The following is a 71,712-nucleotide window of genomic DNA, read 5'->3' as shown; positions in this document are numbered from 1 at the left end:
GGCAGGAGCGGTCGGGGTGCAGGGGATGAAGATCAGTGTTATTTTCAGTGCCCTCTGTGGTCTGAGGATCTCCGGCCTCTGTCAACTCCCTGGAGACCATACCTATGACCCAAGTGACAAATACCACATGCATTCGCAGACATGTGCACAATCCATGTGTGCTCACATGTGTGCATGTGTGTGCAAGCTCCCCCAGTCCTTCCAGAGCCTCTGCCCCATCATGAACCTCTGCCCGAAGTCCCCATCCTCCTTCTCCCCACCCCCCATCCTGCACATTAGGGAGCAGTGGTCCCAACACACCTGGGTCTTCCAAGAGGTTTCACACTCAGGGAGGAAGGGCTGCAATGACTTGGCTTCCAGGCAGCTGTGGTGAGTTTCTGCAAAGACTCCCTTCCTCAAAGAGGCTCCTGTTTACTGAAAATTCAGGCTGTCATAGTTTCCCCGCATTCACACTGGGGAAAGCTCAAACTCACAAAAATATTTACCAAGAGCTGTCTGTCAGTCAATCAACAAGCATTTACTGACAGCTGCAGTATTCACACTAGGCTGGGCAGGGTGCAGGGAGAGTGAGGGAGGAGTAAGCACAGGCCTTGTCCTACAAAAGGTCAGGGGCCTCCAGGGGCCTCCAGGGAGCTGTGGCTAGGGGAGGGCTTGGGGTGGAGTGGAGGTGGGGGTGTGAAGGTCGGAGAGAGTGGTCGAGGCAGAGGGCGTTGCACACACAATGCCCGGCAGTGGGAAAGCATTCCTGTGGCCCCCAAATCACAACTGGCAGTGTGCCGGTAGGTCAACAACCAAAAAACAAAAAACAAAACCCTGATATGCAGTGCCTGCTGCTTTCCACAGTGTGAATACTCCCACCATGGTCAATCCCACGCCACCAAGGTGATGTCACAGGACGCAGAGCTGGGAAAAGATGTGTACAAGCAGCTCTTGGGAGCTGCCACAGGTCAGCCTCTGCACCCCACTGACCCACAGCCCTCTTCCCCAGGCATACACGGGGGATGGAGCCAGAACCTTGGTGCCCAGGGCAGGGCAGGAGTCCCAGCTGGAAGGGCCAGGGATAAGAACAAAACCACTTGTTCTTCCTTCAATGCATGTTCTGATCTGTCCTTTCATTAACCCAGCACCCACCCTATGCTGAACACTGGGCGCCCCAAGATGTCTCAGGCCATCCCCACCTATCTATGCTGATGGGGAGCACAAGTGCAGAGAAACGAAACCTAACCAAGGCCTGGGGACCAGAGGTCTTCCTGGAGGAGGTGGCTTCTAAGCTGAAACGTAATGGAGTGAGGCAGTGAGTAGGGGTAGAAAAGCGTTATTTCCAAGCAGAGGAAATAACATGTGCAATGGCTTAGTGATCTCATGCGCTTCTTGGTTAACCCAGCAGAAGCATCCTGTTTGGCAGACTTCTTAAATGAGCCAGCATTGTCTAAGTTCTGTCCGTGTCTTCACTCATTTAATTTTTGGATGACCCTATGAGGTACTTACTATTTTTAACCCCATGGTACAGATGGGACAACTGAGAAGTTGATCAATGTGCCCGTGGTCGCTGGTTTACTTTGCCTCCCTACTACACTGCCTCTAAGCATCTGAAGCGGCTGAGGCTTGGGGAAATTTTAGGGAGTACCCAGACACAGCGGCCAACTGTAAGTAAAGTTTTGGGTTTAATTAAATGTCAGAGTGTGGGAAGTGATCGGTTCAGCTAAAGTATGCTCCCCCACCCCCTTCACACACAAACAAGGCAAGAGTGTCATCCAGCGTGGAAGTGTTTACCAAAGACGTCAGTCCACCAGTCAGCAGACATGTCCCGGCACGTGCGTGTCTTGGCCCTCCCAGGGCTGAGATGTTCAGAGTGAGTCCTTGTTCACTTTTTGTTTTGTTTCATTCTTTCCTTCTCACTGAACACCATGTGGGCCAGGTCCCGGGCTGGGGCTGGGAGGCACAAGAAGAAATAGATTATAGTCCCTACCCTCAAGGAGTCTGGTAGGAGAGACACATGAGTAATGACTTTATGTATTTTCAAATTATTTCACTATTAAAAACAAAATTGAATATTACAATAAGTGATAATAAAGGGGTATGCCCAAAAGAGAGAACAATTTTGCTTTGTGTTTTGGGAAAGGTTGACAGAGAAATGCCCACTGCAGCTGGGTCTTAAGGATGGTGTTTCATTAGTGGTTACCAGGGAGTGCGGGGAGAAGTTGGAGGTTAAAGGGTTTTTCTGTGAAGGATGGTCAGGGGTGATAATGGAAACAGATGCTGGTGATGGGTGTACCACATTTGGAATATATTAAAACCCACTAAAGTGCATAAAGAGCGTATTTTGCCATGATTATCATGGAAAAGTTTGCTATATGATTTCTATCTCCATAAAAAAAAAGTTTGTTTCAACAAGGAACCTTGTGGTTACAAGTGACAGACCACCTTTTCAAATGGGTTTACTGGCTCAAAAATTGTTTTTAAATTCAAGAATATCATTTCAGGCATGGATGAGTGAAAGCGCTCAAGTGATTTTTTCAGATTGGTGAGTCCCTTCTCTGGTATCTGCCTTCCTCTGTGTTGGCTTCATTCTCAGTCAGGCTCAGTGAGACTCGGCGGGGGGAAATGGCTCTCAGGAGTCCAGGTTTATAACTTAACCAGTTTAGGAAGCACAAAGGAAAGAAAGATGTTTCGTCCAGTGGTCCCAGCGATCATCCCATGAAAGGCTCTTCTTGGTCAGTTTTAATCACATGCCTGTCCCTAAACCAACCACAATATAAATAGGGCAGGAAATATTCTGATTGGCCAAGCCAGAGTCACATCCCCTATTGGAAAGCTGGAAAAGCTGGAAGTGAGTTTAGTTCCATGGAAGCAACATGAGCTAAGAGGAGGGAGAGACATTGTGCTCAGGGAAGACCAGGCACCATTATCAGAAGGAGTGGATGCCGGGTAGACATAACCAGAGTCCTTCTGCATGAGGATGGAGAAGTGGGGGAAGGCGTGCCTGGTAGGGAGAAGGGCACAAGAAAAGGCTTGGGGGTTCACAAATGTATAGTGTGGTCTGGCTACAGTGGCCAGCTCATGGTGTCTAAGGGTGACAGGTCATGCTACTTGGAGAATGGCCAGGCCATGGTGTCTAAGTGCACCCAGAAATGATTCTGACACCGATTCCGATGTGTGTATGTGTGCACTTTTGTGTGTGTGCTGTGTTTGTACACCCCAATCATTAATTCTGACACTATCTACCTGAGATAGGCTCAGATCCCACAGGTTAAGGGCTCGATCCTACAAGTCTCCTCCCCCTGCACTTCAGACATCAATCAGAAGTCCAATGGCAAGTCCAGGGTATCATCTGTGCTTCTTACCAACTAGCACTAGACCCCTCATGAGGTTAAATTAACTTTAGAGCAACTCACAAACTCAAATACATTACTTACAAGTTTATTATAAGAGGATATAGCTCAGGAAAAGCCTGATGGGAGAGGTACACAGGACAAGCTCTGTGGCAAGAGACTCAGAGCTCCCATGCCCTGTCCAGAGCTGGCCTGTCTCCTGGCATCTCCACATGTTCACCAGTGCAGAAGTCCCCCAAACCCCTTAGTTTTGGTTTTCATGGGAGCTTCGTTACATAGACACAGCTGATTAAATCATTGGCCGTTGGTGATTGAACTCAATCTTTAGCCCCTCTCCCTTCCCCGGTGTTTGAGGGGTATGAAGAACAGTTTCCCTCTAATCACATGGTTGGTTTCCCTGGCAACCAGCCCTCATCTTTAGGTGATTTAGGGGTTTCCCAAAGGTCACCTCATTAACATAGCAAAAGATACTAAAGGTTCTCATCACTTAGGAAATTCCGAGAGTTTTAGGAGCTCTGTGCCAAAACAGAGGTAAATACCAAATATATTTTTCTTATCATAAATAACAGTATCACACCAGGTCATAGAATCTAGGCGTGTGCAGATCATGGGACCTAGGTGTGCCCAGGTCATGGATTCTATGGGGTTACAGTATAACTGCAGCACCAGCTCAGAATGGTCCTATCCTGTTTAACCAGATACTGAGTTGCTTTTCAGAGACAACAGAACAAAACCACAAGTTATGCAGCCAAAGTCTGCACGGAGGAGAGGGCTTGCACCTCCAACTGCTCACGGAACCAAAGCCTCGACCCCCACCTGATACCAAAGGACCAGGACATAACCAGAACTTGGACACCAGAACCCTTTCAGAAGCCAAGGGATCATTTTCCAAGAAGATCAGGTGTTGACCTCCCTTCACCGTAAACAGCCAAGTGCCAAGATCCTCCAATTAAAACTGCCTCATCAGCATTGCCACACACGTGTTGCCCTTACCCTCATAAAAACCCTTAACCTAGTCCCGTGAGCAAGATGGTTTTGAGAATTAGGTCTCCCATCTTCTCAGTTGGTGCCTTCTTGATCAATATACCTTTCCTTACTTCAAACTGACATTTTGAGCTCTGGCCTTTCAGAGAATCGGGCACACAGGGTTTTTTGGTTCACTAACAATAGGTCACAGTGTCTAGGGGTGGCTGGGATATTGTCAAAGGGTGACAGGTCATGCTATCTAGGGGTGACCAGGTTATGGATTCTAGAAGTGACAGGTTACGTTGTCTAGAGGTGGTCAGGTCATAGATTCTGGGGATGACAGTCACAGTGACTAGAGGTTGCCAGGTCACAGTGTCCAGGGAGCGATATGGGTGAAGGTGGGTGGACTCTGGTCTGTAGACCAGTGTCTTCCAAACTTTCATCCCTCATGAGCACTGCCACAAGTGATTTCTTCCATATTTACGTTTTTTCTCCATCATTATTTCCTTAAATTTTTTCTTTATACAGTGTATCGACTTACTTATTTTATTTAAATAACTTTATTTTTAGAAGAAATATTGTCACCCTGGCTGGTGTGGCTCAGTTGGTTGGAGTGTCATCCCATAACCAAAGAGTGGCAGGTTCGATTTCTGGTCAGAACACATAACTAGGTTGTGGGTTTGGTCCCCAGTCCAGGCACGAATGGGAGACTACCGATTGATGGTTCTTTTGTGTGTCTATGTTTCTCTCTCTCCCTAAAAGTAATAAAGCAATATCCTTGGGTGAAGATAAAGAAAAATTGTTACAATCACAAATTGACAAGCAATATTCTTCATCATAAATAGAAGGGAACTGTAAAACAAAAACAATGAAACCAAAACTGAGTTATTAAACTCCAGCTCAGTGTGGTGATGCCTGAAGAAAACTAGTCAGAAGAAGAGAAAGAGAATTGAAAAAGGAATGACTTTCTTGGTTTGATGCCCTTTCACGCCCATGTCCTTGTACAACACACCCATGTGCCACCTAAAGCCATCTTAGGGGCACCAGGGGGGTTGGTTGTGCCTGTCACTCGGGTTGCCCCAGGGCGTGTGTCCCACCCTTGGCTATTGGGAGCCAGGAGGCTATGTGAGCAGGGAAAGGACCCAATCAGAAAAAATAGCTCTGGTCATGGTGGGAGAGTGTCTGAGAAGATGCTATTTGCGTAATTCCTGGTGATAAAAACGAGGAGGTGGACTTGTCCAAACAGAGCTGCTGGAGAGAAGGGGTCCTAGCACAGGCTACACGCACCTGAATCTCCTTAGGGAGCGAGGAGGGAGGTGGGCAAGCTGGGGCGATGCCTGCTCTGCAGGGGTGAACATGGAGGGCCTGGTTTGGGGTACACTGGCTCTGAGATGTGGGACATCCACTTATTTGTTCACCTGCGTACCACACACTGTTCTAAGGCCCTGAGAGACGGCAGTGAACCAACTACGCAAAAACCTCTGTACCCATGGAGTCTACCTTTTAGTGGGGGAGACGTGGGACACCTGATAGGCAATAAAGGACTTAATAAAATATACAATATCTCATCATATATGTCACATTGGGGAGTGATGCGCACTAGATAGGACATGTGAAATGTCTGGATGGGAGATGGGGAAACTAAGATGAATATATGGGTCTGAGGTTCAGGCAAGAGATCTGGGCTGGAAGATACATTTAGAAGACATGATTCATTTATTCAACAGATGACTATTGAGCACACCCTATGTGCCAGTCACTGTGCTGGGCACCAGGTGCCGCAGTCCACGCCTCATGAAACTCCATAGGTTTAGTGAAGGTTGTAGTTAACTCTATGGAAACAGATGAAACTGCCCATGGAGTGTGTGCGTGTGTGCATGTGTGTGCGCACAGGGCCTGAGAACGGCCCTGAGGCCCCCTGATGTTCAGGGAGGGCAGGGAAGACCCTGGAAGATGAGCCTGAGCAGGGGCAAGCAGCCAGCAGCAGAACCACAGGTGCGCAGGCTCAAGACCTAGGAGAGGCTTGTGCTGCAGAAAGATGTGGACAAAACAGACCCGCACTGGTGGTGGGCATCAGTGAAAGTAGTTTCATGGCAGAAATGCAGGTGGCTTCTGAACGGAGAGCTGAGGAGCAGGAGTGCAGGGAGGGATGGAGTCAGAGCGGAGATAGCTTTCCAGGACTGTATCTGAGCTGGGAAGAAGAGAGAGGGAGAGGGAGAAGCAGGGGGCACTGTGGAGGAATCTTTGGTTGTGTGCAGAAGAAAGGCACTTGGAACAGATTACCTCAGTGACGGAAAGAAGCCTGCAGAATGAAGAAGCTGAAACGCAGAGGAATGATGGTGCTTGGGGTCCAGAGGGAGTGGCAGGTCAACTTTGTAGAGAAGAAATGAGCCTATGCCAGAGATGGCTACATAATTGGAGGGGCTCAGTGCAAAATGAAAGTGTAGGCCTTCTTGTTCAAAAAGAACTAAGAATTCAAGATGGGGAGCCCTTGTCCCCTCACCAGGAGTGGGCAACAGGTTTGACTTACTGGCTTGGCGGGACGGCAGCCTCGGCGGGACGGCAGCCTCAGCCGCCCAGCAGACACACGTGAGCAGCTGACATGGACCCTCCCCAGCGCCAGAGCCCAAGCCCCTCCAGGGGCCGAGGGAAGCACGGCTGCTGGACGCGGGGGGGAGGGGAGGCTGGTCAGTGTCCAGAGAGCCAGGAGCTGTCCAAGGGAAGCTGGCAGGTGATGGGAGGTGAGCTGAGGCTGCAAATGCTTGCTGCGTGCTCCTTGTCCAACTGGACTTCCCTTACAAAACACCGCTGCAAAGGTGAAATCATTAAGAATTTCCAGACAGGGACCGTGGAGCTGCAGATTCTGAGCCCTGGCGGCACGCCCACGAAGCCACCCTAGCCCCACATTCACGCTAATAAGAGAGGAGGGATGCAGATGGAGGTAGGGAGGGGAAGGCATTTGAGAGAATCCTCTGGAAATGGAGACTGAGTGCCAATAATGAGGGAGAGGACGGGGATGTAGGGAAAAGGCTTGAGGAAAAGGAGGCTAAGTCAGAACCCAAAGTGAGGTTCATGAAAGAATCTGTTTCCTATTGCTGCTGTAACAGTTTCCTACAAATCCAGTGGCTTGAAACATGCAAATTTCGTATCTTACAGTTCTGGGGGTCAGAGACCCCAACTTGGTCTCACTGAGCTAAAAACCAAGGGGTCGCCAGGACGGCATTCCTTCTGGGAGAGACTCTGTTCTGTAACTTTTCCCGCTTCTATGGCTCATGGCCCGTTTTTATTTTCAAAGCCAGCAGCATCGTATTTTCCATCTCTCTCAGACTCTAACTCTCCTCCATCCCTCATTCACTTATAAGGACCCTCGTGATTATTACCTTAATCTCTTAAGGTCAGCTGATTAGCAATCTTTTTTTTAAATTGTTTTTTTACTTTATTTTTTATTATTTATTATATTACCATTGTCCCAATTTTCCCCCTTTGCCCCCCTCCACCTAGCCCACAGCCCTCTCCCACAGTCAATCCCCTCTCCGTTGTCCATGTCCATGGGTCATTCATACATGTTCTTTGACTAGTCCCTTGACTGGCAATCTTGATCCCACATGTTCACAGTTTCCAGGGATTAGGATATAAATTTCTTTGGAGGTCCTTTATTTCACCTACTACAATCTTTAAGGTTGCTTTATAGCTGTAAAAGCTATGTCACAATGGTTTCAACAAAAGCAGGTCTATGCTTTATTTAAGAATGTAGAGTTCATTTGATCACTTGATGAAGAAATCAAGGGTGCAGTCTCTTCTTCTCCCCCTGGGTGTCATTCATCTTTCATCTCCAGGCTTGTCCCCTCGTGATCACAAGATGGGTGTCAAACCACCAGACAGTACATCTAAAGCAGAAGGAAGCTGGCAAAGGGGCCTCCTCCTAATGCTTTGATTTGAAAGAGGAACTGTCAGCTTGTCTTGTGGTTCCATGGCCGAGAGGCAGGACAGAGAGACCAGATACGTTGACCAACTCAAGCTGAATTTTCCAGCTGGAAATCTGAAAATGCCAGTTCCCAGAGGGGGTGGGATGTCAGTGAGGAATCCAGGTGTCCAGAATGAGAGGTCAGGATCAGAAGTTTGGTTTAATGTCCCTCTCTTTGTACATTTCTATCTCTTTTGTCTCATTTTCCTCTGGAAAGACCCGTTGGAAGCTTGGCAACTTCAGTCTACAGGGAGGAGAGAAGCAGAGTCCGGGCGAGATCCTGTATGGTGATGTGGGGAAGAACCTAAGGGGACAAGAGGAACATGGTGGGGGAAGGAAGGAGAAAATAGATATAATGTACATGGCTTTATGGTGAGAAATGAAGGCTATAAATCTCTGCAAATAACAAACACTGACTCTGCATATGGATAACATCTAGAAGTGATGGGATGATGCCGTTGGGAACATTTGTCTGGGATTTCTGTTGTTCCAGGCTGTCATGTTACTTTTGCAAAAAGTAACATGAAGTTTAGAATGTCATGATTTCCTTTCTGTTTTATACCCTCACCCCCACAACACTCAGAGACCGACTCAGCATAATGAGAAAAATGCTAGTAAACATCTGGATGGCATTAACTACACGCAGGCACCATTGGAAGCCTTATGTGTATTAACATATTTAATTCTAACTATGTCTTCACAAGGTCGGCACTGTTATTATTCCTGTTTCACAGATGAGGAAGCAAGCAGAGACAGGGTCAATGACTGGCCCACACCACACAACTAGTCCTAGAAACACCAGGAGTTCCTAATGTTTGTCAACTAAGTAAGCCCTTTTGTCAGGTGCTGGAGGGGTTGGGGGAGAAATGCAGAGATGAAAGAGTGAGTGAGGTTGCGTGGGTGGGGATCTCCCAGGCCTGTTTTTCTGGGCTTAGCACCACCCTGGGACTGGACCTGGGCCTGCAGCTACTGAACAGAGGCAGGCTTTGGGGCCAGAGTGGGCCACTAGGGGGCAGCAGGGCCCAAGGAGCTGGCCTCCAGCCAATCTGATGCCGCTTGTCTCTCCACCGGTGGGCTTGTCCCTAGACGTCATGGGAAAGGGCGGGACTTTGCGGAAGCCCCCCACCCCACCCCCGCACTGTGGTCTTGCTGTCAGGTACCTTAGGAAGTTAATGGCAGAGAAGCTGGCACCGCCTTGCCTTCACCCATCATGACGTCTACTCCTCACTCAGCACTGTGGGCTGGCTGCAGGCACGTCTGTTATGTCTTTGATGGGGATGAAACCGAGGCCCAGGGTAGTCAAGTACCTTGCCCATGGTCACACAGCTCCATTGGCAAAAGCAGGTTCAAACAGAGGCAGGATGAGGACGCAGCTCTTGCTTCTCTGAGTCTCAGTGTTCTCACCTGTACAAATGGGGTGTAAGAATATGGGGGTGGTTAGGAGGCAGGGTGCATCATGGGCAAGTCCCACACAGCAGTCTGGGCTGCTATGAGGAGCCCATGAGGTCATGCTTTGCAGTGGGGGCTCAAAAGCCTCTTGCCTTTTTTTTTTTTTTTTAATTAATAACTTTCATAGGAAAATAATATCAGGAAAGTTATTCAGCAGGATGTTAACAGATATAGATGCATCTTCAGAAGCGTTCATTCATGAGGCCTACATGTACCAGGTGCTCTGGCAGGGGATGGGATTTCCAGTGGTTTTCTCTTTCCTATTTATACCTTTAGGTTTTCTCTGAATCAGAGAAGGCTGGCACGTGCCAATTTAGTAATCAGAGAAAGAGAACAAGTAAGTTTTTTTGTTTAAAAAAAAAAACTAAAAAACTAAAGCAGATGCAGCCACCACCTCACCACCCAGGGAAAATCTTTGCAAAATCAAGGCTGGAATCAGGACATGGGGACCCCGAAATCAACGGCTCTGGAGGCCTCCAAGTCACCTAAGGCCTTCCCCAGGGGACCGGCCACGACCAGGCTCCTCCAAGCCGCTCCACCTCCTGCCCAGCCTCAAGGGGGCGCTGGGAAACCGTGCAGCCAGCATCTTGCTCTGCCCACACCACTACCTGCTTCCAGCTTAGGCTCACGGTGGGGAGTGGGGGTGGGGTCTGAGCTGCACTCACCTGATCCACTAGACCCCCTCTTTGTGGCTCTTGAGGCAGACGTTTGGTGCAGTCCATGTTTCTCTTCTCTCTTCCTTCTTTCTCCATCTTTCTGAATCTTCTCCCTCCACACTGATACAATTAAGTTGTATTAGACTAAAATGATCTACTAGCCCTGCTCTGGCTATTTAACTTTAAAGCTTAATTCAATAAAATTTAAAAATCATTTCCTCAGTCACACTAGCCACATTATTTCCACTTATTTTCACTATATGTGGGATGCTCAGATTAGCTGAGTGCCCGCTTGCAGCCTTGTGCTCAAGTGTATTTCATAATTAAAATTGCTCTCTCTTTTCCACCATACCAGTTTGTCTCTCGCCTGAATTCTCTTGCGAGCAAGGCAAGAATCAAGGACGGTTGAGAAATGTACTTTTGTTTTAACAATTACCTCTCAGGTAGTAATATTTGAATGAAGGAGTGAATGTAGGGAAGTTCTGATGGAGGAAGGACTAGGCATACCCCAGAGAGCACGGGGGACCCAGCGAGGGCAGAAGCTGGGGGTCCCATGCCAGGTTTAACCAGCGGCAGTGAGAGCCATCAGAGATTATGGGAAGTTTGGAGGAAGCCTGGAGCAGTGCCCCAGCCAGCTCACAAGCAATGATGAGCATGATGACAATGGAGACCATCTTCAGGAAAACCCTAGGACACAGATTTTATTGTCCTTTCTGTTGTATGAATGAGAAAATGAAGGCACGGGCAGGATAAAGGGACCATAGAAAGCAGAGAAGGGTTCTAGGACTTTACGCCCCGAAGACCCTTGGGGTTTCATGCCTAGTCTGGAGGAGACCTATGTCTGGGAGGCCAAGGACCAGATTTTAAGGGGATTTCTAAGTCTTTTGTCAAAGAAATGCCAAGGAAGGCCCTGGCAGCCTGCCATTCCCCAGCGCAAATCACCTCATTTCTGGTGGGAGTCACTTTTTTCCTGAGTGTGAATATCAGCAATGGAGGTTTTAACCACTCCAGGTGCTGGTGTCGGGGGAACCCTAGTCCTCCACCTGTGCAAGGTGAGAGGGAGTCCTACTTGGGGAAGCCTTCCAGCGGCTCCATTTTTTCTCACTGGCTCCTGCTTAGGGGCGGGTTACACTTTGGAATTGAGGAGATTGAAGAGAGACTGATGTCTATGGGACCATCTTTCTCAGTGGGTGAGGCTAATGTGCATTTAAGGCAAAACATAAATTCCTCACCCCAGTCCCGACTGTGTCCAACCTTATTTCCCACCACTGTTCCTGGTTTACTGTGCTGTAGCTGGTCTTTCTTTGCTGTGAGTGTGACAAACTCCTTGTGCCTCAGGGCCTTTGCACTTGCTCTATCCTCTGCTCAGAATGCTCTTCCCCTAGTCCATCCTGGCCTCTTGTAGTCACCGAGGGGTCCACTCAGATAACCTCCATAAAGACCTCCCTTTACGTCCCCATGTCTCAGACCCTATTTGCTTCATAGCACTGTTAACTGATGGTCAGTACCAATTCCACACCTGTAGGAATCCCATTTTGGGATGTGGTGAAGAAATATTATTCAGAGCAAAACAGCTCAAAGTATGATACAGCATGGCTGTGAAAACAGCACAGCTGTCAGGCAGCTCTGGAGCCAGGCCCCTCGATGGCTAGATAGCTCAGGTCCTCAATGTTCTGCTCCATGCTGGTCTGTTTTGTGCTATACTGGTTTGCTCTACTGTGCTTTGGTCTGCTCTGCTTTGTTCATGTCTGCTCTGGTGTGGGCTGGTCTGCTTCCTTTCTGCTCTAGCAAGATGTCTTCAGTGTCTCAGCTCTACAAGGGAGACTCAGTCCATAGTAAAACGGAAAAGTGTACTCTCAGTCAGGGAGGGAGCTGGCTTATATGAACAAAAGTGCCCACCCTGGCTCCTGATTGGTCTGCCCTCATGCAAATGAGGGCTCCAAATCCTCACAGTTCGATTGATCCAAAAGGCACTGTCCTAATGGGTCAGCATAGAGCTGCTCTGGTTGGTTGGAGCTGCACAGCTCCAATTGGATTGGGAAAGCCTCAGTCTTATTGGTTGAAATAGGATTGCAGGGACTCCTTTATAAGGGCTGGCTGAGGTGGCAGAACTACAGTGCAGGCAGGCAGGCAGTTTAGTGCACGCTTCTCCCTGCAGTTTGCATGAGAGGCCTGTGTAGAAATTGCTGCTAGGTTCCGTTTTGTTTTGTTTTTTTAAATCTGAGCCCTTCTTTCTCAGAGTTCACAGCACCCATCAGTGTTTGCAATTTTTCCTTTTGTCTGATTTATGTCTGTCTCCTCCACTGAACTGTAAAACCCAGGAGGGAAGGGACCTTGTCTCATTCAGTTTCCTCAGCACCCAGTGTGTGGCTATCCTGCTCTTTGCTTCCTCCTTCCCAGTGGTAAACTGGTTAGGGAAGCAAGAATAGTGACCTTTCTTCAACTTCCCTGAAACTGGGAGGGTGGATTTAATTCAGGGTGAGAGATGGGAGGTGTCTCTATTTAATTCTCCATTTCAGCTTCCCCAAGCCCAGCCAATACTGGTATCAGCCTCAGCTGACAATTCCAGTCTGTTTCTTATGAGATCCTGAGGAGAGAACAATGACTCCAGCCTCCATTCTGTTGGCCTTCCAACCCAATTGCCTCTCCACCACTCACACAAATGTATGTATTTCCTCTGCTGCTTAATTTTTAAATTGGATTTTCTGAGACAATACTCAGGCAAAGCGGATTAGAGCTGACAATCGATAGGTGCTAGGCTGTACATGAGGTGGCATTCCTTGGGGGCTGGGAGCTGTGTAGTCAGGCCTGGGTTCGAATCCTGACTCCAGGAATTCCTAGCTGTGTGACCCTAAGCTAAACCTCACGGCCTGCTTCCTCATCTGTAAAGTTGGGATCATTGATCCTGCCTACTAGTGCTGACATAATATACAGCACTTAGCATATTGCTTGGCACTAAACATTTATTTTTATATTAAATTATTATATTTTGTTATAAAAGCTCTTGGAGGTAAAAAGTCCAGAGGACTGGTTCAGGCTCTGCCACTCACTGCTGACCTTAGCAAGTCCCTCTTCCTCTTCAGAGCTAAGTCTTCCCATCTGTAAACTGTGGGGGGTTGGGGGGTGAGGGTAACTGGTAGCTAAAGGGATAGCTTTGGGCTCAGCACAAAGGACTTCTTTTTAACAAACATCAGCTGCATGTAAAGAAGTGAGTTCCCTGTCACCTCTAGTGCTTTGTGTAGAATGCCAGAGCAGGAAGGAATCTCAAACAGCCAAGCTTCTCATTTTGCAAGGGTGACAGTCAGAGCAGCTACTCAGGGACACAGAATGATCACGTGGGAGGCTAAGAGCCCCTGCCTGCCCACCTGATGGAGGCCCGCTCCGTCACGCCACCTACCTGGATGTCTGAAACAGATCATCTACAGAGAGCCTGGGTGACAGACACTGCCTGGATTCAGCTATGGGCCTGCCACTAACCAGCTGTTGATCTTGGCAAAGTGTAGCAGCAGCTGCTGCGGCCAGTGCCCCTGAAAGTGGCCATCCAAGATGATGGGAGTTGGTGGACAAACACCCCAGCGCCCCCACCCTTTGCAGGGACACTGCTAGGTGTGCGCTGTGCATGGCTTTCCGAAGCTCCTGGCAGGATTACGTGGCAGTTGCCCACACCGGCACTGTTTGGTAACACACCCTTCATTGCCTCCTGCCCTTCCCTGCTCACTGCCCCACCCCCCAAGCAGAGTGTCCTGGGAGCACCTCCTAAGGCAACTAATTGCACTTGAATCCCTGTCTCAGGGGAACCCAAGCAGAGATCACAAGTTACTTAAGCTCCTGGGCCTGGGTTCCCTGGATGGGAGGGTTCAACAAGTTAACAGAGATAAAGCACTCACAATGGTGCCTGGCAGTATGTTTGTTTCATAAATGGAAAAAAAAAAAAAGAGAGATAAAGAACCTTTATTTGTATAAAACTCCACCCCTCCCATTCCACCCTCCTCAGCAAATACAGACACCAGGTTTAAACAATCTTCGAGATGCACACGAACAAACATTACTGAACCCCAGGTCTGGGCCAACGTGCAGGCTAAATGTGCCTGGTGTCGGTGCTAGAGCACCCAGCGCAGCCGGGTCACAGGCGTGAAGCTCTCCCTCTGGTCTGTGTGGCCACTGGCAACACTGTCCACGGGGGCACAGACCAGCCCCAAGGCAGCTGGTGTGTTTATTCTGGGGACCCCACGCGTACCAGGAGCCCCCAGCCTTACGGTTGTGTGGGGATCTGACAGCCAATTGTCACTGTTTGGTAATCACCCTTTTTCGGGGGCTCTGTTACCCCCACTTGACTGAGCAGCCCTCCAAGGCCCAGGTCCTGCCTCCAGTGTCAACCTAATGAAGCTCTGTTGAATGAACGGGCCCCTCTGGGCAAATAACCACCCTTCCAGGACCTCAATTTCCCATCAGTTTCCCAGGCCTCTGCTGCTGGCGTGGTCACTTTCTAGGCTCAGCGTCCAAGCCAGTGACATGGCAGCGGCTGGTCCCAGGACTGGGCAAGACATGGGCAGCGAGGGACCAGGTGGATAAAACACGCCTTGGGCGGGCATGACAGGGACAGTGCGCTGGAGAAGCTGTGGACTGATGAGGTGGCCAGTGGCTCCTCTGAGTCTCGGAAATCTGCCAGCCCGGCCGCCTTCCGGGCCGCCCTCCGCAGGCGCAGGCGAGGCACTCGCAGCAGCGGCGGGCGCGGGCCGGGAAGCACTCGCAAGCGTGGGCCCCGCAGGGAGCACGGCCACCACGTGGGGGGTCTGGCTGAAGCTCTGAGCATGGCTGGGGCCAGGCTGGAAGACGAGGGAGGCCTTGCCCTCCTCTGAGACACCCAAGGGAACCTTGCCTGGCAGGGGGCCGAGGTCCATCAGAGGGTTCACCGGGGCTCAGACATGTCTCCACAGCAGCAGCCACAGCAGGGGCTGGACACAATGGGGGCCTCGCCACGCTCCTCCTGGCTGCGGCACTGCTTCAGGTGGCCACACAGGTGGCAGGTGAGGGCTGAGTAGACAATGCCGCTGCCCAGGTCGTCCCCGAGGGCATCTGTGGCCTGCTCCAGGGACAGCGGGGGCTTCTGGCTGTCTCCTCCCTTTGCCAGTGGCTCCAGACCGGGGCACTCAGGGCAGCCGCTCAGGAGGAGTGAGTTCTGAGGGCTGTGAGGCGGTTCCATGTCCAGTCCAAAGGTGAACAAGGGGACGGGAGCAGGAACCCCAGGGCAGCCAGAAGTGAGGTTCTGGAAGGGCCTGTAGCACCCCTCCCCACTGCTGGCCTCAACCCCAGATGTGCCTGGGCAGGTGGCACCGCTGGCGAGCAGGCTGGAGAAGGCCTTGTACCCGGCTTCTCCGGAAGGGCTGCAGCCCGCCGCCCCGCCGCCCGGGGTGCTGCCCTGCCTCACCGTGCACACGGGCTCCCGGTAGCCGCTGATGGGGGCCCTGTGCTGGAGGACACTGCGGCGGAGGACCTGCTCCCAGGTTTCTGGCTCAGGCTGGAGCGCAGTGGGAGCAGAGGGGATGTCGGGGTCCCCTTCCCCCAGGCATTCGGACAGCTGTGCGTCTGAGGCGGGCTCTCCTGGACTCGAGGACTGACTCAGGAAGTCGCTGAAGCTGCGGTAAGAGGGATGGTCTGTGACAACGGCTGGCAGCTCTGGGACGGCCAGGCAGGCTGGGCTCTGGGTCAGCATGGCTGGAGGGGTTGACGCCGGGTTAAAAGGCTCCTCACAAGGCAACTCAGCCCAAGGCGTCTGAGCACTCCCACTTCCTGAAGGCGGGAGAAGACAGGGCTCCCCCAGGCCTTGTGTGCAAAAGCCCCCATGGTCAGCCCCTAGAAGGTCCAGGAACAGGCTCTCCGTCAGCCGGGCTGCAATGCCCTCCCTGCTGTCCTGGAAGCTACCTCTGCTGCTCTCAGGCGACAGGCAGAAGCTCCCTTCATCTTCCTCCATTTCCTCCTCTTCCTCGCTCTCCACCTGGGCCTCCAGCAGCTCCACACACTTTACCACGCTGATGCTCTCCGGCGAGAGGATGGTCGAGCTGACCTCCACAGGGCACCATGAAGACTTTCCAGGACCCGGGAGAGGCCCATTTCTGGCAGCCTTGGAGGGACTGTCATCCTTTTCCATGTCATGCTCCAGCAAGCAGGGCAGCAGCTTAGTAAGACAAGTCTTCCAGTGTCTGCAAAAGCAAAGTGTGGTCAGATTCAGTGTCACCACTTGAAAAACTCCTACTCATCCTTCAAAGCCCAGCTTAATATCACCCTGGACTGATGTCTACAACTGGCACAGCTGCCCTGGTGGTCCACTCAACCAGCCTTGCTTGGGTCAGACTGTGTCTCCCAAGGGGGTTCTGCAGGTACCTGACCCAGCAGGGAAATTCAGGGGGCTCAGTCAGTAGCCCACCTGCCCAGACCACTCCTCTTCCTGCCACCCCTTGAAGGAAAAGTGCTGAGTGCCAAGGAAGAGAAGGCAGACATGGAGGGGGTGTGTGACCCCCTCTCGAGGTGGAGCCCACTGCACCAATTCCATCCCCTTCCAAATCCACATGGGCTATGACCAAAGTTCATATACATACGGGCACTTGGCTGGCTCCTGGCCTCCAGACCTCTTCCCCCACAGTGACACCTGAAACACAGAGACAGCCAATGAGACAGCGGAGAGCCTTCCCAGCCAGCGTGACGTACAGCGACACTCAGTGAGGAAATCCTGCAGGCCTTGATGTCACACAGGTCTGAGGTCATATCAGCTCAGCTCTCTGAGCCTCAGTTTCCTGAGAACTAGTGAGATGATCCTAATATTGAGTTGTCAAGGCTGATGGCAAAAACAGCCACAGCTGAGTCTATAGCTCCTCCCACCCTTGAATTTGGCCTGGCCTTGTGACTTGCTCTGGCCAATAGAATGTGGTACACGTGACACTGTGCCAACTGGAGCAGCCTGCTGGAGGATGAGAGACACACGGCGTAGTCACCTCCACTGCCCCAGGTGAGTCAGACAACTGCCAGACCTGTGAGGGAAGCCGCTGGGGACTTCCCAGCCCAGAGAAGATGTGCCCAGTCCAGCCCAGATTCCCCCACCCAACCCCACTGCTGAGCCGATCTGCAGAAGCAAGAGCGACAGAAATGGCTGTTGCTGCAACAAAGTTGTGGGATCATTTGTTACACAGCAAAAGCTGACTAATACATAAACCACACTTACTACGTGCCGGACCCTGTAATATACATACACTTTACGTGTACTGTCTTGGTGAATTCCAATGTCAACCCTGTCATACAAACGCTGCTACAACCCACGTGAGAAAACCGAAGCCCAGAGAAGTTGAGCCACTTGCTCAAGTTCACTCTGCAGGTAAGGGGCAGAGCCAGGGCTCAAAGCCAGCACCACCGGACTCTAGAGCCTGCCACGGGGCCCCTGCAGAACTGAGGACACCCAGACCTTCCAGACACAACCTGCATTCTTGACTCTCACTTCCTCAAGAACGCTGACAGAGCTCAGGCAAACCACACATGGCCCTCGCACTGGGGAAGCTGGACCCAGCCCTGGCTCAGGGGTGGCCACTGGGTTGGTCTCAGGTGTTCCCACTCCTCACAGGGGGATGGTTTAGGAAACAGCATGTGATGCAATTCTGGCCAACAAGGAACGAGAAGAGATTTGCTGGCCCTTTGGTGACAGTTTCCAGCTCGTAAGAGGAAGACACAGGAAATGGGTCCCCATCTCCCCCTCCTCTTGGCTGCCTGCCTTGGTACAAGTACCTCCCCAGGAGGTGACATGCAGATGACCTCAGGGGTCATCTCCTCCCAGTGGAGGGGAAAAAACCAACTTGAGAGGAACCCACCGTGAGGGAAGGCTGAAAACGTAGGTACAAAAGTTGAAAGCCGAAGGGAGGGGAGGGAAGCCCCTGGGCTCCTAATGACCACACTGAGCTACAAATCAATCTCCCCTGAAACTTTCCCGACTGCTGAGGTGCAATTCCCAAAGCCAATGAGTATCTTTAACACCCTAGACGTCCTGATTCTTATTTCCTGATACATGTAGTCCAAAGTTTCAGAAACAACCCACACTCCTACCTGAGACTCCTGGATGACAATGGCCACGAGGTGGCTGTGGGCTGGGTTGGGAATTTGGTCCCACCATTCTTTCTTAATCCTGAAAAAGAAAAGGAAAGGGTGTTGGCTTCTCCTCCCATAAAAATGATCATAGTCGCCAATACTTGCCAGGGGTCAGAGACCATGTTGATGGGTTTTGGATGTCTCACCCTTACCCCAAGGAGCAGACTCTGCTGCCAACCCCATTCACAGAGGAGCAGACTGAGGCTCAGGGGCGAAGTGACAGCCGACAGGCAGAAGAGTGGGGTCCTGCTCCAGCATTCTGCCGCCTGAAACGTAGGTCCTCACTCGACGCCTCCGTCCTCAGTGGGAACAAGCCCCAGGGAAGTAGGAGAGACTCAGTCTGCAGAGGATTCTGGGCTTGCCCACCACCAATCCCCGCCACGGAGCAGCGGAGAGCAAGGTGCCAGGGGGAGACCTACGCTGGCCTGAGAGGCTGAGGAGACCCAGGAAAGCAGATTCCTTCCCTCTCCCTGCGATGGCCTGGAGCCATGGAGTGTCAGCTCTGAGATGGAAGGTCCTCAGTTATCCCTGGGTCAGTCTCCACTGACCCCACTCAGTCAGTCCATGTCTTTACTGAGCACCTACTAGGTACCACTCACACTGTGCGAGGCTTTGGGGACACAACAGTGAACCAGACAGACAAAAGTCCTGCCCTCACAGAACTGACGTTCTAGAGAGGGAGACAAACAGAGAAATGAACCTATGACATCATTAATTATGGCATTAAGTGCCATGAATGCAAATAAAGAAGATAAGGGAATAGAGGAGTGGAGAGTGTGATTCAGGAGGGCCTCCCTGAGGAGGTGACCTCTGAGTGGCTACTGAAGGTGGATGAGGAGAGAGTCATGGTGATGCCTGGGGAAAGGGCGTTCCAGCAGGGAGCAGACTGACTGCAAAGGCTTGGAGAGAACTTGCTTGGTGCGTTCGAAGAAGAGCAAGGAGGCTGGAGTGCTGGAACACAGTGAGTGGGGCTGGGAAGGTCAGGCGAGGGGGCAACTGAGGCTCAGAGAAGGGGAAAAGACTGGCCCAGTGTGGCTAAGAGGTGTCGGTGACAAGACATGGAGAGGTAAACTTGCAATCCCTGCACCCTTAATGTGTGCCTAGCAAAGTGTGGGACACACTCATGTCAGTCCTCAGTCATCACTGATCCTTACGTGGTGGGTGGGGCTTGCTAGTCCCATTTCAGAGATGGGAGGACTGAGGCTCTGGGACCTCATGTCTCCTAGGGCTCAAACTCACTGGAAACCAGGCTCCTTCTACCTCCAGTCCACTGTGATCCAAGACTCTCCTGGACTCTTAGGACTGACAAAATATGTTCTCGCTGTATCTCAGCCTGCAAAGGAGGAACCCAAGGCTGATAGTCACACAGCTACCAAGCACCAAGGCCAGAATAGGAACCCAGGGTTCCTGATTCTGTCAGGGCAATCGTCTATTGTCACATGCCCCCAACTGTCTAGACCATACCCTGGGCATGACCTATCTCCCTTTGCTAAAGGAAGGCCCTTTCCTCATCTCTACCCTGGCCAGCTTGTTCCCCGTCAGGTCTCAGCTCAAGTATCGCCTCTTCAGAGGGGCCTGCCCTGGCCTCCCCACCTAAAACAGCAACCTGGAACATTCCTGCCCTTCCCCTGGTATATTTCCTTCAGTGCATGGGTCACCATGGAAAATGGTGTGGTTACTTGTTGAGCTGACGTCTGTCTCCCACAAGGAGCACGGGGTCCTTGTCGGTTTTGTTTCAGCTGTTGCCTCAGTGCCTCGCACATAGGAGCTGCTGAATAAGCATTTATTATGGAAAGAAGGACTGCAAGCTGATAGCCGAGAAGAGGGATTCCTGCCCCCTCTGCACCCCAGGGGAGCTGGCCCAGGACTCACTTGATGATGCTGAAATAGCAGAGCACGCAGATGACCGGGATGGCAATGCAGGAGATGACGATGGCACGTGGGAGGTGCCGCTCCCAGGGCCACTCGTAGTCTGGAAGTGGGAGGGAAGCTGTGAGCCTGCGTCATGCTAAGTACAGCCTGGTCTCCATATCCCTGAGCGGGAGACGGAGCCTCAGGAAAGTGTCCTCCCAGACCCTGCATGATCTGGCCACCACCAAGCCCTCCCGCCTCAAGCCCTCCTCCCCTCCCTCTGCGCTTTGAGCCCTCTGACACACTGGTCCTTGCTGTCCCCCGCTCCTCCAAAGCTCAGTGCCACCTCAGGATCTTGAACTTGCTGCTCTCTTTCCTGACGCATAGAGGTCAAGGGCAGTGACTCTGATTCGAAGACTGACCGTCACATATCCTCACTGGCGACCCAGGACATGTCCCTCACACTCTCTGTGCCTGGTTTCCTCATCAGTACAGTGGGGTTAACCGTAGTACTTACCTCATAGGGTTGCGAGGGTTACATGACTTAATGTATTCTGCACTCAGAACAGTGCCCGCACGCCCATGACATTTGCTGTTACCACTTCACACAGCTGGCCCCTTCTCCGTGTTCACTCCACCGTCCCTGCTCCCAAAGATCCCCCACGCCCTCTCTACTGTCGCCCTCTCATCGCTCCACCCCGACTCTGCTTTTCCTTCCTAGACTTAATACCACTGGATCTAGAGCCATCTGATTTCCTTTTGTTTACTTGTCCTCTATTTCCCCCTCCAGAGTGGCAGATCCACAAGCGCAGGGATTTCTGTCTTCTTTGTTCACTGTTGACTCCCCAGTGTCTAGCATGGGGCCAGGCACATGGCGGGGACTCAATAAGTATTTGTGGAAATAATGAATGAGTGTCCAGCACATTGCATATGTCCCATACAAGCTATTTTTCTTCCTTTCCCTTCCCTTCCTCAGGTCAATGTTAGAATCAAACCACATCAACAAAACTTTCCAAGGACTTCCTGTGTGCCTGGCCCTGTTCCGGACACTGGAGACACAGACCCAGGTAGATACCACCCACAAAGCTCACAGCTCAGCATGGGAGACAGGTGGGCGAGGAGACATCCACGGAACAAGGTGGGCGATGCTGAGAGGGATGTGAGGAGGGTGGGGTCGGCGTGCCTGCCAGGCACCCCTGTGCCCAGCGCTTTGAAGAATCCTTCTCTCAGTGAATGTTCACAGCAGCCTCTCTCCTCCCCAGTGAGCAGACAATGCCTGAAGCAGCCTCCCCTCCCCTGTCTCCCTTCCTTTGCCAGGCAGCAATGTGCCCACCTGGGAAGGTTCACTTGTAAGACTTCATTTTATGTGAGATGATTCAATATTTCTATTGCAAAAGCCATGTGGTAAAGTTGCAAAGTGTTGTTTTGGGGAATGCAGCTACTAAGTGAGGGACTACATTTCCCAGAACCCCTTGCAGCTACTTGTGGCCATGTAGCCAGTTTCACCAACAGGACGTGAGAGGAAGTGATGTATGGCACTCCAGGATAAGGTTTTTAAGAAGCAGGCGTGGTCTCCCTGCTCTCAGTCCCCTTCTGCTGGCTGGATGCAGACAATGGCAGAGCCCTTAGAGATTCTTAACTTGAGGGTCCACAGACCTCCAACAAGGTTGCAGATAGAATTCAAGGGTCTGGGAACTTGGATGGGACAGAAATGACATCTTTATTCTCACTAACTAGCATTTCCTCCCATTAGGAACGGAAGGAACAAACCACAGTAAGAGTAGCATCGGTCACCCAGCTCCTAGCAGAAATCACAGCTATTCTGATATCACATTACAGCTGCCGGATCACAAGATAACATTTATGCTCTGTAGGGAACTGCTCCTCGTGGTTTAGGGAATTGTAGCCCTGGCCTGAGCATGACTGCCGCCGGCATCCCGGTTGTGCTTGTCTTTAAGTCTCAACATAAGGCTGCACATGGAACATAATTAAAAGCCACTCACAGGGTTTCCATGGGCATTGGATTTAAAGAATGCTTATTATGCTTTAGAACTTGCTCTGCTTTCTTTATCATTAATGTAACATAAACAATCTCTAGCAAGGAGTGTATGAAACCTGGCACCTACTGCCAGTGTGGCGTCAAGATGTTTGATAGACCCTGACACAGACTGGTCACTGTGCCTTCTGTACTGGTACATGTAATCTGTTACTATCAACTGTAATCTTAACATCTCCATGCTATTGATGATTCATGAATCTTGACCTTGTATCTCTCATGTGTATCCTCCTCAATAAAAGGCACGAGGGAAGAAGGTCTAATTGCTGTTCTCCACTAGAGAGGCCACCACCTTCCTTCCCCCAGACATAATGAAATGTCCTGGGTAAAAGTTTGTTCCGCCGTGGTCACAAAGCCTCTGCTGGACAGAGCGACTTCCAACTGAGCCTAGGGTGTGTGTGGCACCTACGCCTTAATGCTCATCTACTTTGAAATTAGAGTATTTATGAGAACTACCACTAGACCATGTTTTTAATGTGTTAATAAAGAAGCATATGTTCCTAGATAATAAATATACTTTAAAATATTTTTATAATTGCATTTCAATAAGTTTCCCCTGTAATCCTATGTGTTTTATTTAAAAATTATTAATATTAACTTTTTTAGAGAGAGGGGAAGGGAGAGAGAAAGAGAGGGAAAGAAAGATCAATGTGAGAGAGATACATCAATGGATCACTTCCTGCATGTGCCCCGACCAGGGACCAGGCCTGCAACCCAGGCAGGTGTCCTGACTGGGAATCAAGCCATTGACCCTTTGCTTTGCAGGATGATGCCCAACCAATTGAGCTACACTGGTCAGGACTATGTATTTTTAAAAGTTATTTATTTTTAACATGTTCTTTATTTTTAGAGACAGGGAAGGGAAGAAAAAAGAGAGGGAGAGAAACATCAATGTGTGGTTGCCTCTTGACTGCCCTCAATTGGGGACCTGGCCCGCAACTCAGGCATGTGCCCTGATTGGGAATCGAACCAGGATCCTCTGGTTTGCAGGTTGGTGCTCAATCCACTGAGCCATAACAGCCGGGGCAGATCTATGTATTTTATTTTATACATTTAAAAATACTATCCTGGCCCTGGACGGTGTGGTTCAGTTGACTGGAACATCATCCCATAACCAAAAAATTGCAGGTTTGATTTCCGGTCAGGGCACATACCTAGGTTATGGGTTCAATCCCTGATCCGGGCACATATGGTCCCCAGTCCAGGCACATAAAATCCCCCATTCAGGTGCATACAGGAGGCAACCAACCGATGCTTCTGTCTTGCATCGATGTTTCTCTCTCTTCCTTCCTCTCTCTAAAGGCAATGGAAAAAATGTCCTTGGGTGAGGATAAAAAAATATATACATATATATTATTCTGAATGGGGTCTGAAGGCTTCACCAGACTGCCAATGGGACCATGCTACAAAAAGGTTAATTGTCTTTGTCCTCGGGAATGATGGAGCCTCTGGGAGGAAAACCACCTCCAGACCAGCGAAGTTCATTTTAGACTGTTACACAGGCAAGAAATACGTTTGTACAGTGTTAAAGTGCGGGCCTTCTGGGCTCCTTTGCTACTGCAGCCTAGCCTGCCCACCCTGGCCAGCACACCATGTCAGCTTGTACTCTGCTGCCTGCAGTTAGAGGCATCCCGTGACATGGAAGCCCAGATGCTCGGCCAGGGACAGTGTCTGCCACAGAGTAAAGTGGGGAGGAGAGATTCTAACTTCTCAGGACTCACGATAGATACTCACAGTTAAACCACTTGACACTGGGGCTCCACTCACTCCAGGAGCTATTGTAGCTCTGAGCCCAGGCCCTCACCCGTGCGCTGTAGAAAACCCCACGTTTTAGGGTGCTGGCTAGGAGGCGGAGGGTGGGCTCCCTGTAGGTCACATTGTAGACCATAACCTGGCAAAGGGAAAAAAGACATTACTGCACCAGCTGTGGGGAGAGGAACACCAGCTCCCACTCTGGCTGCTGTCCTTAGCTGACCCCACAGTGCTTAAGAGCCACCAGCCTGGGTATTTGGTTATTCCTCCAGATCAGACATTGTTTGCCACCTCCATAACTGTGACCAGAGTTGAGTGAGATTGGTCAGGAGATCGCCCTCACCCGCCCCTCCTAAGCCCCCACTGATGAGTCATATGACATGGCTGGGCAAGAAAGAGTTTGCTTCCTCATCTGTAAATTGAGAGTAAGGATCCCTCCTGTCACTTTCTGGCTGTGTAACCTTAGGTAAATGATATAACCTCTCTGGTCCTTGATGTCCTCTTCTGCAAAATGGGAATAATAAAAGTGCCTACTACCCAGGGTTGTTGCGAGCACTTAGGATAGGGCCTGGCAGGCAGGGAGCATGACGGTGACCTCTCTGAAGCACAGACAGAGTCACTGTGCCCCTCTCTCTCCTTCACAGGTGCTCTAGAGCCTCCACAGTTGAGCCCAAACTCACTGGCCTCAAATCTCAGCCCCGCCTAACCCAGCCCCCACTGGGAAGAGACCTCAAAGACCTGCTATGTTCCAGGATCTGCTGTTAAGCAGAAAAGGTAAGGTAATAATTTGTGTGTGTTGTCTGCTGCCTTTTGTGTTAAACAAAATGGTGACAGACAGACTGAGAGGCCCCATGGTCCTCACCTTGTATCATGCCCTTGTGCGGCCCCCTCTTCTTGAGTGGGCAGGAGCTGTGACTTGTTTCTGACAGAATGTGCAAAGGTGATGGATATGTCAGACTATAAGTATGTGGTTACATTACATAAGACTGAAATTCCAACTTGCTAGGACACCCACTCTCTCCCTTGTGGCCTGAAGAAGGCCCCAAGGGACAGGAAGGAAGGGTGGCCTCCTGACAAGGGCCAGCAAGAACCTGAGGCTCTCAGTCCAACAGCCCACAAGACACTGAATGCTGCCAACATCACAGGAGCTGGGAAGTGATCCTTCTCCAGTCAAGAGTCAGGTGAGACCGTAGTCCTGGACAACGCCTTGGTTCCAGCTGGGGACCCAGGGAGCTGTACGCAGACTCCTAACCCCAAAAAATCTGAGGCAATAACTGTGTGCTGTTGATATTATGTAGCAGCGGACACAGTGATGAATGAGCACACACGTTTGCCTGTAAGGCGAACACTCTCTAGAAGGAGACACGTGCCTCAGACCCTCTACCTGCCCAGCCGCCTCCTTTCCCTCCTGGCAAGAGACAGAGCAGTGAGTGGTCCACCTCTGGGAACAGGAACTGGAGGTGGCAGTAGGAAGAGAAACACACTGCATTCTAAGTCCTTTCTACCGCGGAAATTATTTACTTCATGTAAATATTACTTTATTTTTAAGACTTTAAAAAATAAAAAATGAAATAAAATCTATGTTCAAGATCAATTCTGCCGGCGAGTGAGTGGCCGGAACCCTCTGCCTGGGGCTCCTCTCCCTGAGGGCCCCACCGCTTCGCAGCCCTCCCTCCCCACCAGGCCCTTGCAGTGCCTTCCCGGTGCCCGCAGATCCGGCAGCTCCACTTCTGCTTGGGTTCGATGCACGCTGGGGACAAAGGTCTGGTGTGAAGTGAGCTGAGGGGAGGCTACACAGTGAGGAAGCAAAACCTCAACAGGCTGCTGGAGAAACTGGAGGGAGCATCCATGGGCCCGCTGAGCCAAGGCCCAGGCACACCGACCCATTCCATCCGCCGGCTGGAGTCCGGCACCAGGTCCTAAACCAGGCTGTGCTTCAGCCGCCCAGTCCCTGTTTCCCCTTCCCCAGAGTCTCCTTCGGGGAGCCACCTCCCTCATTCTCGGCCCATCTGGCATGGGTGGAGCATGTGACTCATCCCTGGCCAATCAGAGCATGGCCCCAGCACCCTCTCTCCTGCCCACGCCTGTGACAGGTTCACAGACTGGCCCATGACCCACGCCAGACAACTGAACATCGGCCCCAAGACTTTTATTGGGCTTATCTAGAAAGAAAAACTTTCTCCACTGTGGCCCTGGGACCTAGGCCTAGAGCCGCTAGTGGGCATGGTGGCCACAGGAGGGAAGGGTCTGCCTGAAAATGAAGCCAACGCAGAACGACGCTGGGCCAAGCTATGGGAAGACACACGGAACCTGGGTACAGCCATGATAAGCAAATACATACATTGTTTGGACGCTTCTCTCTCCTCCAGGCTATACCCTGAACAGCCACAGGACATGGGAAGACTAGTGGACTAATCTGGATCTGCCTCTTTCCTTGGTATCTGTGCAATCCCCCACCCCCCCAGTGCTCTCTGAGCCTCACACTGCATGTGCCCCATTCCTGCTCCCAGCCCACATCCTGGCCCACACCTGAGAGATGGAAATCAACACCCTCCTCCTCCCTGGCTTGGCCAGGAAGAGAAGCAACAGCAACGGAAGCTGAGGTGGGGGCGTGCTATGTCTGGGGCCTGCGCTCTGGCAGCCGAGGGCAGGCCAGCCTGGGTCCTGGACGGAGGCACGGCCCAGCACAGCCCTCGACAGCTCTTCTCTGACAGTGGGAGGGCAAAGCTGATGGGGCTTTCCAGGTCCTGTGGCCCTCAGGAGAGGAGGAGCATGACATTTATAGAGTCCTTTGTGCCAGGCAAGGCAGCCTGTCGTTGTCACCCACTCTGTGCTCTCAATAGCCCTATGGGGTGGCACCCATGACATCCCAGGGTACAGATGAGGAAACTGAGGCACAAGGAGGTTAAGTGACATGCTCAAGATCACACAGCAGGCAGGTGGGAGGGCAGGTATGGGAGCCCGGTTCTGTGGGCCACCAGGGCCATGGTGTGTGGATGTCCTCCAGTGGAATGAATGTTTGAGGGGAAAACATGGTGGCAGGAAGTGACCTCCCCCACAACCTGCAACTAAAATAGAGGGGGGCCACACCATCATAGATAAATCAGCTCTGCCTGTGAAAAACGCCAATACGCTCCTTTGAAAAGGAGCCCGCTGCCTCTGCTGTGACTGGAAAGCAAGTGTCAGACGCAGTGAAACCCAGCAGCAGCGGTAAATTAGAGCCGAACCTGCTTTCTGGGGGAAGGGTCTGAGCGGGAGCCTCCCACTGTTATAACAAAGGATCAGTGAACCTGTCAGCTCAGCGGAGACCAGTCAGTCAGGAGGGAGATGACGCTGAGCGACGGTCTTGCTGTGGGACTCAGGCATTTAAGTGTGTTCCCGAAACCTCAGCGCCCCTCCCTGCCCCTGGGAAACACAGACGTGGCCCAGAGCCTTCCTTTACAGACAGGGAGCAGGGCCCAGAAATAACGTCCCTTCTCTGCACACTGGGCATTGGGTGGGGGATGGAGGGACGGGACCCCCAGAGCCAGGGCACAAGCTGGGCTGCTGCCAGCCAGGCCTCCTCTCCGGCTCCCACCCCTGGGCCTGCATCGCCGTCCACCTGAGTCCCAAGAGGTGGTGCAGCAGCCCCGCAGGGCCCACTCACCTTCCGGTCGTCTTCATTTGAAATGTTGACCTGGTAGGAGAGCTCTGAGTACAGGAAACTCTCAGGAGGGTACGGGTTGCTCCAAGTCAGCCGCCACATGTGGGAGGTGTTGGTGTCGACCGTGAGGTTTTCGGGGGCCCTGGGTTTCACTGCAGGGAGGCAGTGCCTGGTGAGGACTTGTCAGCCCGCAGGCCCTGGCCGCTGGGGCTTTCAGTGAACACTGGCTCCTTATACATGTGTAAGGTCCCAGGTAGATTCAGTCATAACAGAAAATTACGGTCATAACCCTCATCTACTGCTGCTAAGACTCTGCTTGGTTGCCGCCGTGTTTATAACTACCTTTCTCCAGTGAACGCAAAATGTATAAACCAAAGTAACCCAAACTTTGGCATTTTCACTTTCATCCTTCACGCTTTAGGCCACATCTGTGTGCTATATTGTTTACTAAGTATTTTTCTTTATTTTGATTCACATGCTTAAAAACTTAAGTCTCTTTTTAAGCAACCATATCAAGGAGGTCACAAGTATATAATGTGCATCAGAATCAACATACACATGGAAGAATTATTTTAATACACGGGTTTGTTCATGGGTCAGTTTAAACACCCACAACCCCCCACAGAACGAGCGGGTCTTCAGGAACTGCTGATGGAGTGGTGGCGGCTGTGGTTCTATGAGCTCTGCAAGAGGTGCCTCTGCTGCTCAGCAGCTGTGTGACTTTAGGCGGGTTACTTGCCTTCTCTGTGCTACAGTTTATTCCACTGAAAATGCGGATAATAACTGTCTTCTGGAAATTGAGGCTCAGAGAGGTAATGTGACTTGCCCAAGGACACACAGTGATAAGTGGCGTTTTGAACTCCTGTCCCTCTACCCCAGCGAGCTCCTGGGAATGACTGCAGGGGCTCTGGGGAGCAGGGTTAGGTCAGCCCCCCAGGTCCAGACTGCCTGAAGCAGCAGCTAAGCAGTCAACAGAGGGGGAAGGATGGTTCGCCATTCAGTTTCTGATCTGCAGCAAGCATGTCTCCCTTCAAACAGTCTGCTTTCAACACCCGCCCCCCAAACAGGGCTTTTACATTCAGAGGGTTGAAATATCTGAGCTGAAGGGGGCCTGATGTACTGCTGAGCCCAACCCCCTTTCAAAGATGGGAGGACCAAGGCCCAATAAGAGCAAGAACCCTGTCATGTTTAAGAAAGGGTAAGAGGCTGCTTGGGACCCGCCTCCCCCAAATGGAGCCTGCCTCCCCCGTGCCAGAGCCCAGCCAGCTTTGGGACACCCGAACCCCGCCCGCCCCACTCACCATGCTCGCTGGGCCTGAAGGAGCCACTCCACAGCAGCTGCTTCCCAGCCCACAGGTCCAGCTGATAGATGTCCCCACTGACCACGTCGTCCGTCAGCATGTCACACAGGCACCCTGTGCTTCCTCTGTTCTCAGGGACACATGTGTGGTTTCTGCAGACACGGAGCTGTGTTAGGCAGTCATGCACACATGGTCCCCGGTAGCTGCCTCAGGGTACCACATGCTCTTCCAGTTTCCCAGTCGCCCTGCCTCAAGGGAACTTCGGAGCAGAGCAGCGAGGGTGCGTGGTGGGGACAGTGGACTGGGACTGCCTTCCCTTCTGGCCACAGCCCCGCACCACACCGACCATGGACCCTTACACACCCTTGGCCACGGCCTTGTCCCAGGACGTGGCTCATCCCTAACAGCCAGTGAAAGGGAAGGAGCCGTGGCATTAAAGGCTTTGTAACAGCCTGTGTGCGCTCTGGCTGCATGTGGGGAGCACAGCTTCTGGTGCAGAGGACTGGGCACACGCCTGTGCACCGCAGCGTGATCCCGATGTGCCTCCCACACAGCCAGCCCCACGAGCGTCTCGTGGGCTAGGCCAGGGGGCAGCAAGCGTTCTTTGTACAGGGCCAAACAGTCCATGTTTTGGGCTTTGGGAGCCACGCCGCTGCGGTGCCAACTGCACCGGGCGTGGACCGAGCACAAGGCAGCCGGACAGCACGTGCGCGAGCGGGCATGGTGCGGCCCCCAGCGCCTCCCGTACAGACCCAGGCGGCGGCCCTGGACGGCTGATGGGCCCCACGCAGAAGTACCGCCCACCGCAGTGTGCCGCGGAAGACCGCCCCCGCCGGGGCAGCCACGCTCCAGTGTGGCCCTGACCCTGCGCACCCAGTCCTGTCCTGGCACCCATGTGACGGTGCCCCGCATACACAGGTTGCCCAGTGAGCCCCCAGGAACAATGTACCCCACATGCCACAGTGAACCCCACCACTAACACTGTATCCCAAACAATAGTCTAGTCCAGCGGGTCTACAAGTGGGGCCTGGGGACCCACTAGGTCAAACTACTTGCATAATCACACTAAGGTATTACTTGCCATTCCTCTCTTTCTGTCACGAGTACACAGTGGGGTTTTCTAGGGTCTACATGCGTGTTGCGATGTCATTGCTCTGATGGCCTGTGTGCTGCTGTCACGTAAATGTTCTGTTCTAATTCCTCACCAGGTGAGTACCAGCAGCTGTAGGCCGGTGGTCCCCAGCCTTTCTGGCCCAGGGACCAGTTCACTCGCCTGCCCGCCGCCCTCCTCCTGCTCTGTGGCCCAGTTCCTAACAAGCCACGAACAGGAACTGGTCCGCAGCGCAGAGGCTGGGAGCCCCTGCTGTAAGCTACCGAGACAAAGGCTTTGGGGTCCTCACCACCTCTCAAGCGCGCGGGAGCCCTGAGCCTAAACGTCTGAGAGCTGCTGTTGTCGTCCACTGTTCCACCCACACCCACGCGCCACAAGCCTTGGTGGCCACGCTGGGAGCATCACGGCACACTGTGCCTCACACACCCAGCACCCTAGGGCACCCAACTCTCACCCCATGCCCAGTGACTGCAGTGAACCCCACTGAGCACCAGGCACTCCGGGGCCCCACCAGACCAGGCGAACTCCCGGGGCCACCCTCACCGGCCTCCCGCTGCCACACAGGCTTACTCAGAGCTCTGAAAATCCAGCCGGTAGGTCAGGCGGAGTTCAGTGCTGCAGTTGGTGGGGCCGGCCACCCCCCACTCACAGGTGGAGGTGCTGGTGTAGTCGGAGAAGCAGGTGGGCCCACGCAGGACCTTCACACTCCCTGGGGAGACACAGGAGCACTCTGAGCAGCTGGAGCCTGATCAGCAAGAGGGACACGCGCCATGGGGACAAGGCGCAAACCAGCCCAAGCAGGACCAAGGGGCTCCTCACAAAACAAGGAAACCACAGTCCCAGGCACGGTCACGTACCAGTCTTCACGGAGCTGGGCCAGGACTGGGCTCCTGGAGCCTCCCAGCTGGCACTGAGGTAATTCCGAAGCTGAAGAAATGCCCCGCGGTGCAGGTCCATACAGGGGATACCCCAAATGCACCTTTGTGTCATGCAGTTCAACTACTTGTTCTTGGCCAAATTAAAGGGAAAATACTTGACAGTCTAAGGAGTGCTAGCAGCAAACAGCCATCTCCTCTGGAGCAATGTGAGGGGGTGCTGTTATCCAGGTGCCCGCCCCCATCTCTTCTCCACCCCTCTCTGAGCTCAGGAGGCTGACCCCCAAGGTCTTGTCACCCAGGTGCCCTTGTCCTCTGGCTTCTTGTTGAGTTCAGCCCATATCAAAGGGCAGCATGAGAGGCTGGGGTGCTTCTTCCAGGCAGCCAGCAGCAGAGCTGGATTTGAACCCAGTGGGCTGTCTGTTGGGTCTGCCAGACCATCTGGGAGCCATCAGCCCCGCGCCAGCCCACCCTGCTCCTGACTGGCGGCGTCTTCCTGCTCCAGCGGCGGCACCGACCCATCACAGCTGCCACCAACTTGCATCTGTTCTCTGGGTAAAGGACTGACCATGTTAAGGAGAGTCTCAGGAATCCAATAAATGTCCCAAAGTTTCCTCATCTGATTCCCTGCCCCACAGAACCCACACCCCTCTGCATCTCAGAGATGACAACTGCGTCCTTCCTGGTCGCTCAGGTCAGAAATCCTGAGACGCCTCTCTCACCCCATTGCAATCTGTCTTGAGATCTCCCTCCCAGATGGATCCAGAAGCCTATCCCCTCTCCTCTCCTCTGCTGGTCCGAGCCACCTGGCTACTGGGGTGCCTCCTTCCTGCCCTGCCGGCTTCCACCCATGTGCTTGCAGACCCAGGGATCCCTTTCATGTACAGGCCATGTCGCTCCTCTGCTCAAACCCTGCAAGGTCCTTCTTGACAGTCACCCTGTCACCTGGCACCACACCAGCCTCCTCTGGCTCCTCAACACTTCAGCCAGGCTCTCGGCTCAGGGCCTCCATTGAGATCCTCCTCCCTCAGGTACCTGCATGGCTCCCTCTTCCTTCAAGCCTTTGCTCGACCATCACTCAGTGAGGACTTCCCTGAGTGCGTATTTTAAGTTGCAATCCCACACTCAATCTAACTTTCCAAATCCCCACTATATACTCTGTTCTATAGTGTCTTTTTCCTTCTAATGATCATTAGAACTTACTTATAATTAGGGCCATCTGTCATTGGCTGTCTCTTCCCACTACAATGTAATCTCTTCAAGGCCTGGGATCTTTGTTTTGTTCATGGATTGAGTGTGGCCGGTAAGCAATCAATACATGTTTGCTGAATGAATGAGTGAGAGGTGACTTACCAGAGCCTGCCGCCCACAGCAGGATCAGGCAGCTCACTGGGAACGTGAGCCCAGAGCCAAGCCACCCCATTGGGAGATCCTAGGGCACCTGCTGAGAGAAAGTGAGCCAGGTTAGTGCTGACTCGTGGCCCCACCAACCACATGATCCTGAGTGCAGACTTCAGAACTCACCTTTCGCCAGACACAACTGTCCCCCCGCCCTGGCCATTTGTATCTCTGCCAACATCGAGTCCTCCATGTCCACCAGAGATCTATTTATAATCACAAAACCCAACCCAGATGCACAAAGCCCAGAAAGCCACAAAACACCTGTCCCAAGAGATGCTTTTTGGGAAAAAAATCCCATGGCCTGCTAAGTTTGAGCATCCCTCAAATCTGTGGAAGTTCATAATGCCCATTTGCATGTAGAGGTTCTGATAAATCCTGCAGTAAGGAAGTGTATTTTTCTTCATTTAACTCAACGATTACCAAATTTATTTCCATATCCGACATTCATTTTTGCGTGTCAAAACCAAATTAATCCCTGAAGGATTTACAATTCCTTGAAATATAGTTTGGAAATGCTAACCTGTTTGGCCTTATAGAGCTGGTTAAATAAGTGTTGGTATACCCATGCAATGAAGTACTAGGCAGCCAGTAAAAATGGTGCTGCTGAGTGTGTTAGACTGACTGCATTAACTCCTGTGTCCATGTGACCTTGCAGTGTGCCCACCACCACCACACTCTGGGCAAGGTGCTCTCCCTGCCCTTGGACTCTGGGCTCACCATGTGACTAGCTTTGGCCAGCAGGATATTAGCCAGGGGAGGCATGTGAGGCTGCCCGGCATGACCACTGCCTCAAGAACGTGCCTGGGCTAGCCTGGTGAGGATGGTGACAGGCGAGTCCCAGCAGTCTCCTTCTGCGTTAGCAACAGGCAGTCGCTCCCTGTCATGTGAGTGAGGTCACACATCAGATGTGTGAGGCAGCCTGAGATCAGCCACACCCAGATGCTGGCCCCGCACACTCGGACTGAGTGTCCCTTACATGGCCCTGAGGTGCTGTGCCCGTTTGTTACACGGCATTGTTACTGGTCCCCATCAATGCCCCCGACCCAGACATCTAACCCCACAGACGAGCCTGCTGTCCTGTAGTTTATACCCATGGAATCCGTGGAATCCTGTACCACCCTTACTGTACTGACGGCATCCCACAAGACGTGACTGGGGAGTAAAAATGAGGACACCCAAAAAGAAAACACAATTCAAACCCCCAAATCAAAAGGCCCAGCAGTAACCCCACTCACATAGTAATAGCTATTCTTTCAGAAGCTGCTATGAGTACAGGGAGATAAATATGAATTTTATTTACCAAAATAGCAGCACGTTCTATATACGAAAACTTACATTTTAAACTTACTGTATCACTAATATGATTCCACGACACCAAGTTTAGATCCGAAGCACCAGCTCAGCAGGGCTCGGGGGAGTGTCCAGCACTGCATTTTAGCCTCATCTGCTACTTCTGTTACTTTGTTACACACGGGAGCACTGCCACCATTTCCCTGGTTACTTTCTTAAATGTAAACACCTGCCTTCATTTACTCCTCATGAACACTGAGCAAGCTGCTTGACCCCTCTGTGCCTCGGTTTCCATTTCACTGGGAGTGTTGTGAGGATTAAATGAGCTAACAAACGTGGAGACCTCAAGCAGTGACCTGGACACAGGCCTGGCTCGAGTCATGTCACCAGTTATCACTAAGGAAAATGCTCAGATGCAGAATCCCACTGGGTCAAGGAGCGTGCCCTTCCCCCACACTCCTGGCACTGGTGCCAAGTGCCCTCTACAAAGCAATGTCCTGGGGCACATTCCCGGGCCACGCGAACACCCGCCCCTGCTCGGGTCTCTGTCCTGGGGTCATATTCAGAAAGGAGGCTGCAGGGCCTCCTCCTGCTACTTAGTAGCTACGTGCTCTTCTGACAGTTACATCGCCTTTCGGGCTTTGGCAGCTTTATCTGCAAGGCGGAAATGACACCAGATCAGGTGGCAAGTGTCCTGCAGAGGGAAGCCAGGTGTGCACTAACAAACTCGGCACAGTGTCTGGAGCACGGGAAGGGCTGAAGGACACAGCAGGAGCCCCAAGCCCCCGCTGGAAGCTTTCCAGCGACTCCATCCCACTTGAAGGCTCCACCCCGCTGGGCACCTCCCTCTCCCCAGCGCCAGCAGCTGTGCGTGGCGCTCCTGCCACCTGCACACCTTTGCCTTCACTTCCTGCTCCTCTTCAAACACACCGACTCATTTCCACCTCCATACCTTTCCCCTCGCTGTCCCTTTCACTCATATCCCCCCCCCCTCAGCCTCTCTCTTATTTATTTAGTCACAAGAAATAAATTATCCTCAATACCGCGGTACATTCCCCTATGGAACCACAATGCAACCATCACCATCAGGAAACCAACATGGATGCCTGACAGCCATCTCCTCCATTGACCCTGTTTCCATTGTGCTAATTGCCTCAATAGTGCCCTTTGTCAGTCAGGATCTGGCAGTGCCTCTGATTACCATGCCGTCCCAGCGCCAGGCCCTGGCTGCTAAATATACTCTGCTCTGAAAGGACCCAGCGCCCCTTAGAGAAATGGCTGACTCCAAGCCCGCAATTCTCGCTGTGCCAGGAAGGAAAGAAGTGCTCCAAGAACGCTGGGGACACATGCAAAGGACACAGGAGTCAGCTGGAACGGGTGCCCAATGGCCCAAATGGGCACAACTGAAGCGTCACAATCACTATGATATAAACCACCTGCAACCCTGGGCGTGAGAGCAGGGATGCAGGAGTCTGCACTGACTGGTCATAAGAAAGGGGGTGGGGGGAGGGGACTGCTCTTTTCATCATGGCAGCTCTATCTCCCCACAAACCTCGTATTATTTACTAATGAGTCAAAGTAATTAACATTATAATTTTATATACTCTATAAATATAATTGTACATAACTTTACTTGGAGAAACCTAGCAGGTACCACCTCGACCAAGTGGTCAAAGTTAACACCACCAGGAATGGGACAAATCAAGGTCATGAGCTTTCTGAAGCTATGTCCTGAGAGGAGCAGGACATTGCTTCTCTGGTGTTCCTGCCCCAAATTCACAAGTCCCGTGGGAGCATCAGACAAACCTAAACTGAGGGGCAGGTTTGTATCCTTCAAAAGTGCCATGGGGACTTCCGGCCAAGATGGAGGCATAGGTAGACCCACTCCGCCTCCTTCCACAACCATAAGGATCACAGCTACCTCAAAACAAAAACAACCAGAACCGTCAGAAAGTCAAACTGCATGGAAGTCCAACAAACAAAGATATACAGAAGTAATATTCATCCAGAAGAGTTGGAGGGGCGAAGACAGGGAGCCGGGGCAGAGAGGACACAGTGGGGCAGTGGTGGCAACAAGGCACTAGCTGCAGCCAGATAGCTGAACGAGCAGTCCCACATTATAAAATCCCAAAGGGACACCTGGGGAGCGATCCCAGAACCAGGCCAGACTGCGCAGCCCAGGATTCCAGTGTCAGGAAAATAAAGCCTCATTGCTTCTGACTGTGAAACCCAGTGGGGATTGGGGAAGCAGAAGAAACTGCCAGTCTCTCAGGAGAGTCCATTTAGAGGGCCCCCACAGTCCTAGAAAGTATGGAAACCCGCCTACTCTGGGAACCACCACCAGGGCAATAGCTAGATGGGTGCCAGTCACATACGGGAAGCAGGTAAAGTGCCTTGTAAAGGGGCGAGTGCTGAGCAAGCAGCATTGTTCCCCCTAAGACCCCTCCCCCACATACAGCACCACAAAGCAATGAAATGGGTCACCCTGTACTGACGAATACCTAAGGCTCTACCCCTTACAACATAACAAGTGCAACACTTCCATCTAGGACACAGAGGCAAACACAGGAGCCTGTCAAGTTGAGGAGACAGAGAAGTAAGGCCCAAAAGAGGAAACAGAGCAAGGCTCCAGAAGGAGAACTAATCAAAGAGGAGATAGCCAACCTAACAGATGAAGAGTTCAAAACACTGGTAATAATGATGCTCACAGACATGATTGAGTACAGCAAACACATAAGGGAAGAAGTGAAGGCTACACTAAGTGAAATGAAGAAAAACCCACACAAAACGAATGGTGAAGGGAAGGAAGCCAGGGTTCAAATCAACAATTTGGAACATAAGAAATAGTCGACGAGTACAGAATGAAGAAACAAGAATGGAAAAAAACAAGGAGAGGCTTAGGAATCTTTGGGACAACTTGAAACATGCCAACATCCAAATCATAGGGGTGCCAGAAGGAGAAGAGGAAGAGCAAGAAATTGAAAATTTATGTGAAAAAATAATGAAGGAAAACTTTCCTAATTTGGTGAAGAAATAGACATACAAGTCCAGGAAGCACAGAGAGTCCCAAACAAGCTAGACCCAAAGAGGACCACACCAAGACACATCATAATTAAAATGCTAAAAGTTAAAGATAAAGAATCTTAAAAGCAGCAAGAGAAAAGCAGAGAGTTATCTACAAAGGAGTTCCCATAAGACTATCAGCTGATTTCTCAAAAGAAACTTTGCAGGCAAGAAGGGACTGGCAAGAAGTATTCAAAGTGATGAAAAGCAAGGACCTACAACAAAGACTACTCTACCCAACAAACCTATCATTTAGAATGGAAGGGCAGAAAAAGTGCTTCCCAGACAAGGTAAAACTAAAGGAGGCAACACCAAGCCCTTAGTATATGAAATGTTAAAGAGAAACTTTTAAGAGAAAGATCAAAACTATGAACAGTAAAATGACAACAAACTCACAACTATCAACAAATGAATCTAAAAAAAAAAAAAAAGAAGCAAACAATGAAAACAGGTACAGAACCATAGATATGAGAATCATATGGATGGTTATCAGCTGGGAGGGGGGAGGGGGAGAATGAAGGATAAGGTGCAGGGGTCAAGAAACATAACTGGTAGGTACAAAATAGACAGGGGGATGTTTGGAATAGTATAGGAAAAGGTGAAGCCAGAGCCCTATAAGCATGACCTATGGACATGAACTAAGAGCTAGGATTGCTATAGGGAAGTAGGAGGTACCAGGCAGAGGGGGACAAAGGTGAAAAAATTGGGACAATTATAACAGCATAATCAACAAAATATACTTTTTAAAAAAGTGCCACGGGGGCAAAAGGCACAGGGCATGTGGGAGAACTGTTCCTTCAGGTGACTGCCATCCCGAGTGCCACAGTTGTCTTGTTCACAGCCGAGTTCTCGTACATACGTTGGTGCCTGGCACATAGCATGGGCTCAGTATATGTCTGTTGAATTAAGTTATTTGGACACTATGTGGTTCTCCTAACAGATTCAACATGGGCCTGGAAAGCAGTTCCTAGGGGAGACTGGGTGTTAGGTCTGTGACATCATTTTCCTCTGCAAAGTCCCAGTAACTTTCCCTCTACAAGTTCACAGATGCCCACAGCATCCTGTAGCAGAGATGGCAGAGATGCCACTTAGCTTCAATCTTGAATAAAGAGAAACAGAGAGGCCAAGCTTCCTGTCCAAGGCCACAGAACAGAGGGCTGTCATGGTTGAGTCCTCCAAAAGGGTCGACTAAAACATCAGCTGACATCAGTCAGGGCGTTATCTGTGATCTGACTTGGAGGGCACTTTCAGATGCACACATTGCACAGAGACATGCATACATGCTACAACCACGCACCAGCTGGCTGCACAGGATGCGGGCGCCGCATTTCAGGGGAAGCCATGGCACAGACACAGCCAGAGGAAAGGCTGCCCTGAATGTAACAGTGAGGACAAAGTAAAGGAATTAAAGAGTAATTACCAAGTGACCCAGCTACAGCACATGGCAAGAGGAAACAATTTCAAGTTCGCATCTCAGTCATGGATTCCTGACCTGCTGGAGCTGGGAGGCATCTCAGTGGTCGCCTGCCCAGCTCATCTGCCAATCTGGACAGGGGTGCCCTGCAAATATCCCACCTCTGACGTGCTGCGATCTAGTGTCTGCTTGCACACCTCCACGGACAGGGTGCTCATCCCCAGGTCATGGCTGAGCAGAGCCTGACTAGCAGAAGCAGCTTCCTTATGTTGAGCCATGGATTTGTGTAAATAAAATCCTGCTTGTCAATTACTCACATCATGCTTGACACCTTGCTAAGTGCAGTAGAAGCATTACCATATCGAAACAGCCCAAGAACCCTGCAAGATAGATTTGTTATTCTCACTTTCCACCCATGGGAACTGAGACCAGAAAGATCCAACAGCTTGCCTGTCAGGTCCCAGTTAATGAGAAGACAGAGCAGAGCCAGAACCCCAGTTTGTAGCCAAGGCACATGCCAATGTATCAATGCCTCCAACTTCTCCCAGAACCACAGGCTGATCCCAACAAGACGACTGAAGTGAGACAGGAAAAGCGGGCTGTCCCGCTTGTTAATTGCAAACATTGGCTGCCCAAGCCCAGGACCAGAGAGCCTGACTGAGCAGCAGGAAAGGCCAAGGATTTGCATTGTCTACAAACCCCAATGAGCCAGAGGTAAAGCAGCAGCTAAACAAACAAACAAAAAGCCAACTAAGGCCATATTAGCAGAGATATGAGATCCAGGAGAAGGGAGGTGGCGTGCCCAACCACACCTGTGCGCCCCGTTGGCAGAATCTTCTCATGTGAAGCGTGTTGAGAGGAGGACAACTGACACTGAGAGGCCCCCAATCCCAGAGGCGGGAAGGTCTGTGCCCAAAAGGCTCCATCTCCTCCATCCTGCAGCCTCACCATTCACTTAACATACATACTTACCACGCGCCAATTTCCCTCCACATTTGGTCGTGTTAACTCCTGCAATACTCGGGGCAGCCCTGTGAAGCAGGGGCTGATACTTCCCTGTTTCCAGAGGAGGAGACCAGGGCCCAGGGAGGCGCCAGTGGGAGGACGGGGCGGCCAGGCCCGGAGCCTCAGCGCTTCACCCCTCTCTGGTCACAAGCCAGAATCCTTCACGCCTGGACACCACTGACCCGTCTGCACAGCTGACGCAAACTTCAAACCCACTTTCTAGAAAAGTGCAAACACTGGGGTTACATTCCATTGCAGGGGTTCACAGATGCCCCGGAGCCAAGTGAGGACTCCAGGTCAAAGGCCTCTCCTCCTCTGGCAGGGAGCAGATTTTGAGCTGTGGGGACAGGGCTGTGGCAAGCTTTCCCACAGCCCAGCCTGGGGCTGAGAGAACAACGGGGTGGGGGCCGCGGGGGGAGTGAGCAGCTGCTGCGGACACGCGTCGCCGTCTCTTCTCCACGCTGCAGGCAGAGCCACCTTTGAACCAGGCCGTGAACTGCCTGCTCGCGTCCTTTGCTGGCCTCTGACTCCTAAAGGGTGTCTTCACCCAGGGGGTCATGGCCCCCCCAAGAGGAGCATCCCTGACTCAGAATGCAGTCCAAGCCCGCGAGTGACAACAGCCAATCTGAAAGGGTGTGCTGTGCCGTTCCACTTATGCAGCATTCTGGAAATGACAACACACAGAAATGGGGAGCAGACTAGTGGTTGCCGAGGGTGATGTGGAGGCAGGCAGGGAGGTCGGTGTGGCTGTAAATGGCAACACAGGGGTGGACCCTTGTGACGACAGAACAGCTCTGCATCTTGACTGGTGGTGGGGACACAAAGCGGTTTCTGTGATAAAAGTGCGCACACACGGAGCACAGTAAAGCAGGGGCAGTCTGAACACGGCCAGTGGATTGTGCGGATGCCAGTGTCCTGGTTGTGATAATGCGCCATAGTTTTGTGAGATGTGACCCTGGGGGAGCCCGAGAGTACAGGGGACCTCGCTATATTATTTCTTACTCATGAGTCTACAACCATCTTCAAATTAAAAGTCTGAGAAAATAAAATACCCAAGCCCCCTGCCACACATACAGTGTCCCTCCTACCCCCTCTCCCTCCCTACAAGTCTTGGGTCCCTCTGGCCTCTGAGCACCGACACACTCCCAGTCCTTTGTCCCATGCAGGCTTTCCACGCAGAAACCCCATCATCTAAGGAGGGCTCCCCTGTTACTTCTTCTCACAGCACCCTGTTTTTTTCGGTCATGTACTTACCACCATCTCTAATCATATCACTGAGGTTGCATGTGTGAATGTTTGTTTTATTTCAGGACATAGCTGGCAAAGAGAAAGATGACTGCAAAAAAATTTCAGTTTCCCCAGATCAAAACATGTCATAAAAAAAAAAGAAAGAAAGAAAGCAAAAGACTAGAAAAAGGTAGCAATCTACACGACAGAGGGTTAATGGCCTTTAAGAAAAAAAAGGCAAAGGACATAAATGGCTCACTAAAGAAGTGCTCTGCGTTGCCACAATAAGAAGTAGCCCTTCTCATTCTGCTGCCAGTTCATGAAGTTGGAAGTGTGAAAGATAACCTGTAACATTTAAATGGTTTCTTTGTCTATATATGTATTTGAGAATGCACGCCCCACGAGGGCAGAGCTTTACGTCTGCCGTGGGCACTGCTTCCTTCCCAGTGCCCGACCCGTGCCTGACACACACAGAATATGTGCTCAATGGACAGCTCTTAAGTGAATGGTTGGTTAAACTTCAACAATAACAAATTCAATAATCTATCTTTAAACACAGGTATATACCAAACCTTTGCCAATAATAACTGCTATGCATATATATATATAGTTCTTATTATGTGCCTGGCATGTCCTCAGTGCTTATATTAACCAGTCTGGTTCTCACAACTCTATGAGGTAGATGCCACTAAAATCCCCATTTCACAGGTGAGGGGACTGAGGCACAGAGAGGTCAGAGCACTTGCTTGTGGTCCCAGAGCTGGGACTGGAATGACAGCTGAGCCAGGAAGACGGCAGAAGCGCCTGCAGTGGGGAAACACTCCTGCTGGCAGAGAAACACATTTCACTCACTTCTTTTTAATTTGGGGGGAGGTGAGTGGTGAGTCTTGAGTGTCAGAAGCCAGCAGCCTTCAGAAGTGACCAACGAGGCTCTTCCTGAGCCCTGAGGGTGTCACAGGCCTCTTGTTCCTCATCTTGAAGGGCTGGATCAGCAGACAGGATGCAGGCTGGCAGCCCCATGACAAGAGGCACGTGGAAAGGAGGCCAGTGACACTGCAGAGCCTCCCCTGGGAGCTACTGATTCCTGAAGCTCCGCAGCCATAGGCCAGCCTGGAGCCTCCTCTGGCCTCCGAGACAGCGGGGCCGCGATGGCAGGGGGCCAGGGACACACCTCCCCGAGGCAGCCGCCTTCCCAGAACTGCTGCCTGGCTGGCATTCCCAGAACCAGCAGCCACGTCAGTAACCCAGCCCAGGATGGTGAGGCAGGCCAGGCCTGGGCCCCAAAATGGCCTGGGCTCTGCACCTGCCCCACCTGCACCCCTGTGAGTGACAGGAGAGGTGGCGGCAGGTTGGGGGTGCTGCTGCCAGGAGCAAGGGTCAGTGACCTCAGCCAACAGAGCTCACTGGGCTCCCACGGACCCACTGTGTGCTCCAGGTCCTCACCTACTCATTCATGCCCTTGTGATTTCTTGTTACAGGTGTTTTCTGAGCACCTACTATGTGCCAGGTACTACAGATGCGAAAAAAGGCCATTCATTCATTCATTCATTCATTCCTTTCCTTCTTCTTTCCTTTGACAAACACTTGAGAAGTTACTGAAAGGTTTGAGCACAGATGTGACATCATGAGACTTTTCAAACCATCCCCCTGGCCGTGTGGCGTGAAGGCCTGTGGGGTCAAGGGCAGAAGCAGGGACCAGTGAGGAGGCTACTGCACTGGCCCAGGCAGCAGGTGTGGACTCGCACGGGGCTGTGGGGCAGGGCTGGTAAGAATGGCTTGGATTCTAGATGTCTGACGGTAGAGCCAACAGGGTCTGCTGACAGAATGGAATTTGGTGGTGGGATGGGGGGGGTGAGAGGAAAAGAGGATGAATGAGGCCAGAGCCCCTGAAAGGATGGGGTGGAGTGGACCATCGGAGGAACCAGTGCGAGGAAGAGGCGCACGGATAGCCTGGGGGCGACACCGTCGGAAAGCGTAAGAGGCCGTTAGGACGCAGCTGTCGGTGAGCACGCACACTGCTCCTCGCAGGGAGCGGGGCGGGGTGTGGGGGAAAAGGCCCACAGAGGGCACCCTGGGCTCCCTGAGGGCACAGACCATGTCTTGTCCACATAATCTCAGCACCGAGCCCCATGTCTGGCAGAGCGGCACTCAATAAATGGTCACGTGTACCCCGCTTTAGCCCCATTGCTGCAGGTGCACAGTGCTTCCTCCGCCCCATGCACTGTTCCAGACACTTGAAGCCCCCCATGAGGTGACTACAATTATTAAACCCATTTTACAGACCCTGAAGGATCCCGAGAGAGGAAGGACTGGCGGGGAGGGCACGTGAAGAGGAGTGAACAGCAGGGAGGAGGGAGGGCACAGCGCAGCCCCCACCGCAGATGAAGGCCCTTGGCTGCAGCGACGGGTAAGAGGGAGGAGGAGAGCAGAGAGGCCGGCAGGGCCAGCAGCCAACTGTCTGCCTGGCATGGTAAGCAACTGCGGCTCCATCCCCAGGGCAGTGCAGACGCTGAAGGCTAGTCAGCAGGAGAGGCGCTGCTTTCCAGAAATCCCACCCAACCTGTGCGTGCCGACGACAGCAGGGCAAGAGGGGGCGGCCACGAGAGGACAGGGCGCAGATCCAGCCCTGCTCGGGAGGCGGACATGGCAGAGCTTGGTGACGGCCGGTGCTGGGCAGCTCAAACTGGGGAGGTGGCCTTGGGCAGACAGTGGTGCTGGGCAGGGGAGCAGGCTTGCTGGGAGAGACCACGCACTCCGCCACATGCAACACAGTGACTTCACGTGGGTGGTGGGCCCCGGGAGCCACCCAGGAGGACATATGTCCTGCCGGCCTGTTCTCAGGAGGACGGCTTGGGCTGGAGACAGATTTGAGGGTCACCAGCTGTGGCTGAAATCCAGGGGTTGTGCACAGTGAGACACGACTTTATCTGGGAGGAACGGGAGAGGGCTGGGAACTGTGGCCTCCTTCAGGGCACATGGCCAGGCTAGACCCCTGGAGGAAGGCACCGTCTCGGGGACAGGCTGGCATCTGTGCCAATGGCCACTTTATGGCAATGTGTACACACTTGTGTGGGCTGTGGACACGTTGAATCCAAGAGGCCAATGCGGCCCCTGGGAGGCACCCAGGCAACTCCATCTGGGGTTCTGGAAGCCGCGGCCACCTGCAGAAGGCGCCGGAGGCCCCAGGGAGGGGGCTGAAGCTGAGGGGCCTGAATCCGGACCCCACCTGCTCAGGAGCAGAGCTGACCTCCGACCTCCATCGCTCTGCAAACCCTTCTCTTGCTCTGTGTCTCTGCTCAGCACCTGCTCCCTGCAGCATGTCACACACACATGCTTCCTGTTCATTGTCCAAGTGTCCGCCGGAGCCCAGAGCCCAGGACAGTGCCCAGCACAGCGTAGGGGGAGGGGCACAGATACCTGCTGAACTGGGGAGTGAGTGAAGAGACCCTCCCTGGCTGTGTGCAGGGGCCCGGTCCGCTGGCATTTTCTGCCTCTCGCTGCTGGATAAACACTGGCCAGCTCCGGCTCAGAGTCTCTGTAATACCCCAACGCAGGCACCGATGGGGCACCCTGGGACAGCTAACTCCCAGGGAGTGCATAATGTGGGCATTACGATGATTGTTACTCGCTTCCCTGCAGAGCAGACACATGACGTCAGGACTCAGGCACTGATTAGATTCTGGCTGTGTTAGGAACAGTCACAACTGTTAGTGGGCCTCAGAAACCACCATAATGGCCCCTGCGTGTCCCCAGTCCCCCAAGCCAATAGACACCATGGGTTGGTTCTCTAATTGCTCTTCTGCCCATGGGTTCCATCCCTTTCCAACCAGAGGAATACGGCAGGTGCATTATTACCATTCCTATTGTAGACATGGCAAAACTGGAGCCCAGGAAGGTGCAAAAACCTGCCTAAGGATGCACAGCCAATAAGTGGTAGGCCTAGGCCTGGCTGGTGTGGCTCTGTTGGATTGAGTGGCAGACTGAGAAACAAAAGGTCGCCGGTTTGACCCCCCATCAGGGCAGATGCCTGGGCTGTGGGCCGGATCCCCAGTTGGGGGCGTGAAAGAGGCAATGACTGATGTATCTCTCACACATTGATGTTTCTCTCCATCTCTTTCTCCTTCCCTTCCCCTTTCTCTCAAAATAAATAAATAAAATCTGTTTTAAAAATAGGGCTGGGATTCGAACCTAGACTTTCTCTCATAAACTTGGTCCTGTTACACATCTCTGTTTGCTCCTGCAGCAAATCCCTGTGAAAAATGTGGCCAAACCTTCCCCCTGCACAGAGTGGGGAACCAAGGCTCAGAGGGGTTCAGAAACAGTCCCAAGGTGATGACGCAGGAAGTGGCCAAGCTAGAACTTGGCCTCCGTCCTCTGTGCCCAGTTCTCACCAGTGAACTTGTCTCAACAGTAACCAGGACTTTGCCCTCAGGCAAACCCAAAGCCAGTAACACGTCAGCACTGATTAGAGCTTCCTGTTCATTTTCTGTCTGCAGACAGGCTGGGGGGTGGGGGGGACACTCTCCCTCAAGTTCTGCTTGTCGTCTCACCCCAGACCATTCCTGGCAGTCAGAGACGCACAGCGGTGTGGCGTCACTCGTGTGGGCAGGGACTCCAGGGCATCTGAGACATGGAGCATAATTCTGGGCCTGAGTGTGCGGGCCCCACCTTGACTGTCTGGGAGACCTTGGCGAGCTGGGGTCCTCCCAGAGCCTCAGTCTCCTCATCTGTGAAGTGCAGGCAGAATCTCCTGCCTCACGTGCGGCTGCAGGGAGGCAAACAGGCCATGGCCGGGTGGAAGGGGCCTCAGACAGCACTGACGGAGCAGGTGCCAAAAGCTCATCCCTGAGCACCAAGTCAACTCTCTGAGACCCCGAGTAAATGACAGCTGCTGCGACAACACAGACAGGTCTCACGAGCACAAGCTGAGCGAACAAAGGGCAATGCTGACTCCACTTATATAAAGTTCAGAAGGAGACAAACTGATCAGGAGAGGGTCTCGAGGTGGGGTCAGGAGGTAACCTTCTGGGGGGCTGGCCATGCTTTGTTTCTTGACTGGATAACACATGCATGTATTCACTCTGTGAGAATGAATGAAGCTGTGCACTTGTCTGCATGTTCGTGGCAATAAAATGGAAAAAAAAAGATGCACAAGAGGGAAGAGATTGTTGTGGGCAATCTAGGGTATTGGGTTGTGTCAACAAACGATCTCAGGGCTGGAAGGATCCCCAAAGACTCTTAGTCCACTCCCAACGCTACTTCAGGCTCCCCTAGGCCTTTGCAAGGGGCCATCTACCCTCTGCATACCTGCCTCCAGCACAGGACACTCGCTGCCTCAGGGGGCAGCTCCCAGCCCTCCGCCTCCTGCTATGAAGGCCACAGAGTCACCACCTCCAGAGTCAATTCCAACACCTGCGGTAAGGCAGACGTGTGACAGCAGCGAGGAGAGCGGGGACGGGTGGTGAGCGCCGGTCCCAAAGGGCAGCTGCACCCTGTGTCAGCGGTCTGCCCAGGGGCACGGGCATCACTAGGCCTTTTGATTTTTCAAAAGAAACCAGAAATCCAGACTTCTATGTGTTATCCTGATTTTTAAGTGTTGGAAAAGAGTTCAATATTGAAAAACCACACCCACGTGTGTGGTCCCTCTTCGGCTTAGTCTCCAGCTGGTGTCCTGAGATGCCAGGAGAGCCCAACAAGCGGAAAGGGGCAACAGGTGGGACCCCACACCTTCCCTGAGCACCAGCACCCCTGACGGCGAAACGCTGCCTTTCAAATGTTCCCTGCCTTCTGTCCCTGCTACCTCTTGCTCACTATGGGATGCTGGTTGCTATGGTGATGAGAAATGGGGGGAGGGGGAGACCTGGAGACACCCCATTGCCTGTTCTGTGCGGCTGAGTAGCATCATGGTATCAGTGAGGATTCCAAAACTTCTGCAAGCCCCACTGCCTTCCTCCTCAGTGGGGGGAGGACAAGGGGCCCAGAGCAGTCCTTACAAATCCTGCATCTCTCTCACCCCTGCCCCACCTGTCCCCAAATGTGCCACCCCCTCCCCGACTTGTGCACTTCACTTGGGCCGGTTGCTCTGCCTCACAGTGCCCTCCTCCTGTGTCACCCCCTCCAGTCATTCCTGGTCAAACCCTGCTCTTTCCTCAGCCCACCTTAGTGCCACCTGTCCCTCTGTCCCGACATCCTTTCCATTCTCAGTAACTGAGCTGCGCCCATCACTTCTCTCCCTTTCCAGACTGAAAAGTTCTTCCAGGCCCACCAGGGACTGGGTCTTACTCCTGTCCCTTTGTGAACAAGAAGGCAGCCAACCAAAGGTATCCATTTTAAGAATGAGGAAGTTGAGGCCCAAACAGGGAAGTAACTTGCCCAAGGTTACTGAGCAAGTGGGTTGCAGAGCTGAGACTGAGATGCAAGTTTTGTTTTTTCAAACTTATCTGGCCACCAGACTGAAGCCAAGGAAAGTCCTACAACATTAGAGTTGAAGAAAAGAAAATAAAGAATTAGAAAGTCAAGAAAACTGCAAATAAAGATAACAGGTACATTAATACCAAATAAAACATAATTGAAGGCATCAAAGTATTAAAAGAAAGGTGGCTATTTTATACTGATAAAAGGAGTAATTCACCAAGAAGGTATAAAAATCATGAACCTTCTTCTAGTGGTATACAGAGGAATTCTATTTATATGCACCATGCTCTCCTGCCCTGACCAGGACCCACATCCTCCCTCTTTCTGGGAGGGAGGAGAAGGGCACTCAGATGCTGGCCCAGCTGGTGACAGTCCCCAGCAAGTCACAGTGCCCAGGCCTGCGTTAGCCCAGACCCTGGACTTCTTAAGCAACCTCCAGGATGTGAGGAGGCCCACGGGGGCCCTAGAGTGAGAATGAGTCAGCCGGAGCCAAACCTGAAACCTCAGCGGCATCACCACTTCTTGGAAGGCACAGACACGCACGTGCCGCACGGGTGGGAGCCATGGCTGGAAGTGGGTGCGGGGTGGACAAGACCCTCTCTACTGTGGTCCCCTCCACCTGGCCATTCTTCCAGGCCTCTGCCCCTTGTCTTTCCAATGCCCCTCCTCAGAGAGGCCCCCGACCCGCCTCCACCCTGCTTTACTTGTCCTCCTAGCACTGTCACTTCCTGACAGGATACAGCAGGTCCACATCCTCTCATGTGAACTCCTGGGGGTCAGGCGTGTTTCAGAACCCAGAATCACTGCGATTATAGAAAGCTCATTTTGCATACATACCAGCAGACGGAAGCACCCCTCTCCCCACGTGTCCAGAGCAGCACCCCGCGGTCCATCACATGAATATCTCTGCAGGACAGACGCGCACTCATGCCGAGGAGAAATAAGACCCCAAAGAGCCTTGTGGTTAGTTCACATCAGGTCGTGCTCCTAACTGAGTTATAAAAAAACTTTCCGTTTTCAGAGCTCATGGATTTCGGAATTATAGCTAAGGGGTGCAGATCTGCATGTATGTACTTGTCTGTGTACTGCCTGTCTTCTCAACTAGAACTTCAACTCCAGGAGAGCAGGACTCTGTCCAGTGCCCCGTCAGTAGCACCTGGCACAGAGCCTGGCACATGTAAGTGCTCAATAAACATGGGAGAAGAAATGAGTGGGGAAGCCAGGCGCTGGACATGAAGGAGCGACTCTGTCCTAAACGTGGAGAGAAAGAGCAATCTCTGAGCCATGGGCAAGGTGCCTATAAAAATTATCTCATGAATATCCCCCAAACACCCATGTTACTGACAAGCAAACTGACGCTCAGAAAGGTTAAGCAACTGCCTCCCAATCACAGGTAGGAAGCAGGAGGCTCACATCTGAACCAGGGGCCTCTGTCCTCAAGCCCTTCTCTGTGCCTCTAGCTCACAGAAGCAGAGTGACTTGCTGGAAATCACACAACAAGCAATGGGGATACAGCCCATCTGATGCCAGCTCCTGCAGGACCCTCCGGCCAGCGCTGGGTTCTCCCACCCACACTCCTGCAAAGGCAAGTTCATACAACATCCCAGCAAGCCACTGGCCTCTCTTCTAGACTAGCCAAGGGAAGTCTGCCCAAGTGTGACCAGGCGTGACTCCACAGTGCTGGCCATGAGCAGTGCTGAGAAAGCTGTCCCTCTTGATCCCCCCAGCAAACTGGAACAGTGGGAAAAAAACACAGGCTGGGAAGAAAAGCAGGTTCAGATCCCTCCCTCCGCCACTCCTTAGTCAAGGCCACCACACGCATCTCCGGTTTTCGGTTTCCTCACCTACAAAATGGGCAGACTAAGCCCCATCTAAGGGGGTTCATTTATTTAACAAATACATAGTACTTACTCTGTACCAGGCATTGTTCTGAATGCTTGGCACTTATTAAGTCATTTCATCGTCACTACAATGGTATAAAGTAGTCACTATAATTTCACAAATGTGGAAACTGAGGTCCTGAGAAGTCAGCGACTTAGTAAGTAGCAAAGCCAGCCTCCAAACCTGGGCAATGTGGCTCCAGAGCCCATGCTCTCACCCTCCAGGCTAAACTTCTTGACAGACGACAGTAAGACATGAACGTTTAGTGTGGATATACTTTTTTTTTTTTTTTCCCATGTCTCCAAGGATGAACCAGGCATGGGCACAAACCAAAAGCCAACCTGGGATAAACAAGGAGTTACTTTGTCCCTGGCTGATATGAGATTAGAAGTGTGGATATACTTTGTGTTGGAAATTGTGTTAAATGTTATAAAACATGATGCCATTAACCCTCTTGAAAGCCCAATTTTACAAACATGAGGAAACTAAGCACCCAGGGATCTTTGGTTCCCAGCTCCTCCCAGGTACATGGAAAGCAACTGAGGGCAGTGAGCTGTTGATCCCAAACCCTCTCCTCCATCCTGGGGCGGGGGGCAGAGGGTAATGGATGAGAAGGGGTCCAGGAAAGATTCTGTTCTCGCTCCTGACACCTCACCTCAGTCCTTTCTGAATCTGAGCATCAGGAAACTGAATGCCTTAAGGGACGACCTTCCCACCCGGCCTGGGCTTTCTGGAGTCCTGGCTGGTGCTGCACAGAACACATCAGCGCCCAGTCACTGCCCGGACTGGAAAGCTCAGGTCATCCCAGATCTGCTGGTAAATGGGTGTGCTGTAACCAGGGCGACTCACTAGTGTTTTCCCCTGCTGCCTTCCTATGGCCTCCCTCCAGATTCCACTCCGGAGGCCGGGTGGGGCCCAAGAATAAGCTCAGGCAAAGGGAGATCACACCAGCCTACTCCTCAGCATGGCATTCGAGACCCTCTACGACATCGCCAAGGCCACCTTTCCATCCTTCTCTGGCCTCTCCTCACTCCCTAGCACCACCTGCCATGCCTTCCCTCTTCCCAGCCTTTGTCCGTGCTGTTCTGGCTGCTCAGCATACCTTTGCCCCCTATTCTCCCCTCCACCCCAAGCTCCACTACTCCTCTTCCAAGGCAAGGCCAAGGGTCCCTGCTCCGTGCAGCTGGCTCACTGCCCTTGAAAAACTGATCACCCTTACGGCGCTCCCCTCCCCGGGGGCACTGAGCCCGGCAGGAGCCCTGTGAGTGCTGGTAAGGGAGGGGATGCTGGGCTGGTCGCCTCCAGTCCTCGCCTCAGCACCCTCCTCTGCAGTCAGGCTGGATTAGCTGAGTCCAGGGGCCTGTGCAGGACTCTGGAATGCCCTGACTGTGTGGGACACCCTGGCCAAGTGGACACCCAAGCCTCAGTTTCCCCAACAGACTTTAGGATTTTAATAAAGGCGCCAATGTCCCAGCAAATGCTCCAGCTCCTAAGGAGCCACTCGTAGGGGAGGAGCTGCAGGGGCCACAGCTCACAGAGGACTGGGCACAGGCAGAGACTAGGATTCAAGCAGAATCAGTGCTGGCCTGAGGTGATCTGTGAACCCCAGCATCGGCCACCAGCCTGCTGATCGCCAGTCTCTCCTGATTATAGGAAATTCAGATTTTGGTTTTGGTTTTTAAATCCAGATTCCTTGATTTACTGAACTTGAATATCATGGAAGGGAGTCTGCAGTTTAGTCAGATCCCCTGGAGAACTCGTTTATGGGGTAGCTTGACTAATATCGTTGACAGGTGGAGGGCAGCTGGCTCTGCCGGCAAGAGTGCCTCAGTTCCCATCCTGATCCACACTTGCCAGGTGGGCCTCGCCCTGGGCACGTCATTTGAGCTGCCTGTGCCAACAACAGCTGAAAATGGCCATACGACAGCACCAACCAGAAAGGTTATTTTGAGATTTAATTCAGAATATTTCCCATGTTCAGAATAGAGACTGTAAAAAATAAGCCCCAGAATAGTATCCCTAGTATTGGGTCCATCCAAAATATTCAAATAAGGTGATCAAAGGTGGAAAGGGCCTCGTTTCACCAGATTCTTAGACCTAGTCATGAATTTTACAGTTTTCAGAACTCCCCCGACTCCTTCTCCCGCCCCCGCCGCCCACCCACTCCCCCACCTCTCCCTCACCGTCCTCACCAACTCCCTGTATCTGGGAAGGAGGTGACTGCCCAGAGAAGGGGCGCGCGTGCCCCAAGAGCTCACGATCCTGACGTCCCCAAGCCCCGGAGAAACCGCCACAGACGGCACGAGTTTGAGGAGCATTTGCTGGGACAACTGAGCGCCCGAGAGCCAGCCTACCTCCTCAGCTCCCCGCCTCGGCTGCCCTTAGGCGACAGGGATGGAGCCGGCTGCTCATCGAACCCGGAGGGACGTGAGTGCGGTCCCAGTGTAGGTCCGGGCCGTCCCGGGTCCCCGCGCTTGGCCCCACCCGCGGCCCAGCACTTCCCGGACGTTGACTACGTGCTTCGGGCGAACCCCCGCCTCCGCCTCGCGCGAACCTCCACCTCTGCCCCGCGCGAACCCCGCGTCCCACCTGCGCACTCGGGTCCATTCCACAGCCAGCGCCGGACGGGGAAGCGGGGACCCCGGGGTGGTCAGCCTGCAGCGCGGAGCGGGACTTTCCAGGGGCGGGATCGACCCCTCCGGCCATCCTGCGCCCGCCCCCAGATTTGCATGCGGCGCCCCGCCCTCCGAGGGCGCGGATCACCCTCCCTGTCGCTCGCCCTCCGCCCTCCTCCAGGCCCCGCCGCTGACTTCTCCTGGGGGCCCCCCCTGCTCACCATCTCCCCGCAGCAGCCGGAGGTCACGCCCCGCGGAGAACCCGCAGTACTTCCCCGGTGCCCTCAGAATCAAAGCCCGACATCTCCCGACGAGGCCGCATTCGCTCTGGCCGGCCCCTGCGCCCCCTCCTGCTGCCCTTCCTGCCCAGACGCCCAGGTCCCCCTGCGGAGCGGGCAGCAGTGCGTTCGGGGCTGAGGGGTTGGGCAACTATAATTCTTCCCCCCTTCCCAGCAGCCTAACAAGTGCCAAGTGCCAATCTGTGTTCAGTCCTCCCGCAAACGTTTACCGAGCGCCTGCTATGCGTATGTTAGGCTCCAGAAAAATTAGAGAGTGAAACAACCCTTCAATCACTAGTACAACCTGACAGGCCCAGTGCTGACGGCCTGCATTAACTCATTCAGTCCTCACAACTACCCCGTGAGGGAACTCGATTACAGAACCTCCGAGGGGAAACTTGCTCAAGTCACGCAGCAGATGTGTCATTCGAACCCAGACTCCATAGATCACTAACCGTGGGACACCATAAAAGCCCTGATGCAGCCAGAGGTAGGAAGAACACTGAATGGATAAAGTATTTCAGGTAATAAGAGGTCCCAAGAAGAAAGTAAAAAGAGAGGGACCTATTAGGCCAGGGGGTCGGGTGGCTTGAACGTATCCTTGAAGAAGAGACTTTGAGCTGAGAACCTGAAGAGGATGTGGGGGAGACTAGTTTTGGGAGGGAGTACAGCAAGTGCAAAGGCCCTGGGGTGGGAACCAATTTAGCATGTTGTGGGAATTGCCTGAAGGCCAGGTTGGTGGAGGACCTTCAGGAGGGAAGAGCAGAAAGAGGTGAGGCAGGAAATGTGCAGACTCAGGCTCAGCAGTGCTGGGGACCCAGAGAGAATTCTGACCCCACCTTGCCCTCAAAGAGCTCCTGGTCTGAGAATGGAAGCAAATCTCTTGGAGCCAAGGGGGGCTAAATGGGGGTGCTGTGGTGGAGAGTGAGCCAGGGAAGCAGCAAAGCCTCTGGTGCCAGAGGCAGGGAGGAACAGTACTTCAGTCTTCTTTCATTATTCTTCACACACTCATTATTTCTTGGCCTTACTGTGTGCCTAACCTGTGACAAGTGCTAAGGATGCAAATATGAAGATATGGAACAGACATTGGTCCTGCCCTATGAGACCTTACAACCAAGTGGGCAAAACAGCCACTGACCCTCAAGTACATGACAGTACAATGGACTCAGTATCCAGGAGTAATCAAGGTGGCTTCCTGGAGGAGGTGGCCTGTAATGGATGCCTCCAAGGGTCAATGGAGAAAAAAGAGGGAAAAGGGGATAGGCATTCAGGTGGAGAGGACTACAGGAGCAAACACTTGGAGATGAGCCATGGCATGGGGAGGAGGGAATGACAATTATTCACATCTATTTATTGACACCTCCATGTGCCAGATCCTGAACTGGGGCCTGGGGAGAGGGAGAAACAGATCCAGCCTCTGCTTTCCTAGCCCTGGGGGTGTGGTTGAGGCCCTGACATGTAAAAAGACACAAGCAATTGAGTGTAATAAAGTCCATGATGGGGCAGCGGAGGGGAGCAGAGAGGGGCTTTAGGAAGGACCCAGGAGCTTGGGCTTCCAGAGGGAGTAGGAACTGGCTGGACAAGATCTGAATTGCCCAGGTCAGGTGGGAATTCCACATCGGACAGAAGTTTACCCAGCCCACACCCAGGCAGGCCCAGCAGGTTGCTTCTCTGAGAAGGGTTTGTTTCTGCCTAGAAAAGCTCACACACAGTCATACTCACCCACATATATACTCACTCACACCCACAGACTCACCTGCCCAAACACCTTCACACTCACACTACACACCCATGTATTCACACACTCACACACACTTGCACTCATATACTCATACATCCACACACATTCACACTCAAATTCACCCCTATGTCACATTCATCACACTCAGTCCTTACATACCACACACGTTCATAGCCACTCACACTACCCACACACACCCGCATATTCACACTTACATTCACACATCCACAGGGACTCAAACTCATACACTTGCATACGCACCACTCCCTTACACATTCACACTCCCTCACACACCCACAGTCACACACACTCGTTACTCACACATTACTTGCACAACCACACCCACAGGCAGTATTTGAGCCCAGGCAGTTTTTTTTAATTTAAGTTTCTTTTTTTAAAAAAGATTTTATTTATATTTAGAGAGAAAAGGAAGGGAGGGAGAGAAACATCTATGTGATGTGTGGGAGATACATCGATTGGTTGCCTCTCACATGACCCCGACTGGAGTTCTGGCCGGCAACCCAGGCAGGTGCCCTGACAAGGAATCAAACCGGCAACCTTTCAGTTCACAGGCTGGAACTCAATCCACTGAACCACACCAGCCAGGGCAAGGCAGTGTAGAATGAACACCACAGGCTTCCCTTTGTAAAAAAGAAACCTTTTCTCCTGTCTTTTTGTCTCTGAGTTTGTGCCCAGTCTCACCTGGACACGATAGCAGAAGTCTCACTTTGAAACATGTGGCCTGGGCTCACTGTCCCCAAACTGGGCTCCCCCCCAACCCCTGTTTGCTGTCTTTACATCATTCTTCGTTTTTTCCTCACTTGCCACCAGGCCACTTGTGCCTCTGAACACTAACTCCTCTACTTGCTGAATATGGGACAGCAGTCCCTGTGCCTCAGCTTCCACATCTGCAAAGTGGCGATGATGATGGACCACACCTCAGAAGGCTGTGTGAGGCTGGAGGGATGAAATGCATGAAAAGGGCCAGGGGCAATGCCTGGCGCAATATTGTTACAGAAACAGGAGAGTCCAAAAATCCCCAGAGTTTGTGGCTGGGGGATGGGGAGAAGGAAGCAGCTTTCAGAATGCCTCCACAGGCCTGAGGCTGATGGCCAGTGTCTTTCATTATGTAAATTGCTTTAATGCATCCAAGGCCTCAGGTGGATGGGAGGAGTCTTGAACCAGGTGATGGTGTGGAAGGCACATAGAGCCTACGTGGGGTTCTGCCAATGGTCAGAACTATTGGCAACACCCACTGCGTCAGAGGACGCAGTCAGGGATATATAGGCAGCTGCGAACACTTTAGGGGGGGCACGCTGGGGGGGGGGGCTGTCTCCCTCGCTCGTGAGTATTCGCAGAGGTGTTCTGGAGAAGGAGAGGAGATCCACGCGGTTTACAGAAAGAAGACAGTTCGCAAGGAGGCTGAGAATCCAGGCGGTCCTGCACCGAGAGCTGGAGGACACCACAGCACAGAAAGGACCTCCCCAATCAGGTTGAGTGATTGGCAGCTGCTGGTAAAGCTGAACTGTGCCTAGGAAGTAGGGAAACGGTGTTTCTGACCCCCCCTAAAACTGGTTAGGTTTGGTAGAGGGGAGGCAAGGATATGTGTAAAGGTTAAATAAACTATTTTTCTTTTCACTCAAATATAATATTCAGAGTTGTAATTTTGGCGGCGGGCAATCGGACCCCTAACTAAAGAGCCTGTGGGTTTGTTTTCAATTGGAGCAGCCCAATTGGAGCAGCCCAGGGGTTCTGTAACAATATGAGGCGCTCAATGTTCATCGTTGTTCTCATCAGAATGATGATGAGAAGGAAGCCAGATCAGAGCCTGTTCCTTCAGCCTCTTTGCTTGGTTGTGAAGAGGGGGCAGAAAAAGAAGACAGGAAAGGATAGAGCAGATGTGGTCAGGTGTGAGGCCATTCAGGAAATCAGGGGTGGGGTTCGGGTGGGGAGTGGATACGGGAAGTCTTTGTACTTTTGCAACTTTTCTGTGAATCTGAAATTATGTGAAAACTAAGAGTTGAAGAAAACAGGGCATTGCCCTGAGGCCCAAGAGAGATAACAAATGTGAAGGTTCTCATCTCGCACGCAGTCCCTGCCCAAGTTGTCCAGACTTTATCAGGGGCTGCTCTGTGGCAGGTCTTGGAGAGGGGCCCGCAGGCCCCCAAATAATAAAACCTCAGGCCCTCAATCCAGGGCCTTTCTGAGTATTTGCCTCAGTACAAGCTAAGCTCACATTACATCACAACACATTCACTTGTTTTTAAGCCTATCCCTCAGGTTTTAAAAAATTAATAAAAATTAATTGAAAAATTTTACAATTGTAGATGTACGGAACAATTGATAGAACAGAGAGCACCCATAAATCCCCTCCCCTGTACATAATTTCCCTCGTTATTAACCTCTTGCGTTAATGTGGGATATTTGCTACAATTAGTGAACCAATATTTATGCATTACTGTATTGTTCATTAAAGGCCATAGTTTACATTAAGGTTCACTCCTTCTCTTGTACAGTACTATGGGTTTTGACAAATGCGTAACAGCTTGTGTCCACTAATATAGCACTGTAAAAGAATAGTTTGATCTCCTAAAAATCCCCTAGGCTTCCCCTATTTATCTTCCTCCCTCTGAACTCTGGAGGCCACTGACTCTTTGCTGTCCCTAGAGTTTTGCCTTTTCCAGAATGTCATATAGTTGAAATCAGACAGGATAGCCTCTTAAGACAGGCTTAGTACTGGAGCTCGCTTTACTCTTATTGCTTTAGAAAGGGGAATAGAAATCTCCGAGTCGAGTGGTATCACCTGTAGGGGAGGGATGGTGAACCAGAGAGGGTACGTAAATTTTGACGCCAGGTTCAGACAAGAGGCTGGACGATTCTTGTGTTGCTCCTGGCGTGTTATATTGATCGTGGAGTTGCACAGGAGAGCTGGCGGGTGACCTACCGGGCTAGAAGATCCTGAATGTAGAGTACGAGAAATACAAATGCGTACTTGCTGGCCTTGGGGGATGGAGACCTCAGTGAAGACTGGTCCTGCAATAGATAAGGACTTAGAAACATAAGTTGAGAGGTTTTTCAGATATTGGTTGGCTAAGTAAGTGGGGTTCACTGGGGGCAGCGTGAATGCGGAGGAGAGCCACAGGCATCAGGTGGGGCCAGGGTACCCGGACCTGTAAAGCAAGCTGAGTTAAGTGGCTTTTAGGAAGGCCACTCATGCATTCTACTTCCCCTGAGGACTGAGGCTGGTAGGAAACATGCAATTTCCAGGTAATGCCCAAAGTTGTGCTGACCTGTGAGGCAATTTTAGAAATAAAGCCTGGGCCGTTATCAGATTGTAGGAATTGGGGCAGTCAAAACCTAGGAATAATTTCTGTTAGCAAAGCGCAGACAACCTCATTTGCTCCTTCCGATGTAGTGGGAAGAGCTTCCACCCAACCAGAAAAGGTATCCACTCACACTAGTAGATACTTGACCTTCTTAACTGGTGGCATGTGAGTGAAGTCAATTTACCAATCTTGTCCTGGAATTTGTCCCCTGGCCTGGTGAGTAGGAAATGGTGGAGGTCTAACTCGCCCTTGAGCTGTCTCCTTTTATCAAATGTAGCATTGATGAGTGATCTTGATGAGGGTGCTAAGAAGTTGGGTGTTATGTAAAGTGGGTGCCAACAATTAGTGAGAGCCTTAGGTCCCAGGAGTCTTATTAGTTTCATGCAAAGAAAAATCAGGAAGGAAAATTCTTGTCCTTCTAATACTCACTAAAATTGCATCTCTGTACCCTATACTTTCCATTGCTAAAACCATACAATTTCTTTTTAAAACTTTCACAAACCTTCTTCATTTCCATGCCTTACACTCTCCCTTGTTCACTTTCCATTTATCCTTACACTTTTCCACAGACCTTCTGCAACATCCACAAACTTTTTGAATACCTTTTACTCTTTCATATTTAACCATGTGCTTATTTTTCCTTCTTATTTCTTTTCCACTTGCCACATCCTTCTTTCATTTGGGGAATATGGGAGTGATCGAGATAGTAACTTCATTGACTGCCCGAAGATCCTGGACTAGGCAAAAAGACCCATTGGGTTTCTTAACCGCTAGGGTGGGAATGTTGGCAGGAGAGTTTGCTGGCTGTAGGAGTCTGGCTTTGAGCAGGCGGTGAATGATCGGCTGCAGACCCTGCATAGCTTGTGCACTGAGAGGATACTGAGACCAACCGAGGTATGAAGCCCCAGGCTTGAGGGTGACCCATACTGGCTGGTGGTGTCTGGCCACTGCTGAGTTCTCAGTATCCCAAACAAGGGGGTTAACATTCCCACTACAATGGTGCAGCTGATGAGGGGTATCCCCCTGAGAAGCTTCTTGCAACAAAAGGAAAAGGGAGTTGGCCTTAGCCCCTCCAACTAGATTAAGAGACAGGGACGCCTCTAGTTTAGCCAGGATGTCTCTTCCCAAGAGGGAAGCTGAGCATTCAGGCATAACCAGGAAAGAACGTACGAAGGTTAAGGACCCTAATGTACATGTGAGGGATTTGGTAGCTAAGGTTTTAGTATGGACCCTGTTAACTTCAATAACAGAGATGGGGGATGGGTGTAAAACACCCACATATTTAATAAGGATGGAATAGGTCACCCCCTTGTCTACAAGAAAAGAGACCAGCATACCTGCCACCACCATGATTACCCTGGGTTCAGCCGTCAAGATGGTCAGAGACAGGGGCTCTGAGTCTGGGCACCGTCAGTCATCCGTGGCAAGCCCCAACAGAGTGGGGATGCTGAAGTCTTCGTCCCTTTGAGGTTGAGCTGAACTGGACTGGAGTGGTCTACTGGTCCCCTAGGACAGTCGACCCTCCAATGTCTCTTCTGTTGGCAGGATGGACAGGGATCCAGCGGGGATCATCATTGGGGGCATTGTCATGCCCAATGACCTGTCCGCTTACACCTGAAGTACAGTTCTGGCGGAGGCTTCGGCAAACCTTGGTTACCTGACCTCTCATGGGCTGACCTTTAATGGCGGTAGCTAACATGAGGCATTTCTGTGGGTCCCTTTTAAATTTTTGTTGTTTTTCCTCCTCCTCTCTGTTATTAAAGACTCAGAAGGCAATCTGAATTTGGTCCCTTTGGGGAGTTTTGGGTCCATCCTCCAGCTTCTGTAACTTCTAATATCAGGAGTGGAGTCTGTAATAAAATGGGTATGAAGATAGACCTTGCCCTCTTCCGAGTTGGGGTCCAAGTTGATGTACTTGAGAACGGCCTCTCTAAGGCAGTTCATGAATGAGGCTGGGTTCTCAGAGGCCTCCTGCGTAATTTCTAGGATTTTGTCATAATCGACATCCTTAAGGGCAGCCAGCCCTACACATGCCTTCAACTAGGCACATGAGAAAATGATACATCTTAGCCAAATCAGGGGACCCTGACTGATAGTTCCAATGAGGATCTGCAGCTGAAACTGCAGGGGATTTGGCTGGATTTCTATTGGGGTCCCGGACATGTAGGGTGTCAGCAAATGTAGAGGCGGTGGACAGAATACCATCCTTTTCCTCTGGGGTGATGGAGAAGGTTAGGATGACATGGACATCCTGATATGTTAATGAATAGGTCTGAGTTATATATTGGAACTCCTTGCAAAAGTTGGTAGGATCTGCAGTATAAGACCCTAGATGGTGCTCAATTTGGGCTAAATCCATGAGGGAAAAGGGGACATGTACCAGGACAATGCCCTCAGCTCCTGCCACCTCACGAAGAGGGTACAGGCCCGAAGATGGTGGGGAGAATGACGGCGTGAGAGCAGCCCAAGAAAGGACAGGCGAAAAGAGAGGGGTGCAGTCCGGGGGTGGCAATGGCTTGTCTTTGGCCGGGGAGTCGGGATGGGAGGGGGATGAGGGAGAAGGGTTTATCGCAGGGGGAGCTGTTGACCAGGAGGAGGCATATGGGGGTCGATAAGGGTGCTCAAGGTCTGAGGGATCTGCTTCTGTAAAAGACATGGATGGGGGGAGTCAGGGGAGTTCAGCAGTGCAGAGGAAATGTGGGCGGAGGTCAGTTGAAGGAGAATAAGTTGGAGGGGGGGCAGGAGGAACAAAGGGATGGTCTGCTGAGAAAAATAAAAAAGGCCTCCGGTTATGGAACTTCTGGACATTTGCCATTATGACTGAGGTAGTTGTCGAGGTCAGTAAGAATTTGGAGGTCAAATGTTCCATGTTCTGGCCAACAGCATTTGTTATCAAGTGGATATTAAGGTCAGGTAACAGTGGAGAGAGAAATGAGCTTTTTTAGCTTTACCTGGGATCCTATTTGAAGAGTCTGGAGGTTCCGACAGAGACAACCCAAAGGGAAGTCCTTCGGAGGTAGGGACTGATGTGCTCCCATGGTGCTGAGAATAACAACCCAGAGGATGAGCCTGAGATGAAATGAATCAGGAGGGTTAAGGGGTGTCCCCACTTAAGACTCTGATTCTACGAGGTACAAAGGCCCCAGGAGAGCTCTCCAGGGAGAGGGCATTCCCAGCCACCTCTGGAAGTTCAACTGAGCGCAAAGGCTCCAAGGTGCAAAGGCATCAAACAAACTGTCCACGGGCTTGGCGTCCCCAGCCACCTGTGGAAGTCCAGCGAGGCACAGGGCACCAAGGAAGATCGACCGAGGCCTAGGATTTTTGAGCAGAGCCACAGTAGGCTCAGAAACAAGACAGTCATCAACCTGACGAGAGACTCACCCAATGAGACAAAACTTGACGAGTCAGTGTCCAGTGTGGATGGAGGGCAGTCCACGGCAAGGGGTCCAAAGATGGTGGTCGTCAGATGCGCAGATCTCTCAAGCAGAGTGGAAGAAGAGGGGGAGAGAGGGTTCCAGCCGACAGGACGGGGGGGGGGGGTGCGGGGGGGTAAGTCTGGGACGTGCTGCCGCAGCCCACTGCTCACCTGCCTACAAGCTGCTGGTGACCACTCCCAGAGCCCCTCCAGGTTTCAGCACCAAACTGTCAGGTTGCTTCTGCTCTGTGAAATCACCCATTGAACAGTCTAGAACTTTACACCAGGTTTATTAAAGAAAAGGAGGAAAATGATTAGAAATATGAACGAGATTCTCTTTCTAATTTCATGGGCCCATTGGACTCTTGCCTTGCACCTGCTGGTGCCATCTCCACCCGTTTCCAAACATGCATTTCAGTTAGGGTGAATTTACCCATCAATACATTCAACAGGTTATTTACATCTCCCTGCTTTTCACCAGTCAATATGTTGTGCTATGTCCATCAACATCTCTTCTGGGAATGAGCAAAGTCCATATTTATTTCCTATGGGAGAAGCTGGGACCAGGTTAATTTGCATATGGTTTATTTGCATATGTCAAAAGTTCAGGTGGGCAGTCCAGCCGCCACCATGTTTTGACTCTTCTCAATCTGTATACCCTTTATTTTCTTTTTTTGTCTTATTGTGTAACTTAGGACTTTCAGTTCACTGTTGAATAGGAGTGATGACAAAGATTTGTTCATTGTCTTGTTCTTGATCTTTAAAGAGAAAACATCTTATTTCTCACCATGAAGTATTTCATTAAGCTGTAGGTTTTTTGCAGATCTCTTTTATCAAATCGAGAAAGTTCCCCTCCATTCCTAGTTTGCTGAGAGTTTTTATTATGAATGGGTATTGGATTTTGCCAAATGCTTTTTCTGCATCTATTAATTTGATCGTGTGATTATTCTTCTTTAGCCTGTGATGTAACGGATTACATTAATTGACTTTTCAATGTTGAACCAGTTATACATAGCTGGAATAAGTTTTGCTTGGTTGTAAGGTATAATTCTTTTTTATGCATTATCGGATTTGAGTTGCTAGTGTTTTGTTGAGGGATTTTGCATCTATGTTTATCAGGGATATTGGTCTGCAGTTTTCTTTTCCTGTGATGTTTTTACTTGGTTTTGGTACGAGGGCAATGCTGGCCTCTTATGATGAATTAAGAAGTATTCTTCTTATTTTCTGAAAGAGATTGCAAGAAATTGGTATAATTCTTCCTTAAATGTTTGGTAGGATTTTCCATTGAAACCACGTGGACCTGTGCTTTTTTATTAATTATTAACTTAATCCTTTAATAATTTTAAGTATATACAGATTATCTATTTCTCTTTTGTGAGTGTCAGTAGTTTGTGTCTTTTAAGGAATTGGTCTGTATCATCTAAGTTATCAATATTGTGGGCATAGAGTTGTTCATAATATTATATTATCTTTTTTTCTGTCTATGGAATCAATAGTAATAACCCTTGTTTCATTTCTGATATTAATAATTTGAGTCCCCTCTACTTTTCCCTTGTTTTTTTTTTCCCCCCTTTGTTAACATGGGTAAAGTTTTACCAATTCATTGATATTTTCAAACAACTAACTTTTTTTAAAGATTTATTTATTTATTTTTAGAGAGATTGGGGAAGGAAGAGAGAAGGAGAGGGAAAGAAACTTCAAAGTGTGGTTACCTCTCCCATGCCCCCAACTGACCCACAACCCAGGCCTGCGCCCTGACTGGGAGTCGAATTGGCAACCCTTTAGTGCTCAGGTCGCTGCTAAATCCACTGAGCCACACCAGCCAGGGCTCAAAGAACTAACTTTTGATTTCATGATTTTGTATTTTCAATTTTGTTGATTTCTGCTCTAATTTTTAGTTTTTAATTTTCTTCTGCTTGCTTTAGCTTGATATTGCTTTTCTCTTTCTAACTTCCTAGGGGGAAACTTACATTATTGACTTTAGAACTTTTTGCTTTCTAATATCTGCACTCAATGCTATAAATTACCCTCTCAGTACTTTTTTACTACACCTCACAAATTTTGATAGGTTATGTTTCTATTTTCATTTAGTTAAATATACTTTAAATTTCTTTTGTGATTTTTTTTCTATTATTCATGTGTTATATAGAAGTGTGTATTTTTTAATGAGTTTTTTTGTTTTTGTTTTTGTTTTTAGTTTTTATTTATTTTCAGAGAGAAGGAAAGGGAGAAAGAGAGGGAGAGAAGCATCAATTGATTGCCTCTTGCATGCCCCCAACCAGGGACCTAGTCTACAACCCAGACATGTGCCCTGACAGAGAATTGAACTGGTGACCTTTTGGCTCATAGGCCAGTGCTCAATCCACTGAGCCACACCAGCTGGGAAGAAGTCTGATTTTCAATTGCCAAATATTTTGGAGGTTTTGATCTATCTATAATATTATTGATTTCTATTTTAATTTCACTGTGGACTAAACATATTTAGTTCACAATGTGTTGTCAGGTATACACACACATTAAAAGTTATGTCCTCTTGGAGAATAGGCCCTTTTATAATTGTGTACTGCCATTTTTGTCCTTGTCGTCGTCGTCGTCAGCAGCCGTCCGTCTCGAGAGACGATGGTGTAGCTTCTTAAGAGTCTATCTGCACCGCCGAGAATGGCTGTGCAGTCCGACTCGGGAGTGACACGGTATCTGTCTCCTCCCGTGTTGAATCGACATCTTACGATGACGCTGGAGTGTTCTCTCCAGTGAAGCTGAAGCTACAGAGCCTGGGCAGGGTGATATGGAGGGTCTGCTGTTGCCCATGCAGCAGACCCCCCCTCTCTTCGCAGCTGAAGGGTCCAAGGGAAAGACGGAGTCAATACAGCTTGGCTTCAGGTGCGCCGCAGGAGTTGCCGGTGTTGACTACAACGTCAAACCGCCTTAGGGACTCCGGCTCCGGATTTTCTGTAGGGGTTTACTCCCTTAGCCTTTCCCCTGAAGAGGTATGCCGCAAGGCAGCGGAGGTTTTTTGGAGTCAGAGTTTTCCTTCTCTGATGTGCCCTGACTGGAAGATCGAACCAGCGACACTTAGCTCGCAGGCCGACGCTCAATCCACTGAGCCAAACCAGCCAGGGCTTTTTGTCCTTGTAATACTCCTTATTCTGAACTCTGTTTTGTTTGAATTAATATAGCTACTCCAGTTTTTCTTTAATTAGTGTTAGCATTGTATATCTTTCTCCATCCTATTACTTTTCATCTAAGTGCACCTTAATATTTAAAATAGATTTCTACTTCCAGCCAAGATGGCATAGGTAAATACAGCTCACCTCCTTGCACAACCACATCAAAATTCCACTAAAATATGGAACAATCATCACTCAGAACCATCAGAAATTGAGTTGAATCGAAGTCCAACAACCACAGAATTAAAGAAACCAAATCCATTCAGACCGGTAGGAGGGGTGCAGACGCAGATAGGCTGGTCCCACATCCACGTGCTGTGGATAAAAATACAGGAGGAATATCTCAGAGGTGAGGAGTCCCAGCCCCATACCAGGCCTCCCAGTTCAAGGTCCCAATGCCAGGAAGATAAGTCCCCATAACTTCTGGCTGCAAAAGCCAGCAGGGATTGAGTCAGTGGAAGAAACTTCTGGAGTCCCAAGCAGTTCCCCTTAAGGAATCTACACACAGACTTACTCAGACTCACTCCCTCTGAACTTCAGCACCAGAACAGGACCTTGAAAGGCACCAGCGGAACACAGGGAGAAACTGAAGTATCTGGCATCAATGTGAGAGCTGAGGGACAGAAAGGCAGGCAGGCAGAGGCCATTCATTGTCCCTGAAGGCTGGTGCCATATCTGAGATTCCATCAACCTGGCTAACATTGTTTGTCCCACCCTGAGATCCCCAGAGACTCTGTTTAACCCAACTTATGGGCCCACCCAAGTTCCTTTCCCAAATGAATGACTGGTCTTGGCTCACGCTGCACAACTTCCTAAATCCTATCAAACAATCAACAGCTGGCCTCAGTAAGTCCCAGGCCCAGTACCAGCAGCAGCCAGCCTAGATTCATAGCTTGACTTTGCCTGGGAATCTCCAAGCCCAGAACAAGTAGTAGCCATCTCAGATTGCTTTATAGTTCATGCAGGACGGCCCATGGCAAAACCCAGGTGGGGGCTGACCTGGCCTGCACCACCTGGGGAACCCCAGGGCCTGCTCAACCAGTGGACAGCTACAGACCATGTCAGAGCACCATCACACTGCCCCTGCCCAGCTGATCCTCCACTGAGGACAGAGGTAGTTGATCAGTGGTCACAGCCAATCCTTGCAGCTAACTGGCCTGTGTAAATCCCTCCCATTGCCCTGCCAACAGCAATCAAGGATCAACTACCACAGAAGGGTATACTCAGCCCACACGAAGGACGCACCTTGAGTACCCAGCTTGGGTGATAGGGGAGGCTGTACCACTGAACCCTACAGGACACCTACTACATTAGGCCACAATACCAAGACAGGGAGTCATAGCAGCTCTACCTAATACATAGAAACAAACACAGGGAGGCTGCCAAAATGAGGGGACAAAGAAACATGGCCCAAGTGAAAGAACAGATCAAAACTCCAGAAAAATAACTAAACAAAATGGAGATAAGCAATCTATCAGATGCAGAGTTCAAAACATTGGTTATAAGGATGCTCAAAAAACGTAGTGAGGACCTCAACAGCATAAAAAAGATCCAGTCATAAATGAAAGATACACTAATTGAAATGAAGAGTGGATGAAGCCAAGAATTGAATCAATGATTTGGAACATAAGGAAGCCAAAAACAACCAATCAGAGCAACAACAAGAAGAAAAGAATCCAAAAACTGAAGATAGTGTAAGCGGCCTTTGGCAGAACCTCAAGCAGTCCAGTATTTGCATCACAGACGTGCCAGAAGGAGAAGAGAAAGAGGAAGAAGTTGGAAATCTATTGGAAAAAAATAATGAAAGAAAACTTCCCTAACTTGGTGAAAGAAATAGACATGCAAGTCCAGGAAGCAAAGAGAGTCCAAAACATGTTGGAATCAAAGAGGACCACACCAAGACACATCATAATTAAAATGCCAAAGGTTAAAGATAAAAAGAGTATCTGAAAAGCAGCAACAGAAAAGAAGTTAGTTACCTACAGGGGAGTTCCCATGAGACTGTTAGCCGATTTCTCAGAAGAAACTTGGCAGGCTAGAAGGGATTGGCAAGAAATATTCAAAGTCATGAAAAACAGGAACCTACAATCAAGATTGCTTTACGAAGCAAAGATATCATTTAGAATCAAAAGGCAGATAAAGAGCTTCCCAGACAAGAAAAAACTAAAAAAGTTCATTATCACCAAACTATTATTATAGGAAATGTTAAAGGGACTTATTTAAGAAAAAGAAGATCAAAACTATGAACAATAAAATGGCAATAAATACACATCTATCAACAACTGAATCTAAAAAACAAACTAAGCAAATACGAAGAAGAGAGATAGAATCATGGATAAGAAGAGCATATTGATGGTTGTCAGATGGGAGGAGGTTGTGGAGGAATGGGTAAGGAGGTGAGGGGATTAAGCACAAATAGGTAGTTACAGGATAGCCATGGAGATGTAGAGTACAATATAGGAAATGGAGTAACCAAAGAACCTATATGCATAACCCATGGACATGAACAATGGTGGGAGGATTGCCTGAGGGAGTGGAGGGCTGCAAAGACGGGAAAATTGGGACAACTGTAATTGGATAATCAATAAAATATAATTTAAAAAATAAAATGGATTACTTGTAGACAAAATATAGTTGGGTCTTGTTTTTAAATTCACTCTGACAGTCTCTGTCTTTTACTTGGTATATTCAAATCATTCACATTTAAAATAGTGATTGATAGAATTGGGCTAAGATTTATCATGTACCTCATTGTTTTCTATTTCTTACACTTATTTATTTTACTTTTTTTAAACAGCTTTTCTTTTTCTGCCTTCTCTGGTCTTATTTTTCTTATTAATCCTCACCCAAGGAAATGCTCATTGATTTTAGAGACAGGGAAAGGGAGGGAGAGGGAGAGAGGGAGAAACATCAATCAGTTGCCTCTTGTACCTGTCCAGCCTAGGCATCTGTCCTGACCAGGAATCAAACTCATGACCTTCCAGTGCATGAAACGATGCTCCAATCGAGCCACACTGGACAGGGCTGCCTTCTTTGGTCTTAATTGGACATTTTATATGATTAAATGTTCTCTCCTGTCTTAGCCTATTATACTTCTTTTTTTAAACTTTAGTGGTGGTTATAAATTTTGCAATATATATCTACAACCTAATTTAGAGGCACTTTTAAATAACATGATATTGTGTCATGGATAGTGCAGGTACCTCATAATAAAATATTCACAATTTCTCCCTCCCATACCTATAGTATTGCTGCCATTCATTTCACTTTTATATGTGTTATAATCACTCAATATTATTACTACTTTGAACAAACAGTTATCTATGAGGACAATTAGAATTTTTAATTTAATTTTTATTTTACCTTAATTTATACTTTCTCTGGCACTCTTCTTTATGTAGATCTAAGTTTCTGGCATTTTTCTCCTCTCTGAAAACTTTATTTTAATAATTCTTGGAAAGTAGGTCTATTGGTAAAAAAAATTTCTTGTTTTTTTTAAAGTATATTTTATTGATTATGTTGTTACAATAATTCCAATATATTTCCCTTTACTCCCCTCTACCCAGTATCCCCCTTCCCTCCAGCAATCTCACCCCACTTAGTTCATGTCCATGGGTCGTGCGTGTAAGTTCTTTGGCTTCACCCTTTCCTATATTATTCTTAACTTCCCCCTGTCTATTTTGTACCAACCAATTATGCTTCTTAATCCCTGCACCATTTCCCCATTTCCCCCCCTTCCTCTTCCCAGCTGATAACCCTCCAAATGATCCCCATACCTATGATTCTGTTCCTGTTCTGGTTTGCTTAGTTGGATTTTGTTTTTATTTTTTAGATTCAGTTGTTGATAGTTGTGAGTTTGTTGTCATTTTAATGTTCATAGTTTTGATCTTCTTTTTCTTAAATGAGTCCCTTTAACATTTCATATAATAATAGCTTGGTGATGCTGAACTCCTTTAGCTTTACCTTGTCTGGGAAGCACTTTATCTGCCCTTCCATTCTAAATGATAGCTTTACTGGATAGAGTAATCTTGGTGGTAGGTCCTTGCTTTTCATTACATCGAATATTTCTTGCCAGACTCTTCTTGTCTGAAAAGTTTCTTTTGAGAAATCAGCTGATGGTCTTATAGGCACCCCTTTGTAGGTAACTCTCTGCTTTTCTCTTGCTGCTTTTAAGATTCTTTATCTTTAACCTTTGGCACTTTAATTATGATGTGTCTTGGTGTGGTCCTCTTTGGGTCCAACTTGTTTGGGACTCTTCGTGCATCCTGGTCTTGTATGTCTATTTTCTTTGCCAAATTTGGGGAGTTTTTCTTCATTATTTTTTCACATAAGCTTTCAATTTCTTGCTCTTCCTCTTCTCCTTCTGGCACCCCTATGATTTGGATGTTGGCACGTTTCAAGTTGTCCCAGAGGTTCCTAAGCTTCTCCTCATTTATTTCAATTCTTGTTTCCTCATTCTGTACTGGTTGACTGTTTTTTTCTTCAAATCATTGATTTAAACCCTGACTTCCTTCCCTTCATCATTGGTTTCGTGCGGATTTTCTTTCGCTTCATTTAATATAGCCTTCAACTCTTCCTTTCTGCGTTTGCCTTCCTTAAGCATATCTCTCAAGTCTGTGAGCCTCTTTAACACCAGTGTTTTGAACTCTATGTCTGTTAGGTTGGCTATCTCCTCGTCGCTTAGTTCTCCCACTGGAACCTTGATCCATTTCCTCTTTTGTGCCATACTTTTCTGTCTCCTCATCTTGACAGGCTCCAGTGTTTGTTTGCCTCTGTGTCTGAGGTAAAGCTGTCACACTGGTTATGTTGTAAGGGGTGGAGCCTTAGGTATTCGTTAGTATGGGGCAACCTGTTTTACCACGTTGTGGTGCTGTGTGAGGGAAGGAGGGGTCTGAGAGGGAACAATGCCCCTTGCTCAGCATTTGCCCTTTTCCAGGCACATCTCCCGCTTCATGTATAGGACTGGTGCCCCTCTAGCTGTTGCCCTAGCCGTCATTCCCAGAGTGGGTGGGTCTGCGGACATTCTAGGACTGTGGGGGCCCTTTAAAGAGGCAGACTCTGCCGAGAGACTGGCAGTTTCTGCCTCTGCCCCAACCCCTACTGGTTTTCATGGTCAGAAGCAATGAGACTTGATTTTCCCTGGCGCTGTAACTGTGAGTTGTGGGGTCTGGTCTGGTGCTGGGAGGGCTCCCCAGGTGTCCTTCCCGACTTTTTAAAACATGTGATCGTGCTTTTCACTGACCTGCCACTGCCACAGCTACTGCCGCCACCACACCACGTCCTCTCGGCCCTGGCTCCGCCCTTCCTACCTGTCTGGAGTATTTCTTCTTTATAGCTTTGTTTGTTGGACTTCCATGCAGTTTTATTTTCTGGAACTTCTGATTGTTTCTAGTTTTGAGGTAGTCGTATTCCTTCTTAGTTGTGGAGAGAGACACAGCGTGTCTGTCTCAATGCTTCTCTCCTGCATAATGTTTCTCTCTCTCCCTTCCTCTCTCTCTAAAAGCAATAAACAAAAATGTCCTTGGGTGAGGATTGAAAAAAAAAAAAAACCCAGAAGAATCCTAGTCTCAGAGTCTGCTTCTGGGACCAAACTAGGGATAAACTGGGTTTAAAACTTGGAAGACAGGGCTTCCAGTTTCACATCTGGTATGTAAAGGGCTCAGAAGTCATCGCTCCCATACTTGCAACAAGAGAAACAATAAGACAAAGCAACCATCAGAACCACACTAGATATGGCATGGATTTTGATATTTTTCAGACAGAGAATTAAAAATAACTACAATTAATGTGTTAGGGACCTAATAGAAAAAGTAGACAACGTGCAAGCAGAGAAATTGAAATTCTAAGAAAAAATAAAAATGAAATGCCAAGAAAAAAATTCACCGTAATAAATATGAGGAATACCTTTGATGGACACATCAATTGACTGGACACAGTCAAGTGAGCTTGAAGATATGTCGATAGAAATGCAAATAGAAAAAGAATGAAAAAAATAAATAAAATATCCAAGAAGTGTGGGACAGTTATAAAAGGTGTTACATATTCATAATGGGAAAACCAGAAGCGGATGAAAATGAGAAAATATAGAAGAAATATTTGAAGTAACAAAAGCTAAGAATTTGTCAAATTAATAATAAATACTGAATAACAGATACAAGAATCTCAAAGAACACCCAATAGGATAAATTTTAAAAATTCTATATGTAGGGATATCATATATTCAAATTAAAGAAAACCAGAGACAAAGAGAAAATCTTGAAGGGAGTCTGGGGAAAAAAAACCACTTACCTATAGAGAAACAGACTTCTTGTTAAAAAACATGCAAGAAAGAATTGAAAGAAAAGACCACCAACCTAGAATTCTGTATCCAGTGAAATTATCCTTCAAAAATGAGAGAGAAATATAGACTTTCTAAGACAAAAAAAAAAAAAAAAAAACAAGGAAATTTTGAACTTCCGGCCAAAATGGAGGCATAGACAGACATGCTGTGTCTCTCTCCACAACTAAGAAGGACTACGACTACCTCAAAACTAGAAACAATCAGAAGTTCCAGAAAATAAAACTGCATGGAAGTCCAACAAACAAAGCTATAAAGAAGAAATACTCCAGACAGGTAGGAAGGGCGGAGCCAGGGCCGAGAGGACGTGGTGTGGTGGCGGCAGTAGCTGTGGCAGTGGCAGGTCAGTGAAAAGCACGATCACATGTTTTAAAAAGTCGGGAAGGACACCTGGGGAGCCCTCCCAGCACCAGACCAGACCCCACAACTCACAGTTACAGCGCCAGGGAAAATCAAGTCTCATTGCTTCTGACCATGAAAACCAGTAGGGGTTGGGGCAGAGGCAGAAACTGCCAGTCTCTCGGCAGAGTCTGCCTCTTTAAAGGGCCCCCACAGTCCTAGAATGTCCGCAGACCCACCCACTCTGGGAATGACGGCTAGGGCAACAGCTAGAGGGGCACCAGTCCTATACATGAAGCGGGAGATGTGCCTGGAAAAGGGCAAATGCTGAGCAAGGGGCATTGTTCCCTCTCAGACCCCTCCTTCCCTCACACAGCACCACAACGTGGTAAAACAGGTTGCCCCATACTAACGAATACCTAAGGCTCCACCCCTTACAACATAACCAGTGTGACAGCTTTACCTCAGACACAGAGGCAAACAAACACTGGAGCCTGTCAAGATGAGGAGACAGAAAAGTATGGCACAAAAGAGGAAATGGATCAAGGTTCCAGTGGGAGAACTAAGCGACGAGGAGATAGCCAACCTAACAGACATAGAGTTCAAAACACTGGTGTTAAAGAGGCTCACAGACTTGAGAGATATGCTTAAGGAAGGCAAACGCAGAAAGGAAGAGTTGAAGGCTATATTAAATGAAGCGAAAGAAAATCCGCACGAAACCAATGATGAAGGGAAGGAAGTCAGGGTTTAAATCAATGATTTGAAGAAAAAAACAGTCAACCAGTACAGAATGAGGAAACAAGAATTGAAATAAATGAGGAGAAGCTTAGGAACCTCTGGGACAACTTGAAACGTGCCAACATCCAAATCATAGGGGTGCCAGAAGGAGAAGAGGAAGAGCAAGAAATTGAAAGCTTATGTGAAAAAATAATGAAGAAAAACTCCCCAAATTTGGCAAAGAAAATAGACATACAAGACCAGGATGCACGAAGAGTCCCAAACAAGTTGGACCCAAAGAGGACCACACCAAGACACATCATAATTAAAGTGCCAAAGGTTAAAGATAAAGAATCTTAAAAGCAGCAAGAGAAAAGCAGAGAGTTACCTACAAAGGGGTGCCTATAAGACCATCAGCTGATTTCTCAAAAGAAACTTTTCAGACAAGAAGAGTCTGGCAAGAAATATTCGATGTAATGAAAAGCAAGGACCTACCACCAAGATTACTCTATCCAGTAAAGCTATCATTTAGAATGGAAGGGCAGATAAAGTGCTTCCCAGACAAGGTAAAGCTAAAGGAGTTCAGCATCACCAAGCTATTATTATATGAAATGTTAAAGGGACTCATTTAAGAAAAAGAAGATCAAAACTATGAACATTAAAATGACAACAAACTCACAACTATCAACAACTGAATCTAAAAAATAAAAACAAAATCCAACTAAGCAAACCAGAACAGGAACAGAATCATAGGTATGGGGATCATTTGGAGGGTTATCAGCTGGGAAGAGGAAGGGGGGGAAATGGGGAAATGGTGCAGGGATTAAGAAGCATAATTGGTTGGTACAAAATAGACAGGGGGAAGTTAAGAATAATATAGGAAAGGGTGAAGCCAAAGAACTTACACGCATGACCCATGGACATGAACTAAGTGGGGTGAGATTGCTGGAGGGAAGGGGGATACTGGGTAGAGGGAAGCAAAGGGAAAGGAAACTGGGA

General features: G+C 50.1%; 1 protein-coding gene and 1 pseudogene across 1 annotated transcript; both read right to left on the bottom strand.

Annotated features, from left to right (window-relative positions):
* Window positions 1-14,815: 14,815 nt before the first annotated feature.
* IL4R (interleukin 4 receptor) lies at window positions 14,816-51,254 on the bottom strand. The gene is given in 11 exon segments (XM_090279380.1): window positions 14,816-15,282; window positions 15,285-16,567; window positions 16,964-17,013; window positions 18,453-18,531; window positions 20,367-20,466; window positions 24,136-24,292; window positions 27,800-27,948; window positions 29,098-29,249; window positions 30,779-30,917; window positions 32,437-32,527; window positions 51,133-51,254. Coding segments are annotated over 10 exon segments (2,646 nt in total). The 5' UTR covers window positions 32,507-32,527; window positions 51,133-51,254.
* Window positions 49,072-49,171, bottom strand: LOC150009579 (small nucleolar RNA SNORA48; annotated as a pseudogene).
* Window positions 51,255-71,712: the final 20,458 nt, after the last annotated feature.

Source organism: Furipterus horrens, unplaced genomic scaffold (assembly GCF_987537825.1).
Source record: "Furipterus horrens unplaced genomic scaffold, mFurHor1.1.pri manual_scaffold_5, whole genome shotgun sequence".
Lineage (NCBI taxonomy): Eukaryota > Metazoa > Chordata > Mammalia > Chiroptera > Furipteridae > Furipterus > Furipterus horrens.
Note: the sequence above shows the minus strand (reverse complement) of the source record. Positions and strands in the feature narration are given on the sequence as shown.